We start from the raw sequence: 72,089 nt of genomic DNA on the forward strand, positions 1-72,089 counted from the left end.
ATCGCCCAAATATTCACCTTAACCGAGCTCAAAACGACCATAATGTGAAAATAATATCGGACTCTTCGATATATACACTGCCCAGGCATTTCCGCACCTGCGGTGCCTGGGCTCGTACATGCGAGATCGCATCTGCATTAAAATCTCGCATCTGCAAAATAGGGCTGCCAGGCGAGGCCTCGCACCTGCAGAGGAAAAATGCGCACCTGCGCTGCCTTCGCTTCTGCGATTATTGTGTCCGCTTCTGCGGATGCGCGGGTGCGTGTAGGTTTCTGCACCTGCGGACTTTTTCCCAGCCACGCCCGAGCACATCTGCGATCGAAGTCCCGCTTCTGCGAGCTCGCACCTGCGGTCAAAACTCCGCAGGTACGATTACAACAGAAGGAAAAATTCAGATTTTGCTTAAGTCCAATTCTTGATCCGATTTCAATCCGTATCACTCTCGGGGTACTCGGGACCCCATACGAATATACCAACAAGTCCAATAAAATAATACGGACTTACTCGGGATCTCGTATCACGTCAAACAATGCTGAAATTACAATTCACAACCCGATTCAAACTTTGAGTTTTAAACTTTTTAATTTGTAAATCTCGTGCCAAAACATATTAAATCAATCCGGAATGACTTCAAATTTGGCACACAAGTCATAAATGACATAACGGAGCTGTTCAAATTTCCAGAATCGGATTCCGGCTCTGATATCAAAAAGTCAACCCCGTGGTCAAACTTAGAAATCTTTAGCCTTTAAATTGCTAGTTCCGTTAAATGGTCATAACTTGAGCTAGGAACCTCCAAATTAAATTTTGGGCATACGCCCAATTCCCAAATCACGATACGGAGCTATCAGAACTGTCAAAATACTGATCCGGGTCCGTTTGCTAAAAATATTGACCAAAGTCAGCTCAGTTGAGTTTTAAAGCTCTATTTCATATTTTAATCCATTTTTCACATGAAAACTTTCCGAAAAATTTTACGAACTCCGCACATAGGTCGAGGAATGATAAATAGTGCTTTTCAAGGTCTTAAAATATTACTTATTAAATTTAAAGATAACATTTTAGGTCATCACAAACTCGAACTAGAAGTTTGTTCAGAATTACCCAATACCTTTTGTGAAAGAAAAAGACATGTAGTCGAACTACCTTATATAAATAAATTCACAGAACAGGCCATACCTACAAAGGCCAGACCTATTCAAATGAATCATGAACTAATGGAAATTTGTAAAAACGAAATTAACGATCTCCTAAAAAAGAAAATAATAAGGCCATTAAAATCACCCTGGAGCTGTGCAACTTTCTATGTTAATAAAAGTGTAGAAAATGAAAGAGGAGGTCCCAGACTTGTTATCAATTATAAACCATTAAACAAGGTTCTACAATGAATTAAGTACCTGATACCTAATAAAAGAGACTTATTAAAAAGAACTTATAAAGATAATATCTATAGCAAATTTGACATGAAGTCAGGATTCTGGCAAATTCAAATTAGCGAAAAAGATAAATATAAAACTGCCTTCAATATCCCCTTTGGACAATATGAATAGAATGTTATGCCTTTCGGATTAAAAAATACCCCATCAGAATTTCAAAACATTATGAATAATATATTTAACCCATACAATAATATGTCAATTATTTACATTGATGACGTTTTAATATTTTCTGAGGATGTAGATTCTCACTTTAAATATTTAAATACGTTCTTTAAAATTGTAAAACTTAATGGGTTAGTAGTAAGTGCTAAGAAGATTAAGTTGTTCTAAACAGCCATCAGATTCTTAGGACACGATCTATACCAAGGAACCTATAAACCAATCTGCAGAGCCATTGAGTTTTCATCCAAATTTCCTGATGAAATAGCCGATAAAACTCAATTACAAAGATTCTTAGAAAGCCTAAATTATGTGGCAGACTTCATTCCTGATATTAGGAAAATCTGTGAACCACTCTATAGACGTCTCAGAAAGAATCCAACCCCATGGAGTCAAGAACAAACTGACACCGTCAAAAGAGTCAAATCTATTATTCAAAAACTTCCTTGTCTAGGTATTCCTAACCCTGAAGCATTTATGATAGTCGAAACCGACGCTTCTGATGAAGGGTACAGTGGTATTCTTAAACAACAAATCTCTTCAAAGTCTCCAGAACAATTAGTTCGTTTCACTTCCGGAATCTGGAATTCGGCTTAGAAAAATTATAGTACAGTCAAAAAAGAGATTTTGTCTATAGTACTATGTATTAGAAAGTTTTAAGACGATTTAATTAAATAAAGAATTTTTGTTAAGAGTTGATTGTAAATCAGCTAAAGAAATTTTACAAAAAGATGTTAAAAACCTCATTTCAAAATAGATTTTTGCCAGATGGCAAGCATTATTATATTGTTTTGATTTTCAAATTGAGTTTATTAAACGTGAAGAAAACTCCTTACCAGATTTTCTAACTAAAGAATTCCTACAGGGAAAAAATGAGACCAAATCAGAAGGGTCCCTTCAGGGCCTCACCAAAAAGAGAGAATAGGTACTCTGCACTTGCAGATTACTACCCACTTTTACCCGTGAGACCACCTATAAATATAATGGTAACCCCTCCTAGAGTTCCCATCACAAACAAACAATCAACAATGATAGTTCTTGGATCTATTCCGAAGATAGAAGGACCATTCCAGCAAGCTTCCTCGAAAGCTTCAACAAGACAAACTGGTAAGATATTGACCAGTTCAGATTATGCAATGAAGACCCCAGAGTCATTCGCACAAGCAGTCAAGCCAGAAACACCATCCAAAACGGAAGGTAAAAAAACCAAGTGGAGGACGAGGTGGATGCGAAGCATCCACCGTAGCATCCGAAGCTGAGAAGTGGAGGACGAGGTGGATGCGACGCATCCACCCTAGCATCAATCCCTGAAGCTGATTTGGATTAGAAATAGGAGAACTTTGGCCCACGACTTTGGTACGCAATATATAAGCCAAAAACGCCTCTTTTAGGTCATCTAACATATTGGGAAGGGGGAAAAAAGCCACGACAAAGCTGTGGAGGCCGGAATTCATCAAGTTCCATCTTTCTCCCACCAAACTTAGTAATTTTTATGTTTCTTTATATGATTTGTTGTTTGGCTACCATGTCTATATGGAGCTAAACTTCACGTTCTAGGGTTGTGGTTCTTTCATGACTATTGTTATTCGGATATTGATTTTGACTTCTTGATTTATCATATTAGTTTATTTATTCAATCTTGCACTTAATTATTTAATTGCTTGATCACCAATTGAATATTATCTACGAATCTAGAATTGAACTCAAAAGTGGGAATTCTATATTGCATATAGGATTGAGTAGGGCAAGTTCTTGAACTCGGGCATCGGGGGACGGATTCGTAGTTAGGATAGACATATACCTAATTGCCTTGCTTGGTTGATTTACAGGAATTATAAATGCGTTCTTGTTGATTCTAACTCCATAGACATATAGGCGTTAGGTTAGCTTGAATAGGCGAGTAAGAACTCGACAGATTCTTATGAGCATTAACCCTGTCAACCAATAAGCTAGATAAATTAGTCGGTCAATTCAATTGAAGAATACAATAGGATTGTTAGATAGCCCATAACCCTAGATCGTTTTCATTACATTGATATCATTAAAATCTGCTCTTTCTCTGTTCAAAGTTTATTATTTATATTTTTCTTATTTAATTAGTTTAGAATAAAATATTTTTAAATTTAATTCTTGTTTAGATAATTGGGATAGTCTAATTTAGTTAATAGTTAATCATAAGTCTTCGTGGGTTCGACATCCGACTTTTAGTCACTTTATCACTTGACGACCGCGTATACTTGCGTGAGTGTGTTTGGTCGCAACAAGTTTTTGGCGCTTTTGAGCATACCCTCCGAGATGACAAAGATTCTGACAGTATTAGATATTCAAGATTTACCATTAACAAAATTATAAGCCAATTTGAATGGGGAATGGATCACTTGCACACCCCGATTGTGCTCTCTGTACAATATCGACCCCAAACATATAATTTCAAATATTACATGGACGTTTGGTACAATTTTATTTACCTACGCCCAGGTTCACACACATGGTTCGTAAAATACAGCGAAAAAGCAGCAAAATCTGTCATACCAAGATGGTTCTATGAATGGTGAAAAATATTTGGTGGAACAGAGCAATCAATTCCTCGAAGATTCCATACTTATTATGAGAGATTCCAGAAAGAACAGGAAATCTCTACTTTACCTGATCATATTAAAATTTGCAAATATTATTTTGCAAAAAGAATTTCATTTATAATTAGTTGGGCGTTCCAAATTGAAGAGATCGAATGGATTCTATATTTAGTTAAAATACCAAAAATCAAAGGATGGGTTCCTGAATAAAGAGAGGTTAAGAAACATAAACCATTCAGCATAAGTGGATCTACCAGCTCTCAAGCAGAATTAGAAAAGAGACTCTTGGAAGTCTTAGCAAACATTGATACAGCAAGCCCTGTAGAAGTACAGGCTATGCTAGAAGCAGTATCAGCATCCTCCTCAACAGAGAACCAAGACAATGGGGACATAGAAGTCCCACACGGTATAGCCCAAGCCTATCATGCCTATGCAGAAGAAGAATAGCATCTAACCCCTCACAAAAGTCAGAAAACTCGGCCGACAAAACAAAAAAGCTTTTCAAAAAGACAACCGAGTCTTCACAAAAGAAAGAGTCATTCGATAATGATAGCCACAAAAGACAAAAATAGTATCTGCCCCTTCAGCAAAGCAGAGGAAAACCTTTCAGCAAAGCAACAAACAACAAGCTAGGATCGTCCATTTAGACGGTTGAGATTAACTCAAGTCTATATATGACTTTCAAAATTGTAATAGAAATCCATCCGAAAATTTCCCAAGATTTTCTTCCTATCTTTTCTCTCCCTCTCTGTAAATGTTCTTTTATGTTTGAATAAAGCTTTTAGCAAGTAAATGCTTCTGTCTTACTATTTTAATTCCGCATTTATTTTATCAGTTTAAATGATAAAACCTATTGTCACGACCCAAAATCTCACCTGTCGTGATGGTGCCTATCTCAATACTAGGCAAGCCAAAAATCCCAATACACCACCATTTCTCTCAAGTTTGAAAACAAAATAATTAATTTCAGCGGAAGAAATCTCATATATATCACTCCTAAAACCCGGTGTCACTGAGTACATGAGCATCTAATGTGAATACAATATTTGACTGATAAAAATCACTGCCTGAAAGTATAGAACAGTACAATAACTGAAGGAAAGAGAGACAAGGTCAGCGGATGCCAAGCAACTACCTTGATAGTCTCCAACTGATAGTACTCTGAAATCTAACAATCTCCGTGTCCGAAAGCACCTGGATCTGCACACGAGGTGCAGAGTGTAGTATGAGTACAACTAACTCAATAAGTAACAAGACTAACCTCTGGGCTAAAAGAAATGATGAACTCCGTAGGTACAGTCCAGTAAAAATAATGGTACAGAAATATAGGCATGCTTTCAAGTTCAACAGTAAACTCAGTACAAGTGAAATAGATCAATACTGCATGATATGAGGCATATGACATCTCAGTAGAAAGACCTCAAGTAAATACTGGTCATAAATTATCCGGTCACTTGGTACCGTTTATGGACAATCCAGCCCAGGGGTGTTCCAACCCGTATATATATGCACATCGACTGACAATCAGTCACCCAGTACCGTATAAGGCCAATCCAGCCCTGGGATAATTTATCCCTAAATATAAATGATACTGACAAGATCCATGTCCGCATAACTCATTACAATACAAATAAGAAAGGCAAGTCCATACCCTGGGGAGTCCATCCCGAATATCGGTGATCATCTATAAGTAGTAAGGCAAGTCCATGCCCTGGGAAGTCAATCCCGAATACATAAATAAGTAAGGCAAGTCTATGCCCTGGGAAAATCCATCCCATATATATATATATATAAGCAGTAAGTAAGGCAAGTCCATGCCCTGGGAAGTCCATCCCGAATATCGATGATCATCTACGCTCACTGGGGGTGTGTACAGACTCCGGAGGGGCTCCTTCAGCCCAAGCGTAATACAAAGCCAATATGGCCTACTGCAGGCGGGCAGTCCCGATCCGTATAATAACAAAGCCTATAAGGCCTGCTGCAGGCGGGCAACCCCGATCTATAAAATAGTAAAGCCTATAAGGCCTACTGCAGGCGGACAACCCCGATCCAGAACAATAATAATGTATAAAGCCATTCTGGCCTGCTGCAGGCGGGCAGCCCCGATCCATTTAATAATAACATATATAAAGCCAAATAGCCTGCTGCATTCCGCAGCTCAATCCCATAAATATCCTCACAATGGACAATTATTACTGAGTGTGAAATGTATATTTTAGAACAATTAATTCAACAGCATCATGACCCCATGGGTCCTAAAATATCGAGCTATAGCCTAAACATGATCTTTATTACTAGCCTCAGCTTAATTCGACTAACACGTGCCACATGTTCAGATAATAACATGATTCTTTAATTTTTTTCTTCTTCACAGGATTTATTCAAGACACACTTTCTGTGGTGCACATCGACATGTTCGTCACCTATCGTGTCTGTCACCTCCAAACAATTCATATCATACCAAATTCAGGGATTCATACCCTTAGAACTAAGTTTAGAAGTGTTACTTACCTCAGAGTGTGAAATTCTTTACTCTGCTATGCCCTTGCCTCACAAATCGGCCTCCGAATGTCTCGAATCTAGTCACAAATAATTCATTTCAGTCAATAAAATTTATTGGAATTAACTTCATAAGAAAATGCTAATTTTCCATAAAAATCCGAATTTTAGCTCAAAAGTCGCCTGTGGGGCTTACATCTCGGAACTCGACAAAAGTTACAAAATCTGAAAGCCCATTCAACCACGAGTCTAACCATACCAATTTTATCAAAATCCGACCCCAACTCGACCCTCAATCTTCAATTTAAACTAAGAGGGTTTTCAAACTTTTCCAACTTAATTAACCAATTAAATGATAAAAACAACTATGGATTCGGGTAATTTAACCAATATTGAGTTAAGAACACTTATCCCGTTGTTTCCTCTGAAAATCACCCAAAACTCGCCTCAATCCGAGCTCCAAATCGTCAAAAACTTAAAATAGGACAAAGTCCCATTTTCAGAACTTAAACTCACTGCCCAGGCTTTTCTTCTTCGCGAACGCGGTCAGTGCCTCGCGTTCGCGAAGCACAAAATAGTTCCCATCCAAATTCGTCCTTCACGAACGCGACATCACCCTCACGTTCACGAAGCACAAAATGCATCTGCCTCAATGACTTCTATGCGAACGCGATGCTTCATTCCCCCTCACTACGCGAACACGACACCCCCTATGCGAATGCGTAGACCAATTGCCTGGGGTCCTCAGCTGCTTCCTCTCTTCTTCGCGAACGCGTAACACCTCTCGCGTTCGCGATGCACACCTAGTTCACCCTTCGGAAACGCGTTCTTCTCTTTGCGAACACGAAGAGAAAATATTGCCAGCCTCTCAGTTCCTCTTAGCGAATGCGAGGCTCCACTCGCGAACGTGATGAAGGAAACCAGATGGTGCATCAGAAAAATTCCAGCAGAGTTCCAAGTCCAAAATCCAACCCGTTAACCATTCGAAACTCACCCGAGCCCCTCGGGACCTCAATCAAATATACCAACAAGTCCTAAAATATCATACGAACTTAGTCGAACCCTCAAATCACCTAAAACAATGCTAAAACCATGAATTACACCCCAATTCAAGCCTAATGAACTTTGAAACTTATAATTTCTACAAACGACTCCGGAACCTATCAAATCACGTCCGATTGACCTCAAATTTTGTATACAAGTCATAAATTAAATAATAGAGGTATTCAAATTTTCAAAATCGTATTCCGACCTCGATATCAAAAAGTCAACCCCCCGGTCAAACTTTTCAAAATTTAACTTTCGGCATTTCTAGCCTAATTCCACTACGGACCTCCAAATAATTTTTCGGACACACTCCTAAGTCCAAAATCATCATACGGAGCTATTAAAATCATAAAAATTCAAATTCGAGGTCGTTTATACATAAGTCAATATCCGGTCAACTATTTCAACTTAAGCTTCTAACATGAAAGTTCATTCTTCCAAGCTAACTCCTAAATACCTTTAAAACCAAAACCGATAATTTACACAAGTCATAATACATCATAGGAAGTTATTCAATACTTCAATTAGTTGAAAGGAGCGTAAATGCTCAAAACAACCGGTCGGGTCATTACACCTATGATCCTCTTAATGGTATCCGAGCCATGTTGCTAATTATTAGATGCTAAACCTTTAATACTGTCTTTAGGGTTCGTCGAAATCTTGTTATCATGTTTATGTTATAGATCTTAATTGTTCTATACTATTCATTTCTGCATAGGTTTACTGTTCATCCTCTTTAAAACTTCAGATCTTATTCTCTAGTGTGAGGTTGCTGTTCTATGTTCATAGTGTGAGGGATCCTTATAGGATGTCGATTAAACCTTATTAAACTGCCGTCAGTTACCGTCGTCCATAGTCTAGGGAGTGTCGTCAGAGACAGGACACAACAAGACACAGTTAACACGTTTAATCCCCAACCCCCAAGATAACTTAGAACTAAGAACATAACCAAGATAACTTAAGAAAAAAAAATCAGTAAGTGAAGAAGAAGATAAACAGTAGACACTATACAGTTAGGAATATTATAGAACTGCTAAGACTAATAATACATGATAGGATAACAAAGAAAGTAGACTTACGCCTTAAAAATAGTATACTTCTCAAACTACTAAAGCAATACTTTAAAGGTTTTCTTTAATGAAAAGACATCCTTCGTTTATACAAATAGAATTTCATAATAAACACAGATGGTCTCTTTTAAAATCCAAAAGAAAACTAAACAAATACATTTCAGAAGTAACTGAAGAACTTTGCTTTCATAGAAATCTGTTTAATTTCTATAAAAAGGTTAATAACCGAAGAATATCTCTAGAAGAGGTATTAGAGACAATTAAGTATAAATATCGAACCCTCGATAGATATACCAAACTTAAGATAGATTTCATTAGATATATAAAAATTAATAAAAATAATATTAACAGGTGTACATCCCAGTTTTAAATGAATAATTCTGATAGGAATAATATTCTTAATAACATAAACAATCTCTGGCAATAACCAATATCGCCAAAATTGAAAACGATTTACAAAATTGGAGTATTCCAAGAGAATCCTACAGTACAATTTATCATACTGCTAAGTTTGATTTTGTAAAAAACTATAACATCATAATTTGCGAATTCACTGTTGCCATTAATAACTCGATAGAAACAATTAAGTTATTAGCAACACAAGATATTCAACAATATAGAAAGAAATTTAATTTCCTTCACATTGGATTAGTACAAGTGGCAGTCAAACCTTTATATAGATTAGGTTTAGATACCCCTCTCTGTCTCTTATTAAGAGACGCCATACTATTGAACTTTGATGATTCATTATTAGAAGTTCTGCAAAGTAACCTAGCCCAAGACCCGGTATACTTTAATTGTTATCCAAACTTTTCAGTTGACATAAATGACCAGAATATTTTGGATACCTTAACTCTTAATATTAAAACTAAGAATATGAATAGCAAAGTTAATACAAGAGAAATAGCTATAATATACAGAGTATATTACAGACTAATGAAAACAACATTTGAAGGGATTCCTTTTGGTTTGGAATTTGTCCTGTTATTTCAAACCATTTAAAGAATTCAATATCACATTTGATTCTTTTTAAATATTTAATCCATTTATCTTTGAAAGATAATATTTGTTTTAAGGAATATGTATCTACGTACTATTTTCTATTAATAATACTGTTAGGGTGTAACCACTGAGCATCTAGACTTTTCCAATCTATTTCAAAGCCTAAACCTTTAATACTGTCTTTAGGGTTCGTTGAAATCTTGTTATCATGTTCATGTTATAGATCTTAATTGTTCTATACTATTCATTTCTGCATAGGTTTACTGTTCATCCTCTTTAAAACTTCAGATCTTATTCTCTAGTGTGAGGTTGATGTTCTATGTTCATAGTGTGAGGGATCCTTGTAGGATGTCGATTAAACCTTATTAAACTGCCGTCAGTTGCCGTCGTATATTCCTCATGCTAGCTGTATTTGGCATATTTTATCAATGTTGGCCTTAAATTGTTGAACTTGAAAATGTGCCTAAATTTTTGTACTGTGAATGAGCTGAATATCGAAGTTTCTCTGAGTTATTACTGTCATTAGCATGTTATATCTGTGTTGTCATTATTTTGATTCGGAATGTATCTTTCTGAGCTCGTCACTGCTTTCAGCCCAAGGTTAATCCTGCTACTTATTGAGTATATTGGGTTGGTTGTACCCATACTACACTCTGCACTTCGTGTGCAGATCCAGGTACATCTGGATGCGGAGATTGCTAGAGTGGTGCTAGTACTTGTTCGGAGACTTCGAGATAGCTGCTATGATGCCTGCAGAACCCAACTCTCCTTCCTTTCATTTTATTCCAGTACGCTTGTATTTTTCTCAGACAGTTGTACGGGAGTTTTAGACAATTTTGACACTTAATAGCTCATGTACTCGGTGACACTAGGATTTTGAGATTGTTGTTGTTGAGTTGCAGTTGCTTTTATCAGTTATTTATGAGACTTTCCGCTGTTGAACTTATCAAATCATGTTTTTAATTCAAATGCGTAGTTGTTATGTGATTGTTGCTTTGCCTAGTAATATGTTAGGTGCCATCACGATAGGTTAGGATTTTGGGTTCTGACAAGTTAGTATCAGAGCACTGTACTTAGGTCTCACGAGTTATGACCAAGTTTAGTAGAGTCTCGCAGATCAGTATGAATTCGTCTGTACTTATCTTTGAGAGGCTACCAAATAATTAGAAAGCTTCACTTTCTTGTACTCTTATCGTGTGGAATTGTTGATTCTGGAAACTGAACTTGTATTCTTCTATTGTCCCACAGATGGTGAGGACACATGCGGGCGGATCAGGTGGATGGCCACCAGTACCACCAGCTAGGGCCGCGATAGAGGCCGAGGTGTAGCTCGTATTGCAGCTAGAGCAACACCTATGGAGCCACCAGTTGTTCCAGCCCAGGAGCAGGTACCAGATATGGTTGAGTCAATGGTACCAGCTCAGGCACCAGTTGTGCCCATTTTGATTCCAGGCCTTTAGGAGGCTTTGGCCCAGATATTGATTGTATGCACTAGCCTTGCTCAGGCGGTTTCGGTTCCAGCTGCATCGGCCACTTCTCAAGCCGAGGGAGGTTGTAACGACCCAGCCGGTCGTTTCGAGAATTATAGCCCTGTTTTCCCCATTTCTACTTCTTTTTGTATTATTCAGCTATATTATGATATATCGGGTTAGTTGGTTTGGGTCCGGAACGAACTCGGAGTGAAATGAGACACTTAGTCTCATAATTGAAAAATTAAGTTAGAAAAGTGGACCGAATATAGACCTATGTGTAAACGACCTCGGATTCAAATTATGATAATTCCAATAACTCCGTATAGTGATTTTGAGCTTAGGAGCGTGTCCGAAATATTATTTGGAGGTCCGTAGAGGAATTAGACTTGAAATGTCGAAAGTTTAATTTTTGAGAAGTTTGACCGGGGGATTGACTTTTTGATATCGGGGTCAGAATCCGATTCTGAAAATTGGAATACCTCTGTTATGTCATTTATGACTTGTGTGAAAAATTTGAGGTCAATCAAACGTGATTTGATAGGTTCCGGAGTCGTTTGTAGAAATTAGAAATTTCAAAGTTCATTAGGCTTGAATTGGGGGTGTAATTCATGGTTTTAGCGTTGTTTGAGGTCATTTGAGGGTTCGACTAAGTCCGTATCATCTTTTAGGACTTATTGGTATATTTGGTTGAGGTACCGAGGGGCTCGGGTGAGTTTCGGATGGTTAACGGGTTGGATTATGGACTTGGAACTCTGCTGGAATTTTTCTGATGCACCATCTGGTTTCCTTTATCGCGTTCGCGAGTGGAGCCTCGCATTCGCGAAGAGGAACTAAGAGGCTAGCAATATTTGCTCTTCGCGTTCGCAAAGAGAAGAACACATTCGCAAAGAGTGGACTGGGTGTGCATCGCGAACGCGAGAGGTGCTACGCGTTCGTGAAGAAGAGAGGAAGCAGCCGAGGACCCCGGGCAATTGGTCTACGCGTTCGCGTAGGGGGTGTCGCGTTCGCGTAGTGAGGGGGAACGAAGCATCGCGTTTGCGAGGGGTTTAACACGTTCGCGTAGAAGGCATTGAGGCAGAGGCATTTTGTGCTTCGCGAACGCGAGGGTGAAGGCGCGTTCGCGAAGGAGGAATTTGGACGGGAGCTATTTTGTTCTTTGCGAACGCGAGGCGCTGATACCATTAAAAGGATCATAAGTTTTATCATTTAAACCCGTTTTTACAAATTTCCATTAGTTCATGATTCATTTGAATAGATCTGGCCTTTGTAGGTATGACCTGTTCTGTGAATTCATTTATATAAGGTTGTTTGACTACATGTCTTTTTCTTTCCCAAAAGGCATTGGGTAATTCTGAACAAACTTCTAGTTCGAGTTTTTCTTGAAAGTTTTTAATCTTTTCCTCCATTTCCGGGGTTTTTAGTGTTTGTTCAATTTTGTGAACTTTTATATCATTTTTTAAATTGTTTGCCTGATTTGAAAGTACGTTTATTTCAAAAATAGTTTTTGATTTGAGGAAGTCACTTTCTTCCTTGGAGATAAAATTAAGATAAGCGAATTTTATTTCTTTTCCTAATATTGTAGTGCATATTGCATCTAAGTTATCATGATATGGTTTAATCTGAGTTATAAATGGTATTCCTAGGTTAATTTCTTCATTTATATCCCTAGTTACCACAAAATCATTTATAAAGCAGATTCCATCATTACAAATGTGGGCTTTTGATAATTTATAATCTATTTTTAATTTTTCTCCTGTGGCAAAATATAATTTTGTAGTACTTTTTTCTAGGCTTGCTGTATCAATGTTTGCTAAGTCTTCCAGGAGTCTCTTTTTTAATTCTCCTTGAGAGCTGGTAGATCCACTTCTGCTGACTGGTTCAAGTTTGGTATATCTATCGATGGTATTTGAAAATCAAAACTAGATAATAATTCTTGCCATCTGGCAAAAATCTATTTTAAATGAGGTTTTTAACATCTTTTTGTAAAGTTTCTTTAGCTGATTTACAATCAACACTTAACAAAAATTCTTTATTTATTAAATCGTCTTAAAACTTTGTAATACATAGTACTATAGACAAAATCTCTTTTTTGACTGTACTATAATTTTTCTGAGCCGAATTCCTAGTGAACACGGTGATAAATGCTGGTCATGTGGAAAGACAGGGCATAGAGCTAATGAATGCCCAACCACCAATAAAAAGAAGAAAAAGGTTAACACCTTAGAAATTGATGAAAATACTAAAGAAAAGTTGTTCGCCATTCTTGAACAAAATAATAATATCACATCATCGTCATCATCAGATAAAAGTTATTCTGACAGTGACGATGAATTAATCAATATGGCATATAGCTCAGACAGCAGCAGTAGCTCTAAAAAAAACAACTGTAGCTGCACTGGTGCAATATGTGTGTGCGGACAATTCTTTTTTAAAGTCATTACTAACGACTCCAAAGAAGTCTTATTTGATATTATTAATCACATAGATGATGAAGAAATCAAAATAAAATATTTAACAGAATTAAAAAATATCATCATTAATCAAAAAGGAAACCATCATAAAATAGAGCCTGTACTTCTACTGGGCTTGCTGTATCAATATTTGCTAAGACTTCCAGGAGTCTCTTTTTTAATTCTGCTTGAGAGCTGGTAAATCCACTTCTGCTGGTTGGTTTAGGTTTCTTAACCTCTCTTGATTCAGGAACCCATCCTTTGATTTTTGGTATTTTAACTAAATATTGAATTCGTTCGATCTGTTTAATTTTGAACGTCCAACTACTTATAAATGAAATTCCTTTTGCAAAATAATATTTGTAAATTTTAATATGATCAGGTAAAGTAGAGATTTCCTCTTCTTTCTGGAATCTCTCATAATAAATATAGAAGCTTCGAGGCATTGATTGCTCTGTTCCACCAAATGGTTTCCACCAGTCATAGAACCATCTTGGTATGACTGATTTTGCTGCTTGTTCGCTGTATTTTACGAACCATGTGTGTGAACCTGGGCGTAGGTAAATAAAATTGTACCAAGCATCCATGTAATCTTTGAAATTATATGTTTGGGGTCGATATTGTACAGAGAGCACAATCGGGATGTGCAAGTGATCCATTCCCCATTCAAAAGGGCTTATAATTTTGTTAATGGTAAATCTTGAATATCTAATACTATCAGGATCTTTGTCATCTCAGAGGGTATGCTCAAAAGTGACTGATCCTGTATCTGTGAGAATTAATTCGTAATACCTAGTTTCAATATAGTTTCTGTTGGTATAGCAAGGTCTGATTAAATCTTGTTTATCAAAGTTTTCATAGCCTTTGTCTAGTGCCAACACTTTAATTGGTGCTTTAGAGATTATTTCGAATGTTTCTCTTTCCTGAGAAACTGGTTTTTTACCTTCCGTTTTGGATGGTGTTTCTGGCTTGACTGCTTGTGCGTATGACTCCGGTGTCTTCATTGCATAATCTGAACTGGTCAATATCTTACCAGTTTGTCTTGTTGAAGCATTCAAGGAAGCTTGTTGGAATGGTCCTTCTATCTTTGGAATAGATCCAAGAACTATCATTGTTGATTGTTTGTTTGTGATGGGAACTCTAGGAGGGGTTACCATTATATTTATAGGTGGTCTCACGGGTAAAGGTCGGTAGTAATCTGCAAGTGCAGAGTACCTATTCTCTCTTTTTGGTGAGGCCCTGAAGGGACCCTTCTGATTTGGTTTTATTTTTTCCCTGTAGAAATTCTCTAGTTAGGAAATCTGGTAAGGAGTTTTCTTCACCTTTAATAAACTCAATTTGAAAATCAAACCTAGATAGTAATGCTTGCCATCTGGAAAAAATCTGTTTTGAAATGAGGTTTTTAACATCTTTTAGTAAAATTTCTTTAGCTGATTTACAATCAACTCTTAACAAAAATTCTTTATTTATTAAATCGTCTTGAAATTCTTTATTTATCAATTCTTTACTTAATTCTTTGACTGTACTATAATTTTTCTGAGCCGAATTCCAGATTCCAGAAGTGAAACGAACTAATTGTTCTGGAGACTTTGAAGAGATTTATTGTTTAAGAATACCACTGTACCCTTCATCAGAAGTGTCAGTTTCGACTATCATAAATGCTTCAGGGTTAGGAATACCTAGACAAGGAAGTTTTTGAACAATAAATTTGACTCTTTTGATGGTGTCAGTTTGTTCTTGACTTCATGGGGTTGGATTCTTTCTGAGACGTCTGTAGAGTGGTTCACAGATTTTCCTAATATCAGGAATGAAGTCTGCCACATAATTTAGGCTTCCTAAGAATCTTTGTAATTGAGTTTTATCGGTTATTTCATCAGGAAATTTGGATGAAAACTCAATGGCTTTGCAGATTGGTTTATAGGTTCCTTGGTATAGATCATGTCCTAAGAATCTGATGGTTGTTTGGAATAACTTAATCTTCTTATCATGTACCACTAACCCATTATGTTTTACAATTTTAAAGAACGTATTTAAATGTTTAAAGTGAGAATCTACATCCTCAGAAAATATTAAAACATCATCAATGTAAACAATTGACATATTACTGTATGGGTTAGATATATTATTCATAATATTTTGGAATTCTGATGGGGCATTTTTTAACCCGAAAGGCATAACATTCCATTCATATTGTCCAGAGGGGACATTGAAGGCAGTTTTATATTTATCTTTTTCGCTAATTTTGAATTATCCATAATCCTGACTTCATGTCAAATTTGCTGTAGATATTAGCTTTATAAGTCCTTTTAATAAGTCTCTTTTATTAGGTATCGAGTACCTAATCCATTGTAGAACCTTGTTTAATGATTTATAATTGATAACAAGTCTGGGAGCTCCTCTTTCTTTTTATGCACTTTTATTAACATAGAAAGCTGCACAGCTCCAGGGTGATTTTGATGGCCTTATAATTTTCTTTTTTAGGAGATCGTTAATTTCGTTTTTACAAATTTCCTTTAGTTCATGATTCATTTGAATAGGTCTGATCTTTGTAGGTATGGCCTGTTCTGTGAATTCATTTATATAAGATAGTTCGAGTATATGTCTTTTTCTTTCCCAAAAGGCATTCGGTAATTCTGAATAAACTTCTAGTTCATGAATTATTCTGATAAGAATAATATTCTTAATAACATAAACCAATCTCCGGCGATAACCAATATCGCCACAATTGAAAACGATTTACAAAATTGGAGTATTACAAGAGAATCCTACAGTACAATTTATCATACTGGTAAGTTTGATTTTATAAAAAACTATAACATCAAAACTTGTGAATCCACTGTTGCCATTAATAACTCGATAGAAACAATTAAGTTATTAGCAGCACAAGATATTCAACAATACAGAAAGAAATTTAATTTCCTTCACATTGGATTAGTACAAGTGGCAACCATTTAAAGAATTCAATATCACATTTGATTCTTTTTAAATCTTTAATCCATTTATCTTTGAAAGATAATCTTTGTTTTAAGGAATATGTATCTACGTACCATTTTCTATTAATAATATTGTTGGGGTGTAACCACTGAGCATCTAGACTTTTTCAATCTATTTCAATGTCATCAGCTCGGATTACTGTTAACTGCTTAATTGCTGTTACCACTTACAAAATGAAAAATGCATCAGATAAATATGCCGCAACTTTAATAATTTTAGGATTCACTGGAATGTTAAAAAATTAGTGGCAAGACCCACACGGTATAGCCCAAGCCTACCATGCCTATGTAGAAGAAGAATATCATCTGACCCCTCACAAAAGCATAGTAACTCCTTTATTACTTTCGATTTTAGCTTTTGGAGCTAATGTTGTTTTCATTAGTCTGTAATATACTCTGTATATTATAGCTATTTCTCTTGTATTAATTTTGCTATTCATATTCTTAGTTTTCATCAATTTCTAAGGTGTTAACCTTTTTCTTCTTTTTGTTGGTGACTGGGCATTCATTAGCTCTATGCCGTGTCTTTCCACATGACCAACATTTATCACCGTATTCCTTTTTAGAACGTCTTTTGAACCTTATCTTTTTAGGGGTTCCTTCTTTCTTTTCTTTACGCTTATGACGTGTCACGACCCAAGATCCATTAAGGTCGTGATGGCGCCGGAAACCGCTATCAGGCAAGTCAACAATACAAACTTCACTTAGTTACCCATTTAGTATTTTTGAAATCAAAATTTCTTCAATGAAATAATAAAGATAAAACTCATAGAGTAAATGATAAATATTTTTAGAAACTAAATTTCTAAACAATTCACAACCATTACCAAAACCCGGCGTCACAAGTGCATGAACATTTACTAGGGAATTAAAAATAAAATACAACATCTGTCTAGAATACAAATTAGACAAGAAAAATATAATAATCCTGAAGGAGACTCTGTTGGCTGCGGATCATAATACAGAATGCAGCTCACATATGTCCCCACAATTATTAACCACACCTCTGCACCCACAAGCCTACTATACATATATGTACCTGCACAATAAAATGTGCAGCAAGTGCAGTATGAGTACGAAAACAACGTGTACCTAGTAAGTATCAAGCCTAATCTCGAAGTGGTAGTGTAACGATCGGGCCGGTCGTTTCGAGAGTTATAACCCCGTTTTCCCTATTCCTACTTCTTTTTGTGTTATTCAGCTATATTATGTTATATCGGGTTAGTTGGTTCGAGTCCGGAAGGAACTCGGAGTAAAATGAGACACTTAGTCTCATAATTAAATATTTTAAGTTAGAAAAGTGGACTGGATATGGACCTATGTGTAAACGACCTCGGATTTGAATTTTGATGATTTCAATAGCTCCGTATGATGATTTTGGGCTTAGGATCATGTCCGGAATATTATTTGGAGGTCCATAGAGGAATTAGGCTTGAAATGCCGAAAGTTTTATTTTTGAGAAGTTTGACCGGGGGTTGACTTTTTGATATCGGGGTCGGCATCTGATTTTGAAAATTGGAATATCTCTGTTATGTCATTTAGGACTTGTGTGCAAAATTTGAGGTCAATCGGACGTGATTTGATAGGTTCCAGAGTTGTTTGTAGAAATTAGAAATTTCAAAGTTCATTAGTCTTGAATTGGGGCGTAATTCATGGTTTTAGCATTGTTTGAGGTGATTTGAGGATTCGACTAAGTTCGTATGATGTTTTAGGACTTGTTGGTATATTTGGTGGAGGCCCCGAGGGCCTCGGGTGAGTTTCAGATGGTTAACAGATCAAAAATTAAATTACAACAGCTGCTGCAATTTCCTTCTGTTGGAAATTCTTCTGCCAGATTCGAGCCCCGAAATCGAGCCCAGATCGAGCCCAGGGTTGAGGGCCACGATCGAAGTCATGATCGAGCCTAGGATCGAGGGCCACGATCGAAGTCATGATTGAGCCCAGGGTCGAGGGCCACGATCGAAGTCATGATCGAGCCCAGGGCCGAGGGCCACGATCGAAGCCATGATCGAGCCCAGAGTCGAGGGCCACGGTCGAAGGCCGGGTCGAAGACATGATCGAAGGCCTAGGATCGAGAACCAGGATCGAGGGCCAGGATCGAGGACCTCGGTCGAAGGCCAAGATCGAAGTCCAAGATCGAGGCAGAACCGAGGTTGTCTGGGTAGAATTATAAAAATAGGGACTTCATCCCATTTGCCATTTTTGACAAATTGGTGCTTGAGGAGAGGCGATTTTAGATATATTTTCAAGAAAAACTTGAGGTAAGTCCCTTGTGATCATTTCTACTCCATAATATTGAATTATTATCGAATAATCCGACTTGATTACATGATTTTGAGGTGTAAATCGGAGATTGGAACTTAGAAATTTGGAAATAAGATTTATAGATTTGAGGGTCGAGTTGAGGTCGGATTTTGATAAAATTAGTATGGGTAGACTCGTGTTTTAATGGGCTTTCGGATTTTATAACTTTTGTCGGGTTCCGAGATATGGGCCCCACAGGGGATTTTTGAGCTAAATTTTGGATTTCTATGAAAAATTAGTATTTTCTTATGGAATTAATTCCAATAAATTTTATTGACTAAAACGAATTATTTATGGCTAGATTCGAGATATTCGGAGGCTGATTTGCAAGGCAAAGGCATAGCAGAGTAAAATGTTTCACGTTTTGAGGTAAGTAACGATTGTAAATCTAGTCCTGAGGGTATGAAACCACGGATTTCGTATCATTCTACTATTTTAAAGTGATGCACATGCTAGGTGACGGGCATGTGGGCGTGCACTGTTGGGGATTTGTGACTTGGTCTGTCCCGTAGCAACTGTAAAGTTGCATACTTTGTTGAAACTATATGATACTTATATGTTTTAGAAAGAATTTCTGTAAATTGGGCTGAATGCCATGTTTGGGCCTTGCGCCAAAGCTGTTTGGACCCTTAGGGGCTGTTTCGTACCATCCTCTCATTGTTTTCGATTGAAAATCTATACTCAGTCATATTTATACTTATTTACCACATAACTCAGTTTTATGACTCTATTTTGATTCATATAAATGTTTTGGGCCGAATGCCCTGTTATATTGAAATGCCCGAGAGGCTTGAGAGGTTTATGATTCAGTGAGGCCAAGGTCCTGATTTGTGAGGATGAGTGTGGATCGGGGCTGCCCGCCTGCAGTATACTTTATTATTTTGGCACGTGAGTTGTCCGTGCAGATTATAGCGCTTGGGCTGAAGGAGACCCTCCGGAGTCTGTACACACCCCCAGTGAGCGCAGATACCTACTGAATGTGAGTGCTGAGTGACTGGGAGGCATGAGTGATTGTGAGGTATTCCCGAGTGGCAAGAGTGATTGTGAGGTATGCCCGAGTGGCACGAGTGACTGTGAGGTTTTCCCGAGGGGCTGTATATGAGTGATGTTTTGCCCGAGGGGCTGTTTATGATTTCATCATTTTGGTCGCCTTTGCATTGAGCCTTTGTTTGAAAAATTGTTGGAAAAATGTCTTTAAATGATTTTTTACTAGAACTGGGTTTAAACGAGATGTTTGATTCAAATCTTGATTTTAAAATCGAGGTTTTTATTTTTTAGTGCTCGTCACTACTGCTCAGTCTTTATTTATTATTGTTACTTACTGAGTTGGCGTACTCACGTTACTCCCTGCACATTGTGTGCAGATTCAGGTGTAGCTGGACACGGTAGTGGTTTTCAAGTGTTCTGGTTGCAGATTTTCTTGGAGATAGCAAGGTAGCTGTTTGGCGATCGCAGCCCCTGCTCTTCTCCCTCTTATCTTCCTCTAGTTGTATTTAGCTATTTTTCGGGCTGAGTTAGCCTTTATATTGTTAGACAGATTGTAGTATATGCTCATGACTAGTGACACCCCGATGTCGGGCTTTTTTTTTTCTTTTTCGCACTTCTGTTTTTCTTTGATTTGAACTCTTTTAATCGAGGTTTTATGTCAAATAACCTTGAAATTATCTTTAAGATGAAAATATCGGTTTGTTTTGGAAATGAGTCGGCTTGCCTAGTTCCACGATTGCCGCCATCATGACAGGGGTTAGTTTTGGGTCGTGACAGATTGGTATCAGAGCCTAGGTTACATAGGTCTCACGAGTCATGAGCGAGTTTAGTAGAGTCTTCCGGATTGGTACTGAGACGTCTGTACTTATCTTTAGGAGGCTGCAGAACCTTTAAGAAAGTCCACATTCTTGAATTCTTGTCGTGCGAATCTATTGATTCTAGTAACTAAACATCTGTTGTTTCATTCTCTCACAGATGGTGAGGACTCGTGCTACCGGTCAGGACCAGCTACGAGTACCACCAGCTAGGGCCACGAGAGGCCGAGGCCGCGGTAGAGGCCGTGGTAGGGGCAGAGCTGCAGCCCGCACAACAGTTGGGGCAGTACCTACAGATCCACCGGTTGTCCCAGATCAGGACCAAGTTCCAGTGGTTGATGTACCAGCTCAGGCACCACCTGTGCCTATCATGATTCCAAGCCTTCATGAGGCCCTAGCTTAGATTCTAACAGCGTGTACTGGCCTTGCTTAGGCGGTGTCTATTTCGACGGCCGAAGCCACTTCTCAGGCCAGGGGAGGCACTCAGACTCCCGTCGCTCGCACACCCGAGCAGGTTATTTAGGGACATCAGACATCGGAGGGACCACCAGCCCAGCCGGTTGCTGTTGCTCAGGATTATGTGGTTCCTGCTATGCCTGAGGATGATCTGCGTAGGTTGGAGAGGTTTGGGAGACTTCAGCCACCACCTTTCAGTGGTACAGAGAGAGAGGATGCTCAGGACTTTTTGGACAGGTGTCAGAGGATACTCCGTACTGCTGGTATTTTGGAGACTTGTGGGGTCTCATTCACTACCTTTCAATTTTCTGGGGCTGCACTCAGATGGTGGGAGACTTACGAGAGGCGTAGGCCTGTTGCCGCAGCACCCTTTACTTGGCAGCAGTTCTCCGTGGTCTTTTTGGAGAAGTTTGTGCCTCGATCCCGCAGAGAGGAGCTGCGTAGACAGTTTGAGCGGCTCCGCCAGGGTGATATGTCTGTGATGCAGTATGAGATGCGGTTCTCCGAGTTAGCCCATCATGCTATCTGGTTGGTTTCCACGGACAGAGAGAGGATCATGAGGTTTATTGATGGCCTCACTTATCAGCTACAGTTGCTCATGACCAGGGAGCGGGTTTCGGGTGCTACCTTTGATGAGGTTGTCGACATTGCTTGGCATATTGAGATGGTTCGTGTTCAGGAGAGAGTTGAGCGGGAGGCCAAGAGGCCTTGTGGTCAGGGTGGATTGAGCGGTGCTCCTTTTGGGGGTCAGTTCCAGCACAATAGAGGTCGTCATTTCAGACAGGCTCAGTCAGCTCGGCCATTTCATCGGGGTGCATCATCTGGGCATGGTTCTCACAGTTCTCATCAGGGCCACTCATCACTTAGTGCCCTTCAAGTCTAGAGTTCATCCCGTGCTCCACCTGTTCAGGGCTTTTCCATGCCAGGTTCTTCTACCAGTCATCCCGATGCTAGGGGTTCCCTTCAATTTTCGCCGCCAGCACCAGGGAGTTATTTTGAGTGTGGGGAGCTGGGGAATATGTGGAGGCAGTTTCCCCGTCATCATGGAGGTCTATCTCAATAGAAGAGTCAGCCTCCGACTACAGCACCAGCTACCTCACCACCCGCCCAGTCAGCTCGGGGTGGAGGTCAGTCAGCTAGTCCTAGAGTGGGAGCCAGATCAGGGGGTGGTCAGCCCCATTTCTATGCTCTCCCTGCCAGACCAGATGCTATTGCTTCAGATGCTATGATTATAGGTATTGTCTCAGTTTTCCACAGAGATGCCTCCGTATTATTTGACCTTGGTTCCACGTATTCATATGTTTCCTCGTATTTCGCCCATTTTCTAGATATGCCCCGTGAGTACTTAGTTTCATCTGTACATGTATCTACTCCTGTGGGCGATACTATTATTGTGGACCGCGTATATCGGTCATGTGTGGTGACTATTGGGTCTGGAGACCCGAGTAGATCTATTGTTGCTCAGTATGGTTGACTTTGATGTGATATTGGGTATGGATTGGTTATCTCCATGTCATGCTGTTCTAGATTGTCACATTAAGACTGTGACGTTGGCTATGCCGGGAATTCCGAGGGTTGAGTGGAGCGGTTCTGTAGATTATGTGCCAAATATGGTGATTTCATATTTGAAGGCTCAGCGCATGGTTGAGAAGGGTTGCCTATCTTATTTGGCTTTTGTGAGGGATGTTAGTGCAGAGACTCCTGTCATTTATTCTGTTCCGGTGGTACGTGATTTTTCGGATGTGTTTCCTACAGACCTACCGGGCATGCCGCCTGACAGGGATATTGACTTTGGTATTGATTTGGTGCCGGGCACTGAGCCCATTTCTATTCTACCGTATCGTATGGCACCGGCGGAGTTGCAGGCATTGAAAGAACAGCTTCAGGAACTCTTTGATAAGGGGTTTATTCGGCCTAGTGTGTCACCTTGGGGTGTACCGGTTCTATTTGTGAAGAAGAAGGATGGTTCCATGAGAATGTGTATTGATTACAGGCAGTTGAACAAGGTCACAGTCAAGAATAAGTATCCTTTGCCTTGCATTAATGATTTATTCGACCAGCTTAAAGGAGCGAGGGTGTTCTCCAAGATTGATTTGAGGTCCGGTTATCACCAGCTGAAGATTCGGGATTTAGATATTCTTAAAATAGCTTTCAGGACCCGATATGGCAATTATGAGTTCTTGGTGATGTCTTTTGGGCTGACCAATGCCTCAGCAGCGATCATGCATTTGATGAACAGTGTATTCCATCCTTATTTGGACTCATTCGTTGTTGTATTCATTGATGACATCCTGGTGTACTTTCGTAGCCAGGAGGAGCACGCTCAGTATTTAAAGATTGTATTATAGAGATTGAGGGAGGAGAAGCTTTATGCAAAGTTCTCCAAATGCGAGTTTTGGCTCAGTTCAGTATCATTCTTGGGGCACGTGGTGTCCAGTGAGGGTATTCAGGTGGATCCGAAGAAGATAGAGGCGGTGCAGAGTTGGCCTAGACCATCCTCAGCCACGGAGATTAGGAGCTTTCTTGGTTTGGCGGGTTACTACCGTCGCTTTGTGGAGGGATTTTCATCAATTGCATCGCCCTTGACCAAATTGACCCAAAAGGGGGCTCCATTCAGGTGGTTGGATGAATGTGAGGAGAGCTTTCAGAAGCTCAAGACTGCTTTGACAATAACTCTAGTGTTAGTTCTGCCATCAGCTTCAGGTTCTTACACTGTGTATTGTGATGCCTCGAGGATAGGCATTGGTTGTGTTTTGATGCAGGAGGGTAGGGTGATTGCCTATGCCTCGCGCCAGTTGAAGACCCATGAGAAGAACTATCCTGTCCATGATCTTGAGTTAGCAGCCATTGTTCACGTCTTGAAGATTTGGCGTCATTATTTGTATGGGGTTCATTGTGAGATCTATAATGATCACCGGAGTTTGCAGTATCTGTTAAAGCAGAAGGATCTTAATTTGTGTCAGCTTAGATGGTTGGAGCTTCTTAAGGACTATGATATCATTATTTTGTACCATTCGGGGAAGGCCAATGTGGTGGCCGATGCTTTGAGTCGTCTGGCAGAGAGTTTAGGGAGTTTATCATATCTTCCAGCAGTAGAGAGACCTTTGGCATTATATGTTCAGAACTTAGCAGGCCAGCTTGTCAGATTGGATATTTCGGAGGCTAATCGGGTATTGGCTTGTGTTGTCTCCGGGTCTTCTCTTTATGACCGTATCAGGGAGCATCAATATGATGACCCTCACTTGCTCGTTCTTCAGGACAGGGTTCGGAGAGGTGATGCTAGGGATGTGACTATTGGTGATGATGGGGTGCTCAGAATGCAGGGCCGAATATGTGTGCCTAATGTAGATGGGCTTCGAGAGTTGATTCTTGAGGAGGCCCACAGCTCGTGGTATTTCATCCATCCGGGTGCCGCAAAGATGTACTAGGATTTGATGCAGCACTATTGGTGGAGGCGGATGAAGAAGGATATAGTTGGGTTTGTGGATCGGTATCTAAACTGTCAACAGGTTAAGTACGAGCATCAGAGACCGGGTGGCTTGCTTCAGAGATTAGAGATCCCAGAGTGGAAGTGAGAGCGGATCACTATGGACTTTGTAGTTGGGCTCTCACGGACTTCGAGGAAGTTTGACGCTATTTGGGTTATTGTGGATCGGCTGACCAAGTCCGCGCACTTCATTCCAGTTGGTACTACTTACTCTTCAGAGCGGTTGGCTGAAATTTACATCCGAGAGATTGTTCGCCTGCATGGTGTCCCAGTTTCCATTATTTCAGATAGGGGTATTTAGTTCACATCGTAGTTTTGGAGGGCCGTGTAGCGAGAGTTGGGTACTCAGGTTGAGTTGAGCACAGATTTTCACCCTCAGATGGACGGGCAGTTCGAGCGCACTATTCAGATATTGGAGGACATGTTGCGTGCTTGTGTCATTGACTTTGTGGGTTCATGGGACCAGTTTCTGCCACTCGCGGAGTTTGCATATAACAATAGTTATCAGTCGAGCATTCAGATGGCTCCGTACGAGGCTTTGTTTGGGAGGAGATGTAGATCTCCGGTTGGATGGTGTGAGCCGGGTGAGACTAGGCTCTTAGGTACAGACTTGGTCCAAGACGCATTAGATAAGGTGAAATTGATTCAGGAGCGGCTTCGCACGGCGCAGTCCAAGCAGAAGAGCTACGCGGATAGGAAGGTATGTGATGTGTCTTTTATGGTTGGGGAGAAGGTTTTGCTGAAGGTATCACCCATGAAGGGTGTTATGAGGTTTGGGAAGAGGGGCAAGTTGAGCCCCCGGTTCATTGGGCCTTTTGAGGTGCTTCAGAGAATAGGGGATGTGGCTTATAAGCTTGCCTTGCCACCCAGCTTCTCGAGTGTGCATCCAGTGTTTCATGTTTCCATACTCCGGAAGTATATTGGAGATCCGTCCCATGTTTTGGATTTCAGCACGGTTCAGTTGGAGGGTGATATGACTTATGATGTGAAGCCGGTGGCTATTTTAGATCGGCAGGTTCGAAGGTTGAGGTCAAATGATATAGCTTCAGTGAAGGTGCAATGGAGAGGTCAGCTTATGGAGGAGGCCACCTGGGAGACCAAGCGGGAGATGCGGAGCAGATATCCACGCCTATTCGAGACTCCAGGTATGTTTCTAGACCCGTTCGAGGACGAACGAATGTTTAAGAGGGGGAGGATGTAACGACCTGGCCGGTCGTTTTGAGAGTTATAACCCTGTTTTCCCCATTCCTACTTCTTTTTGTGTTATTCAGCTATATTATGTTATATCGGGTTAGTTGGTTCGAGTCCGGAAGGAACTCAGAGTGAAATGAGACCATTAGTCTTATAATTAAAAATTTTAAGTTAGAAAAATGGATCGGATAAGGACCTATGTGTAAACGACAGCGGATTTGAATTTTGATGACTCCAATAGTTCCGTATGGTGATTTTGGGCTTAGGAGCATGTCTGGAATATTAGTTGGAAGTCCTTAGAGAAATTAGGCTTGAAATGCCGAAAGTTTTATTTTTGAGAAGTTTGACCGGGGGGTTGACTTTTTTATATCGGGGTCGAAATCCGATTCTGAAAATTGGAATACCTCTTTTATGTCATTTAGGACTTATGTACAAAATTTGAGGTCAATCGGACGTGATTTGATAGGTTCCGGAGTTGTTTGTAGAAATTAGAAATTTCAAAGTTCATTAGGCTTGAATTGGGGCGTAATTCATGGTTTTAGCATTGTTTGAGGCGATTTGAGGATTCGCCTAAGTTCGTATGATGTTTTAGGACTTGTTGGTATATTTGGTGGAGGTCCCGAGGGCCTCGGGTGAGTTTCAGATGGTTAACGGATCAAAAATTGAACTACAACAGCTGCTGCAATTTCCTTTTGTTGGAAATTCTTCTGCCAGATTCGAGCCCAGAAATCGAGTCCAGATCGAGCCCAGGGTCGAGGGCCACTATCGAAGCCATAATCGAGCCCAGGGTCGAGGGCCACGATCGAAGCCATGATTGAGCCCAGAGTCGAGGGCCACGGTCGAAGGCCGGGTCGAAGACATGATCGAAGGCCTAGGATCGAGAACCAGGATCGAGTGCCAGGATCGAGGACCATGATCGAGGACCTCGATCGAAGGCCAAGATAGAAGGCCAAGATCGAGGCAGAGCCGAGGTTGTCTGGGCAGAATTATAAAAACAGGAACTTCGTCCCATTTTCCATTTTTGACAAATTGGACCTTGAGGAGAGGCGATTTTTGATATATTTTGAAGGAAAACTTGAGGTAAGTCCCTTGTGATCATTTCTACTCCATAATATTAAATTATCATCGAATAATCCGACTAGATTACATGATTTTGACGTGTAAATCGGAGATTGGAACTTAGAAATTTGGAAATAAGATTTGTAGATTTGAGGGTCGAGTTGAGGTCGGATTTTGGTAAAATTGGTATGGGTAGACTCGTGGTTGAATGGGCTTTTGAAATTTGTAACTTTTGTCGGGTTCTGAGATGTGGCCCCCACAAGCAATTTTTAGCTAAATTTTGGATTTTTATGAAACATTAGTATTTTCTTATGGAATTAATTCCAATAAATTTTATTGACTGAAATGAATTATTTGTGACTAGATTCGAGGCATTCGGAGGCCGATTTGTGAGGCAAAGGCATAGCAGAGTAAAAAGTTTCACGTTTTGAGGTAAGTAACGATTGTAAATCTAGTCTTGAGGGTATGAAACCCTAGATTTCGTATCATTCTACTATTTTGAAGTGACACACATGCTAGGTGACGGGCGTGTGGGCGTGCACTGTTGGGGATTTGTGACTTGGTCCGTCCCGTAGCAATTGTAAAGTTGCATACTTTGTTGAAACCATACGATACTTATATGTTTTAAACAGAATTTTTGTAAATTGGGCTGAATGCCATGTTTGGGCCTTGCGCCAATGCTGTTTGGACCCTTAGGGGCTGTTTCTTACCATCCTCTCATTGTTTTTGATAGAAGATCTATACTCAGTCATGTTTATACTTGTTTACCGCATAACTCAATTTTATGACTCTATTTTGATGCATATAAATATTTTGGGCCGAATGCCCTGTTTTATTGAAATGCCCGAGAGGGTTGAGAGGTTTATGATTGAGTGAGGCCGAGGGCCTGATTTGTGAGGATGAGTGTGGATCGGGGCTGCCCGCCTGCAGCATACTTTATTATTTTGGCACGTGAGTTGTCCGTGCAGATTATAGCGCTTGGGCTGAAGGAGCCCCTCCGGAGTCTGTACACACCCCAGTGAGCGCAGGTACCTACTGAGTGCGAGTGCCGAGTGCCGAGTGCTGAGTGACTGGGAAGCATGAGCAATTGTGAGGTATGCCCGAGTGGAAAGAGTGATTGTGAGGTATGCCCGAGTGGCATGAGTGACTGTGAGGTTTTCCCGAGGGGCTGTATATGAGTGATGTTTTGCCCGAGGGGCTGTTTATTATTTCATCATTTTTTCTCACCTTTGCATTGAGCCTTTGTTTGAAAAATTGTTGGAAAAATGTCTTTAAATGAGTTTTTACTGGAACTGGGTTTAAACGAGATATTTGATTCGAATCCTGATTTTAAAAGCATGTGGTATTTTACTGAGACTTTCTGATATTAGCGTTATATGCTTTAGTGCTCGTCACTACTGCTCAGTCTTTATTTATTGTTGTTACATACTGAGTTGGCGTACTCACGTTACTCCCTGCACCTTGTGTGCAGATTCAGGTGTAGCTGGATACGGTAGCGGTTATTGAGTGTTCTGGTTGCAGATTTTCTTGGAGATAGCAAGGTAGCTGTTTGGCGATCGCAGCCCCTGCTCTCTTCTCCCTCTTATCTTCTTCTAGTTATATTTAGCTATTTTTCGGGCTGAGTTAGCCTTGATATTGTTAGACAGATTGTAGTATATGCTCATGACTAGTGACACCCCGATGTCGAACTTTTTTTTTTCCTTTTCCGCACTTCTGGTTTTCTTATATTTGAACTCTTTTAATGGAGGTTTTATGTCAAATAACCTTGAAATTATCTTTAAAATGAAAATATCGGTTTGTTTTGGAAATGAGTCGGCTTGCCTAGTTCCATGATAGGCGCCATCATGACAAGGGTTAGTTTTGGGTCGTGACAGGTAGAGACGAGATGGCCGACTTTGACACTCGCTATGGGTCAATAATATTAAATAGAATTATTTATATCAACGTGATTCACAGAGTTAACAGTAATTTTATTGACCAGTAGAAATAATTAAATTCCTTCAATTGTAGCAATTCTCAATATATTAATATAATCCTTCAATTTAAATAAATTTCCAAATTTATCAATTAGTCTCATTTACAGGAATAACAATAATTCTTAACAAGCAGGAATAATAATTCAATAAATTTCAAATATTTCCAATTTATCAATTAGTTTCACAAGCCGAAATAAACTATTAAGGTATCGTGTAATTATTATTATTAAGCACGATTTCTGCCGAGGACGTACGACCCAATCCAGAGTGTCGTGTACACTGCCAAGGGACGTGCGACACGATCCATAGATGCATCTATCCTGCCGAGGCGTTCGGCCCGCTCTACAAGAAAGGAGCACATTTTTCTTATGTACCTCCGGGAATGAGAGTACGTTTATTATAAGATAAATTCGAGAGGAAGAACAATTTCTTTTAACAATTATTTAATTTAAACAGAAAATCAAGCATATGAGATTTCCATCCTTTAATATCTTCATCTAACAATTCACAATATATTCATATATATCAATTAATATTAATTAAACAAAGAATATAATTTACACAAATAATTCATGCTTTGAGTCCTAAACTACCCGGAGTTTAGTATTAATAGTAGCTACGCACGGACTCTCATCACCTCGTGCGTACGTAGCCCCCACAATTAGCAAGCATTATTCTATTTAATCCATATGGGGTAATTTTCCCCTCACAAGATTAGACAAGAGGCATACCTCATCTCAAAGTCCACTTTCCGATTACCATGTCGCGTTGAATTCTCGATTCGACGCCGAAAAATCCGAAACTATCCAAATATTGTACAAAATAATTAATATATGCTAAATGATTCAAAATCTATCTATTAAATAAATTACCTTATCCAAAATGATAAAATTCCTAAAATTCACCCCTGGCCCACATGCTCGGATTCTGGAAATTTTTGGATGAAAACGTTACCCATAATCTCAAGAACTTAAATATATAATTTCTACCCAATTTCATAACTATTTTCGTGGTCAAAATCTCATTTTTATAAAAATCTAGGTTTTTTACCTAAACCCTTGATTTCTAAGATTTACTAGTTATAACTCAAAGGGTGTAGAATTAACTTACCTCCAAGTTGATAGTTGAAAACTCCTCACAAAGAGCTCTAAAATCGCCCAACAATGGATGAAAAATAGAAAGAAATGGACTGAGTTTTCGTCCGTATTAAGGTTCTGCCCAGACAGGATTTTCGCACCTTCGGAAGGAGTATCGCACATGCGGCTTTCGCATCTACAGAAATTCCTCGCAGGTGCGCATTTTCTTTCTTTTCCTGGTTCCGCACCTGCGGAAGAAATGCTCGCTTCTGCGCAAGAGCAGCTGCGCCCATCCCTTCGTACCTGCGCATTTTTCCGCCTTTGCGCACAAGGCCATCACACCTGCACGTTCGCAGGTGTGCCAAATGGTTGGTCATGCTTCTCTTGTTCGCACCTGCGATTGGTGGCTCGCACCTACGAGGTCGCACCTGCGAGCTCGCACCTCCAGTTGTCTAAGCGCAGGTGCGATTATGACAATAGCTGGGAGCTTCAGTCCTTGCTAAATTTCCCAAAATTGGTCCGAGCCTCATCCGTTTAACACTCGGGACCCCCGGGGCCCCTGTCACGACCTAAAATCCCACCTCAGGCGTCGTGATGGTACTTAGTCTCTAAGACTAAGTAAGCCGATTTTAATTACAATTCAAGCCATTTTTAAAAAAAAATAGAAGCTAACAGCAGAACAAATATGAATATAACAACCTCCCAAGACTGGTAGTACTGAGTCACGAACTCTAACTGAGTACATGAAATTATCTCGAGGATCGAATATACAGTACTGATCGAATAAGAAATCAACAGTACAATAAAATGGAAAGACTCCAAAGGACTGCGACGACCAAGTAACTCTACCTTGAATCCTTACGATCCCGCTTTACTCTGTCCAAGTCCGATATCTCCAATACCTGGCTCTGCACAAAAATGTGCAGAAGTGTAGTATGAGTACACCACAGCCGGTACCCAGTAAGTATCAAGACTAACCTCAGTGGAGTAGTGACGAGGTATAGTCAAGACACTCACTAGTCTAATAACCTGTGCAATATGAGATACAAAATAATAGAAAACAAATAGCAGTAATAGCAACACCAATCAACTAGTGATTTAAACAGCAAAGCAACAGGAACACCATAAATATTACTCAAACGAATAATAAACACAGTTACAACCAATTAATCAAGTTCCTTCAATATACATCTTTTACCTATAAGTTTTTCAATAAAAGTCTCTAGAATATAATCCTTTTCAATAAATATATTTCGAATATACTTTCTTCAAATAAATATCCTTCCATTTAAATTCTTTCACATAAATATCTTTCTAATATATATAATTCTTTCAATTAAATATTCTTCTAATATAATTCTTTCAAATAAATATCTTTCTAATATATATAATTCTTTTAAGTAAATATTCTTCTAATATAATTCTTTCAAATAAATATCTTTCTAATATATATATAATTCTTTCACATCAAATGGCACGGCAATACTTTCGTGCACTTGTCTTATTCTTACCCAATATATATATGTAGATCAAATCAATTGCACAGCATCGCCCTTCGTGCATTTATATCTTTCTCATCGTGCATACATATAACAGTACCAACTAGGTGGGAGAAATGTCAATAACAATAAAAGAAATAAAGTAGAGGCACACAGGAAGCAACAACGAGTACAAGTCACATAGAAAATATAGGTACACGATAACATCTCAAGATAAGGGCATGAATGTATACACAACAAAACGATATCACAATGTAATGTATGTCTCTTGTCCTCGCCTGCACGGAAACACCCTTCGTGCTATGAATATATGATAATATAAAAATAATTGCACGGCATCACCCTTCGTACTTTTACTCTCGTCCTCACCTGATAATATAAATGAAATAGCACGAAATCACCCTTCGTGCTTTACACTCTCAATGGCGCGGCATCACCCTTTGTGCTTTACACTCTCAAATGGCACGGCATCACCCTTCGTGCTTTACACTCTCAAAACGGCACGGAATCACCCTTCGTGCTTTACACTCTCAAATGGTACGGCATCACCTTTCGTGCTTTACACTCTTCCTTACCAAGCACATGCATATCATTAACAAGCAAGGTAGGAAGCATAAATAACATCAAGGAGAGTGTTTAAACCACAACACGATACAACAATTCATATCACAATTTTTCACTGACCACAACCAAGTTTCAAATATGTAGCAGAATCAATAAATTTATCAACAAATAGCCCAAGGCTCCACACAACATATAATAAACCTCAAAACAATCAATAGAGGTGAAAAATACTCAGTATAAGGCAACGCCTTCATTAATCCAATTTTTTGATAATTATATTAACTCTTCAATTTAAACTTATTTAATAAATGTTTGCAGATAAGGATTCCATCATGAATTTAATTCGAAGAAAAATATCAAGTCAACAAACACTGAATTCACATAAAATCCAAGTTACAATAACACCAAATTATTATATAAAATTCAAACTTGACAATTAAGGAACAAGGCGTGATAATTCAAGGATTTACTAATGCTAACAATTATCTAATTTAATACTTAAGAATGCCTAAAATTTTAAACCAATAAAGTTTGCACATATAAGCCCGAGTACGTACTCGTCAACTCGCGTACACGACTTTTTATATTTTACAAATGGCACATAAAACTCGATTCATAAGGGTAATTCCCCCACTCGAGGTTAAGCAAGACACTTACCTTATTGAAGTTATGCCGATATTCCAAAATCGCCTTCTTGCTTGAATTGACCTCCGGACAGCTCAAATATATCCAAATTAATTGCACCACTGTATTAAAATTCATCAGAAATAATTCCGGATAATAAAATACCAAATTAAAATTTTATTCTAAAAAGTCAGCGTGGGGCCCGCCCCTCGGAACCCGACAAATTTTTTACAAAATCCGAACACCCATTCCGATACAAGTTCAACCATACCAAAATTATCAAATTCCAATAACGGATCGCCCTTCAAATCTTAAATTAAAGTCTAGAGGATTTCTACCATTTTCAACCCAATTCCCTAATTTAGTAATAAAAACAACAATAGATTCATGTAATTTAACCAAAATCAAGTTAGGAATTCTTACCCCAATGTTTTCCTTGAAAAACTCTCGAAAAATCGCCTCACCCGAGCTTCCTTGGTCCAAAAATGGAAGAATGAGACGAATTTGGACTTTATTCTGCTACCCAGGGATTTGTTCTTCGCGTCCGCGACCCTTCTCTCGCGTTCGCGATGAACAAATTCTCCAACAACCATTTTCAAACTCTTCTCAGATAGCCTATAGTATAATAGTCATAACGCTTTGTACACAACTCCGAATGACAAATGGTTTAACTTTCTGGAAACTAGATTCAAAGGGCTATAACGTTCATTTGTTGCTCATTTCCTTATTTCTTATAAATTGCGAGATATAAGCTTCCAAAGTCAGCCCTGTGCAACAGAGATTTCCAAACTCTTCCCAGACAGCCTGTAGTGTATCCACCATAACCTTTGGTACACAACTCCAAATGACCAATGATTTACCTTTCCGAAAACTAGACACAAAGGACTACAACTTTTATTTATGGATCCTCTCGAAATTCCTTAAAGATTGCGAGATATGATCCTCCAAAATCAGACCATTGCAACTGAGATTTCCTTCATCGCGAACGCGAAGAACAAAATCCCAGAAGCCAAATCCTTCTTCGCGAGCGCGAGAGGCTCCTCGCGAACGCGAAGAACAACACCAGATATCAGAAAATCAGCATCCAAAAGTAGCCCAAAATGATCCGAAACACACCCGAGGCCCTCAGGACCTCAACCAAACATACCAACGCGTCCCATAACATCATACAAACTTAGTCGAAGCTTCAAATCACCTTCAACACCACCAAAAACACAAATTACACACGGATTCAAGCCTAATGAACTTAGAAATTTCCGAATTTCACAAACGACACTGAAACCTCCCAAACCACGTCCGAATGACCTCAAATTTTTCACACAAGTCATAAATGGCACAACGAAGCTATTCCAATTTCCAGAATCGGATTCCGACCCCGATATCAAAAAGTCAACCCCCCGGTCAAACTTCCCAAAAAATCATCTTTCACCATTTTTAGCCTAATTCCACTACAGACCTCCAAATAATTTTTCGGGCATGCTCCTAAGTCCATAATCACCATACAGAGCTATTGACATCATCAAAATTCCATTCCGGAGCTATTTGCTCAAAAGTCAACTCTCCGACCAACTCTTTACATTTAAGCTTCTAAATAAGGATTGTTCTTTTAATTTAATTCTGAATATTCAGTAATTCAAACTCGACCACACCCACAGGTCATAATACATATTGCGAAGATGCTTGGGACCTTAATTCATTGAACGAGGCGTTAATTCTTAAAACGATAAATCGGGTCATTATATTCTCCACCTCTTAAATAAACGTTCGTCCTCGAACGTGCTAAGAATTATTCTGAGGTTACCAAATTGATGATTTTACTTTTACACATATACTCTCGGTTCATCCCACATTACCGCATTTTAGATAAGCCCGACAATACCATCTCAATTGAGATTATTTCTTTTATCCATATTTGTAAACTTTAAGACCAATTTCTTACACTCCAAACATTTCGAAAAAGCCTGATTTTTACAACAACGCACGGTATTAGTCTCAACTGGCTATAGCAACTCGTGCCTACGCACACATCAATTTTCTTGATAGTGTTGAAGTACTTCAAAATATTTCCGGGGTGTTACATTCTCTGTAATGACCCAATCGGTCATTTTAACTTTTAGAACCCCGTTTCCTAAAATAAAACTTTTCGTATGTGCTTTTAATAATTTATGACTTGCGGGGATGGTTGGTTCGGGATTTGGAAGTGTTTGGGTTGAAACCGGAACACTTGGTTCCTTAAGTTGGCCTTAAAGTGCTAAGTTTGACTTCAGTCAACATTTTGAGAAAACGACCTTGGAATAGAATTTTGACAATTCCAACAGCTCTGTATGGTGATTTTGGACTTAGGAGAATATTCGAAATTTTATTTGGAAGTCCGTAGTTAAATTAGGCTTGAAATGGCTAAAATAGGAATTTAAGTTTGGAAGTTTGATCGGGGAGATAAATTTTTGATATCGGAGTCGGAATCCAGTTCTAAAAATTTTCATAGCTCCGTTATGTCATTTATTACTTGTGTGCAAAATTTGAGGTCAATCGGACTTGATTTGATAGGTTTCGGTACCTAATATAGAAGTTGGAAATCTTAAGTTTCGTTAAGTTTGAATTGGGGGATGATTCATGATTTTAGGGTTTTTTTGGTGTGATTTGAGGGTTCGACTAAGTTCGTATGATTTTTTGGGACTTGTTGGTATAATTGGTCGAGGTCTCAAGGGGCTCGGGTGAGTTTCGGATGACTAACGGATCACTTTTGGCCTTTGGAACACTGCTGATAACTGCTGGTATTTTCTTCTGATTTCCTTATACGCGATCGCGTAAGTTGGTCTGCGATCGCATAGGGTAATTTGAACAGAGGTGGATTTGTTCTACGCGATCGCGTGAATGGGTATACGATCACGTAGGCTTATTTTGGGCAGCTGGAAATTCATTCTATGCGATCGCGTGGGCACGTTTGCGATCGCGTAGGTTAGGCCAGCTTGTGCCTTGCGATCGCGTGTGGTTGTTTGCGATCGCATTGGGGAAACTGGGGAGGAGCTAGGCCATGTGCTTAATGCTTCGTGATCGCGTGAGGAGGCTCGCGATCGCGTAGGCTTGCGAAGACTGTGCTTAGCGATCATGTGGGACTTTCCGCGATCGCGTAGGGTTAATGTTTGGGCAGTAAAATTTGTGCTACGCGATCGCATGAGGAAGTTCGCGATCGCGTAGAAGAAATCACTGGGCAGAGAGTTTAAGTTCTGAGAATGGGACTTCGTCACATTTTCCATTTTTAACGATTAGGAGCTCGGATTTAGGCGATTTTTGGGAGATTTTTAGAGAAAACAACGGGGTAAGTGTTCTTTACTCAATATTGGTTAAATTACCCGAATCCATCACTATTTTTATCATTTAATTGGTGAATTGAGTTGGAAAAGTTTGAAAACCCTCTTGGATAGATTTGAGTATTTGAGGGCCGAATTGTTGGAATTTAGCGATTTTGGTATGGGTAGACTCGTGGTTGAGTGGGTGTTCATATTTCGTTACTTTTGCCGGATTCCGAGACGTGGATCCCACGGACGAATTTTTAATTAATTTCGGAATTTTTTTTGAAAATGTAGTATTTTCTTATAGAATTGATTCCTATAATTTTTAGTGATTTTATCGAATTATTTTTGGCTAGATTCGAGCCAGACAGAGTTGGATAATCGTGGAAAAGGCTTTCTAGTGGATTAAATTGGAGCAAGACGAGGTAAGTCTCTTGTCTAATCTTGTGAGGGGAAAATTACCTCATAGGTGATTAAAAATTAAATAATTGTTGCTAATTGTGGGGGCTACGTACGCACGAGGTGACGAGAGTTCGTGCGTAGCTACTATTAATGCTAAAGTCCGGGTAGTTTAGGACTCAAAGCATGAATTACTTGTGTAAATTATATTATTTATTAATACATATATTGTGAATTATTAGATAAAAATATTAAAGGATGAAAATCTCATATACTTGATTTTTCTGTTTAAATCAATTAATTGTTAAGTGAAATTATTCTTCCTCTTGAATTTATCTTATAACAAATATACTCTTCTTCCGGAGGTACATTTAAAATTGTCCTCCTTTCTTGTGGAGCGGGCCGAACGCCTCGGCAGGATAGATGCATCTATGAATCGCGTCGCACGTCCCTTGGTAGTGTACACGACACTCTGGATCGGACCGTACGTCCTCGGCAGAAATCGTGCTTAATAATACTAATTACACGATACTTTAATAATTTATTTCAGCTTGCGAAACTAATTGATAAATTGAAAAATTCTTGGAATTTAATGAATTATTATTCTTGCTTGTTAAAGATTTAATTGTTATTCCTGTAAATGATATTTAATTGATAAATTAAAAAATTTTTGAATTGAAGGAATTTAATTAATATATTGAGAATTGTTGCATTTGAAGGAATTTGATTATTTCCGCTGATTAAATAAATTATTTTAAGTTCTGTAAATAACACTGATTTAAATATCCTAGTTGTATTTCAATTATTATTATTAACCCATAGTGAGTGTCAAAGTCGGCCATCTCGTCTCTACCACTTCGAGATTAGGCTTGATACTTACTGGGTACACGTTGTTTACGTACTCATACTACACTTGCTGCACTTTTTGTGCAGGACCTGAGTCAAGTACTAGTGGGGGACCTATCGTCTTACACCCACGTTATCCAGGGGCATAGTGGTGAGCTACCTTTCTGATCCGTTCTGCAGCTACTAGTGTCTCTCCTTGTATTTTGTTTTATTCTGTCTATTTTTATTTCAGACAGTGTTTGAGATTTTGTATAATATACTAGATGCTCGTATACTTGTGACACCAGGTCTTGGCATACACATTGGTTAAGTTTGGGTTTTATTATTTCTCTTGGTTTTAAAATTTGTCAATGAATGCTTAATTTATTAAGTTGGCTTGCCTAGCCATAGTATTGGGCACCATCACGACCTATAGGTGAAATTGGGTCGTGACAACATGGTATCAGAGCACTAGGTTCACGTAGGTCTCACAAGTTATGAGCAGGCCTAATAGAGTCTTGCGGATCGGTACGGAGACATCTGTACTTATCTTCGAGAGGCTATAGGGTGTTAGGAAATTACCTTTCTTCATATTCCATCGTGCAATTAATGTAGTACGAAATATCCTTCTCTTATTCTCTCACAGATGGTGAGAACGCGCTTGAATGAGGTTCCCGACCAGGGAAGAACTACTCCCCCAGTTTCTAGAGGCTGAGGTAGAGGCCGAGGCCGAGGGAGGGCTCCAGCCCGTGGTAGAGGGCAAGGACGTCCCAGGACTATTCCAGTTATGCTGCCAGTGGGTCCAGCAGAGAATCCCATTATTGAGGAGCAGGATGAGGTGCCTGTGGCAGAGCCAGCTCCGGTGGATTTCACATCTGCACCGGGATTTTAGGATGTCATGGGTCGTATGCTACGGTTCATGGACAATATGACTCAGGCCGGTTTATTTCTGGCAGACCCAACCACATCTCAGGCGGGCGGGGGAGCACAGACCCCTACCGCGCAGGCTCATGGACAGACAACTGCTGTATATCAGACCCAGGGTGCACTACCCGTGGAAGGAACCCAGCCAGTGGCAGCAGCTACACCTGAGCCCAGGCCAGCTGTAGTCGCCGATCCTCAGAAGCTATTGGACCGATGGACTAGACTACATCCTCCTGTCTTTGGGGGTGAGCGACATGAGGATCCACATGACTTCATTGATCGTTGCAGGGACAGACTGCACAACATGAGGATATTAGAGTCTCATGGGGTAGACTTTGCTACTTTTCAGCTAGAGGGCAGAGCCCGTAGATGGTGGCAGTCTTATGCTCTTGGCAGACCAGCAGATTCTCCTCCCATGACTTGGGACAGGTTTACTCATATCTTCCTGGACAGGTATATTCCACCCTCCCAGAGGGAAGAGTTACGGTTTCAGTTTGAGTAGCTCCAGCAGGGTCAGATGTCAGTGACTAATTATAAGGCGTGGTTTTCTGAATTATCTCGCCATGCACTTATGATACTCCCTACTGAGGCGGAGAGAGTGCGGAGGTTTGTAGCCGGTTCACATACTGGTATTCAGGCCACTATGGCTCGAGAGGTTGAGATGGGTACTTCTTATGAGCGAGTTGTGGAGATAGCCCGGAGGATTGAGGGTGTGCTTCAGCGGAGCCGAGTACAGATTATGAGAGATAAGCGGTTCAGGTACTCTGGAGAGTTCAGAGGTGCTCTGTCTGGGGGTAGAGGTCAGTTCGTGAGGGGGCAGTCCAGCAGACCCCCATTTCCATCACCACTACCTCCTCGAGGTGCTCCACTGCGACCTTATCTCAGTGCTATACCAGAGAGTTCTTACTGCCCACCAGCTATTCAGGGTCCTCCCAGTGGGTATTCAGGTCCCCAGGGCCAGACTCTTAGTCAGCAGCCCATCGCATCGAAGAGTTGTTATGAGTGCGGGGATCCCAGTCACATGCGGAGGTTTTGCCCCAGGCTTCGAGGTAGACCAGTACAATAGGGTCAGTATAACAGGAAAGTAAACAAGCGTGAGCATCTGTGCTCAACAATATCAAGAACACTTCTTATCCGATAAGAGTGCTTAACTACGTGTATGCTTGTGCAAGTGTCCTACCATAGTCCATATCAGCAAATAAGCATAAGGAAAAAGAACGGACAACACATAGAATATTTTCTCACAGCTTTCACAAGATAAAGCTCACACAGGTATGTATACCACTTCACAAATATCAACAACAAGAATGCCCCCAGGACACAAATCATCACAAATCAATCCCAAGCATAGCCCACCTTGTCTCGCCACATGTGCAATAGTAACATAAATGCCCGCCTTGTCTCGCCACACGTGCATATTAATGTTCCCACCTTGTCTCTCCACATGCGCAACCCACACACATATATATCCCACCTTGTAACGCTGCATGTTCAAATATCAATAGTAACAATAGCACGGAAGAAACCTCGTGCACCCCCATAACAAAAACCGCACGATAGAAACCTCGTGCATCACAATAATAACAACTGCACGGCAGAAACCTCGTGCATCACCACAACAAATACAACAACAACAATGGAAATAATACAAGGTACGACAAGTAAATCAACTCAAGAACTTTTAAATCACAAGAAAATGTGGAACCAATTCACAAGGAATAACCACAGTCTGAAATGCTAGGCATAAAAAGAACAACTCGACAAGGGAAAACTAATGTGTAGCAACGACCCCACAATATACACCTCAACAACAGGGAAGCTAACACGAGTCAAATAATTTCAAATAAAATAAGTCGACTGAGATATAGGATATCTAAACTTCTTTTAAGGTTGAGGAAATTACGAAGGATATTCAATAATTTAATTAAGGATTAGCAGCGTAAAGATAATCATAACCTCAATTAAGATTGAACAATTATAGGATGAAATAATATTTTTATTCCAAATAAAGATAAGCAATTATGAAAAGATAGCATGACAACATAGGAGATAAAATCTTCAGTTAAGTCAAATAAGAGTCAAATAGGCAATAAGAGTGAATCCTGAAGCAAATAAGGACTTAATCATATAGAGGTGAAACTAGTAAATAAGGACTTAATCATATCAAGAACAACTTCATACTCGGTGAAAGTAAGGACCTAATAATCCTAAAAGGCCAACTTTCCACAAATAAGTCTGAGCGCGTACTCGTCACCTCACGTACATGGACTACAATCAACATAGAAGACTCAAATCCTAAGGGGAAATCCCCCACACAAGGTTAAGTAAGATACTTACCACAAAGAAGACAGACCGATACTCAAAAATGAACTTCTCGGGTGAAATGACCTCCGGGCGGCTCAAATCTAATCAAAATAACTTCAAAGCACAAATAAATCTCATAAGAGACTATTCCGGATTATAAAGTCTCAATCTTTATCAAAATCTAAAAATCGGTTGAAAAGTTAACCCCCAGGGCCCGCACCTCGGAACCCGACAAATTTTACAAAACCCGAACACTCATTCCGATATGAGTACAATCATACAAAAATTATCAAATTCCGATACCATTTCGTCTCTCAAATCATGATTTTTCATTTTGGAAATTTTCTTCAAAAACCAACATTTTCCTCAACTCAAAACACAAATTAAATGATAAAAACAAAGATAAAATCACAGAATATAATAAATTCTAGGTGAAGAACACTTATCCAATCGATTTGCTTGAAAACCCCACAAAGAATTGCTCAAAACCAAGCTCTAGAACTCCGAAAATGGTGAAAATGGCAAACCCTCAGAATAGAGGACTTTATATTCTGCCCAGGTGTTTTGTGCATCGCGAACGCAGAGGAAGGGACACGTTCGCGAAGAAGAAAAACAAAAGCTGCCCAGTTGTTCTTCGCGAACGCGACAACATGTTCGCGAATGCGGAGAGGATAAATATGATGGCCCAACGACTGCTCTTCGTGAACGCGTGAAGTAGTACGCGAATAGTGTAATGGAATAGCTACACGAATGCGTAAGCGACACGCGAACACGAAGAGGAAAATGATCACCAGTGCCCAGGGCCTGGTTTGCACTTCGCGAACGCGAAGAAGGGGGTGGCAGAACTTCGCGAACGTGAGAGGGTGACTGCGAATGCGAATGCGAAGAGGAAATATTTTACCCTCCAAAATAACACTACGCGAACGCAAAGGCAAGGATGCGAACGCGATGAAGGAAACCAGATGACAGATAACAGCAGTTCAAAATAGGGGGAAATGACCCGTAGCCCATCCGAAACTCACCCGAGGCCCCCGGGACCCCGTCTAAACATACCAACAAGTCCCATAACCTAACACGGACTTGCTCGAGGTCTCAAATCACATCAGCCAACTCCAAAAATACAAATCGCACCACAAATCGAACTTATGAACTTCCAAAACTTCTAACTTTAAAAACTCATGTCGAAACCAATCTAACCAACCCGGAATGACGTCAAATTTTGCAGGCAAGTCCCAAATAACACAACGGAACTGTTCCAACTCTCGAAATCACATTCCGACCACGATATCAAAAATTCCACTTCCGGTCAAAATCTCAAAAAATTTAACTTTTGCCATTTCAAGCCTAAATCAGCTACGGACCTCAAATTCACGGTCCGAACATGCTCCTAAGTCCAAAATCACCCAACGGAGCTAACGAAACCGACGAAACTCCATTCTGGAGTCGTCTTCACACAGTTCCGACTACAGTCAAAATCCTAAGACTTAAACTTTCGTTTTAGGGATTGTGTCCCAAATCACACCGGATCATCCGGTAACTAAATTCGACCATGTACGCAAGTCAATACACATAATGTGAAGCTGTTCAAGACCTTATGCCGCCGAACGAAGCTTAAATTCTCAAAACGACCGGCCGAGTCATTACAGATGGTAACTTTTATTTGAAAGAATTATATTTGAAAGTTATTTACTTGAAAGAATTATATTTAAAAGATATTTACTTGAAAAAATTATATTTGAAAGATATTTACTCGAAGAATTATATCTGAAAGATATTTACTTGAAAGAATTATATTTGAAAGTTATCTACTTGAAAGAATTATATTTGAAAGTTATCTACTTGAAAGAATTATATTTGAAAGTTATTTATTTGAAAGAATTATATTTGAAAGTTATTTACTTGAAAGAATTATATTTGAAAGATATTTACTTGAAAGAATTATATTTGAAAGATATTTATTCGAAAGAATTATATTTGAAAGGTATTTACTCGAAAGAATTATATTTGAAAGTTATTAACTTGAAAGAATTATATTTGAAATTTATCTACTTGAAAGAATTATATTTGAAAGTTATTTACTTGAAAGAATTATATTTGAAAGATAGTTGCTTGAAGGAATTATATTCGAAAGATATTTATTGGAAAGAATTATATTCAGAAGAGATTTATTTGAAAGAATTCTATTTGAAAGATATATTTATTTGAAGAAAGTATATTTGAGATATATTTATTGAAAAGGATTATATTCTAGAGACTTTCATTGAAAGACTTATAGATAAAAGATGTATATTTGAAAGACTTGATTAATTGGTCGTACCTGTGTTTATTATTCGTTGAGTAATATTTATGATGTTCCTGTTGCCTTGCTATTTAAATCACTAGTTGATTGGTATTGCCCTTATTGTTATTTATTTTCTATTATTTTCGTATGCTATATTGCACAGATTATTTGACTAGTGAGTGTCTTGACTGTACCTCGTCTCTACTCTATTGAGGTTAGTCTTGATACTTACTAGGTACCGACCGTGGTGTACTCATACTACACTTCTACATTATCCATTTAGTATTTTTGAAATCAAAACTTCTTCAATGAAATAATAAAGATAAAACTCATAGAATAAACGATAAATATTGTTAGCAACTAAATTTCTAAACAATTCATAACTATTCCCAAAACCCGGCGTCACAAGTGCATGAGCATTTACTAGGGAATTAAAAATAAAATACAGTATCTGTCTAGAATACAAATTAGACAGGAAAAATATAATAATCCTGAAGGAGACTCTGTTGGCTACGGATCGTAATACAGAATGCAGCTCACATATGTCCCCACAATTATTAACCACACCTCTGCATCCACAAGGCTGCTATACATATATATACCTGCACAATAAAATGTGCAGCAAGTGCAGTATGAGTACGAAAATAACATGTACCCAGTAAGTATCAAGCCTAATCTCGAAATGGTAGAGACGAGATAGCCGACTTTGACACTCACTATGGGTCAATAATATTAAATAATCATGAAATAGAAATATTTATATCAACATGATTCACAGAGTTAACAGTAATTTTATTGACCAGTAGAAATAATTAAATTCCTTCAAATGCAGCAATTCTCAATATATTAATTAAATTCCTTCAATTCAAATAAATTTTCAAATTTATCAATTAGTCTCATTTAAAGGAATAACAATAATTCTTAACAAGCAGGAATAATAATTCAATAAATTCCAAAGATTTCTAATTTATCAATTAGCTTCACAAGCTGAAATAAACTATTAAGGTATCGTGTAATTATTATTATTAAGCACGATTTCTGCCGAGGACGTACGGCCCGATCCAGAGTGTCGTGTACACTGCCGAGGGACGTGCGACACGATCCATGGATGCATCTATCCTGCCGAGGCGTTCGGTCCGCTCCACGAGAAAGGAGGACATTTTTCTTATGTACCTCCGAAAATGAGAGTATGTTTATTATAAGATAAATTAGAGAGGAAGAATAATTTATTTTAACAATTAATTAATTTAAACAGAAAATCAAGCATATGAGATTTTCATCCTTTAATATCTTCATCTAACAATTCACAATATATTCATATATATCAATTAATATTAATTAAACAAAGAATACAATTTACACAAGTAATTCATGCTCTGAGTCCTAAACTACCCGGACTTTAGCATTAATAGTAGCTACGCACGGACTCTCATCACCTCGTGTGTACGTAGCCCCCGCAATTAGCAACAATTATTCAATTTAATCTCTATGGGGTAATTTTCCCCTCACAAGATTAGACAAGAGACTAAACTCGTCTCAAAGTCCACTTTCCGATTACCACGTCGCGTTGAATTCTCGATTCGACGCCGAAAAATCCGAAACTATCCAAATATTGTACAAAATAATTAATATATGCTAAATGATTCGAAATCTATCTATTAAATAAATTACCTTATCCAAAATGATAAAATTTCTAAAATTCACCCCGGGCCCACGTGCTCGGATTCTGGAAATTTTTGGATGAAAACGTTACCCATAATCTCAAGAACTTAAATATATAATTTCTACCCACTTCCATAACTATTTTCGTGGTCAAAATCTCATTTTTATAAAAATCTAGATTTTTCACCTAAACCCTTGATTTCTAAGATTTATTAGTTATAATCTACCCATAATCTATGTATTTAACTCAAAGGGTGTAGAATTAACTTACCTCCAAGTTAATAGTTTAAAACTCCTCACAAAGAGCTCTGAAATCGCCCAACAATGAATGAAAAATAGAAAGAAATAGACTGAGTTTTCGACCGTTTTAAGGTTCTGCCCAGATAGGTTTTTCGCACCTACGAAAATTCCTCGCAGGTGCGCATTTTCCTTCTTTTCCTGGTTCCGCACCTGCGGAAGAAATGCTCGCTTCTGTGCAAGCGCAAGTGCGCCTATCCCTTTGCACCTATGCATTTTTCCGCTTCTGCGCACAAGGCCATCGCACCTGCGCGTTCGCAGGTGCGCCGAATGCTTTGCATCTGCGATGGCTGGGCAGGCTTCTCTCGTTTGCACCTGCGATTGATGGCTCGCACATGCGGCTGTCCAAGTGCAGGTGTGATTATGACAGTAGCTGGGAGCTTCAGTCCTTGCTCAATTTCCCAAAATTGGTCCGAGCCTCGTTCGGTTAACACTCGAGACCCCCGGGGTCCCACCCGAACATACCAACAGGTTTGAAATCATAAAACGGACTCGCTCGAACTCTCGGAACGCATAAAACAACATCAAATCTAAGAATCATACCCTAAACCAAATTGATTCAAACTTAAGAATTTCAAGTTCTTCAATTTACTACCAATACGCTGAAATATACTTAATCTACTCGGAATGACACGAAAATTTGCGTGCAAGTCTTAAATCACTATACGGAACTATTCCCAAACTCGAAATTCCAAACGGACTTCAATTACTCAAAATCATACTCCAAACCAAATTTAAAGAATTTTAAACCTTCAAATAGTCGGTTTTTACTATGAAGCGACAAAACGCTCCCGGGTTATCCAAAACCCAATTCGGACATACGCCCAAGTCCAAAATTATCACGAACCTATTGGAACCGTCAAATCTCGATTCCGGGGTCGTTTTTTCAAAATGTTGACCGAAGTCAAACTTGTCCACTTAAAGCTAACTTAAGGAACCAAGTGTTCCGATTTTAACTCACACACTTCCAAATCCCGAACCAACCATCCCCGCAAGTCATAAATCATTAAAAATACATACGGAAAGTTTTATTTAGGGGAACAGAGTTCTAACAGTCAAAACGACCGGTTGGGTCGTTACGTTCTCTCCCACTTAAATATACGTTCGTCCTCGAATGTGCTAAGGATTGTTCCGGAGTTGTCCAAAATCACAGTTTAACACTTCGAGCACCTACCCGTGCTACCACACCCAATTGAGCACATTAGTTCTAGCCAATCTGAAGATTCTCCCCTTTATTTAGGCGATTAAGCCTTAGAGCCCAATTCTAACATCCAGAATTCTCCACCATGCCTGTTTCCAATCTACGAACACTGTATCAATCACTACCGATGCACCAATACAGGGTTGCATACCTTTGTTGAATTTAGACCATGCACCGCACCATTCGCATGATCATAATATCATTCTCTGATAACAATAGCCGACATTCCACGAATCTGATGTTCACAACACACCTCATGATACATATAATTCCTGTTCTAACTCTTGAACTGCTTCCACGATGGAAGAAATGTGTATAAATTCATAACCAACTGCTGAGCCAACAAATTGTTGAGTTTTCTCCTTCTAACAAGAACCATTGCCTCATTATGGACCAAATAATGGTATTTGCTTTTTATTATACTTCATATAATCCGATCGTACTGATCTCGGATCCAATAACCTCGTCTCACTTAGTATAAGCTGCTCAGGCAATAAGCCACCTCAGACATGACAAAAAGTCTCATATGACGCCACAATGATCTAATAAGCTACAAACTCGATTGCGATACATAAGAAAAACGAACTCTAGAAAGGATTACTCAACCCACGTGACTAATTAGACAACTGAAAAGGTGTCATGAACCTTCCTCAGAAAACGGGAAACAAAACACACAAAATAGAATATAGGTGACTGTACTCGACATCACACTGTTGCGGCGTGCAACCCGATCCACACATGATACCCGTGGCGGTGTGCCACCCGATCCGCACAAAATGAATCTATAAGAAAATACTTACCGAGCTAGAATGCTCATTACTTACAAAATATCCGAATATCGGACACAAGCATGCTCAGTGCATAATATCATCCCTGGAAGGACCGACAACGCCATACGCTACAAAACTTAACCAGAACTAAGGTGCGATATATGATCTGAATCTCGAGAGCCATCCTACTCACACAACACTATCGCTACGCGGAACCTCAACATATAAGAATTTTATCAAGCCATTTCGCAACTCACACGGCACAATATAGTATTACATGAAATAACCGATGACGAAACGACATCCAACGTCTGAATACTCCTCCATAGGGAGCGGTTATGCTGAAATGAACACATCCGGCCTGATATAGAGCCCATATTCATATTCAAATCCATCCACAGACCTCAAGACAATTCTGATCGCATCGTAATAGGCTAATAACCTTTCAAGTATCCATAATAACCCTTTTCCCATAACATACAAGAATAGCCATCATAACCGGAACAATACTTCTACAGTCGACAATCAAATGAACCAAGCGCTCTCCAGGCATAAATTCTCGAATCAACGATATTACCACAATCTTTATACTTGGTTTAAATCTTCACTCAATCAAGTGACTACATGTCACTCTTACACAATCTTTCCGTGAGACACGCTCTCATGACCTTCCGCACCAGGTAACAAGTCTACACATCCATGCTACCGGTTACATTAATGTTGTAAAGCATATCAAGAATCCACAAATCAATACACAAGGTTTCTTACACCTCACATCTACCTTAGATGAGGCCAAAAACAATACCATATTACTTTAAACATCTAAATCCCTATCCTGCTCATCCAAGCTCATAACATCCTTGTCAAACCAAAATCTTAAAGGGTAAACACTTCATCATATAGAAACCTTCTTCTTAACTCATTTCAAGAGAACCATTGTAACACGTGATTGAATTCCCATGTCCGTAGAAAATACCGGCCTCAGGTAGTGGTCTAAACCACCATAACTCTTCTGGGATCCCTCTACACATAACATGTCATAATACTTGAATTCCTCCAAATAAAATCAATTACGGCGGCCGTCAAGCCTCGCACGTAATGCCACAAATCACATGCATAATTCAATGCACTAAAGGAACTGATCATTGCCACCATCGTGCCGATTCAACCATTGTTAGCCGATCTGTCTTTTCTTAATTTACTCTCAACTTGCCTTAGAAATAATAATAGCTCCATTCATTACATCACGAACTCAAATCCGCACTCATACCAAGTGACTTTATTTCACGAGACCACGCTATTTTAAAACCCACTAATTATCTCATATCCCTTCTTGTGCACACTTTTTACATCTTCAACTGGTACACCTATTCTGATACTTCTTTTATGAATCCGAAGTTATTTTTTTCCGTTTCTCTAATGCCACACCACAACCTGAAGATAACACAGAGTACTCCAAGCCTCGTTTCATAATCTGCTGCAAAAGCTCGATACTCAACCATACTACAGACTCGAGATCCTTAGACACCACATTTTAAATTTTTGAATCCTCTAGGACCATTATTGAGAGTCACTTGCTCTGACTTGTTCCCAAACATGATCAATTCCAAGGCCCTGCTCGCACATGGACACTTTATCAAGGAAACATCCAACTATTTCACTTTCCTGTGCATTACATCTACACGAAGCATAAACTCTGAGTCTTCCAAAAACCTGAATATGAATTAATAAGGCCAAATATGGCTTACATTCCCCAAATACTTTGCTCAAATTACCACTGATGTTTTCTTTCCTTAGTTGCAATGACCCACCAATACACCGATAACCAGAAACCACACAAGTTGACACTATGCAATCCAATCATAGAAAGTGGGGCTCTCCCACTTAGCTTGAAGCTACAAATTACAAAATTCTGGAATCCACCGGGATTCTTTCTTCATCATCGACATGATCCTGCACATGCAACTTGCCAAATTTCTCAAAATTCTTTTTTTAACCTTTAATAAACACTCCGAACCCCTAGCCACATTTACATATTAAATACTTACCAGGTAGCCAGTAAAATTCTTCCCAGAAGCTTCGTTAATACCACGACCGCTAACCTGCTCACAGGAGATAACCCAGTCGTGGAAATTACATGCCGACATATTCCAACGCCGCTGCACTGGGTGTAAATACCACGAAATCAGTAGATCATCCTGAGTCCAAGCTCATTTACTAGCTGCATCAGTCTGTTCACTCCTCATGGACATCAGCTAAAGGTGCGACAATACATTCCGATCCAAAGTCATGTTGTATCCTTCTTCATATCAAGCAACTATCTCCTGTCACACCAAATCTTCCTTAATATAGCAGCCAATATTCCAAATTAAGCCTGTAGACCTAGTCACTATCCACCATGAATCCCAAATCACTTCAAACTTTCCTCAAGCCGTGTAGTTATCCTACCACGTAACCCATATGCTACTTTGCCACTCTCTCACTTTGGTCAAACCCTCTCCTTTAAGCAACTACTCGACTTCTGTTTTCTTACGCTAGGCCTTCTAGGAACTTAACCACCACAAGACACCTTCCACACGTCCTTCCTCATCCTTCGCTGCCCAGTTGTTGCCTTAACTCAAAATCCATCTCTGTAGCACTTGAACCAATAGCTCGTTACCAGCTTTAAACCTTTCTGCGATCATCCTTCTCGAGACATCAATACTAGAAATGCTGCTTCGGTCCTGAATCACTGCACACCGCGATCTCTAACGACTGCTTCCCCTATACCAATTCCTAACACCCCATCGTGAAGGCGAGTTGAAGAAAACCATAACACTGGCAACCCTTAACACATTTTACAATGCGATGACACCACATCAAAATTGAGAATTCTACCACACTAAAAAATATCAAGCTTCGTTACTCCATCAACCCCAAACCTGAGCATTTATATTCTGATTGCCTTTTCTCCGCTAGAATTAAAACATAGAACCTCTAAATCATGTACTGAGAAAAACCTTCTTTCAAGGCGTTTACTGCCCTGACACATAGATAGGCATTCTACCATTACATAAACACTATGCGATAACATGTCACGAACCAAAAACCTAATCTGTCGTGATGGCGCCTACCGTGGAACTAGCCAAGATGACTCATTTCCAAACAAACTGATATTTTCCTTTCAAAGATAATTTCAATACTATTTAACATAAAACCTTCATTTAAGGAGTTCAAAACAAAGAAAAAAAAAGAAGTGCAGAAAAAAAAAGCCCGACATCGGGGTGTCACTAGTCATGAGCATCTACTATAAACTGTCTAACAATATCAAGGCTAACTCAGCCTGGAAAGTAACTAAATACAACTAGAGGAAGATGAGAGGGAGAAGAGTAGGGGCTGCGATCGCCAAACATCTACCTTGCTATCTCCAAGGAAATCTGCAACCAGAACACTCAATAACCGCTACTGTGTCCAGCTACACCTGAATCTGCACACAAGGTGCAAGGAGTAATGTGAATACGCCAACTCAGTAAGTAACAACAATAAATAAATACTGAGCAGTAGTGACGAGCAATAAAGCATATAACGTCCATATCGTGAAATCTCAGTAAAGTACAACATGCTTTAAAAATCAGTGTTTGAATCAAATCATCTCGTTTAAACCCGATTCCAGTAAAAATCATTTAAAGATATGTTTCCAACAATTTTTCAAACAAAGGCTCAATGCAAAGGTGAGCAAAAAGGATGAAATACAGCCCCTCAGGCAAACCTCACAGTCACTCGTGCCACTCGGGCATACATCACAATCACTCTTTCCACTAGGGCATACCTCACAATCACTAATGCCTCCCAGTCACTCAGCACTCGGAACTCGGCACTCGCACTCAATAGGTACCTGCACTCACTGGGGGTGTGTACAGACTCCGGAGGGGCTCCTTCAGCCCAAGCGCTATAATCTGCACGGACAACTCACGTGCTGTACAGACAACTCACGTGCCATAATAATAAAGTATGCTGTAGGCGGGCAGCCCCGATCCACACTCATCCTCACAAATTAGGCCCTCGGCCTCACTCATTCATAAACCTCTCAAGCCACTCGGGCATTTCAGTAAAACAGGGCATTCGGCCCAAAACATTTATATGCATCAAAATAGAGTCATAAAACTGAGTTATGCGGTAAACAAGTATAAACATGATTGAGTATAGATTTTCAATCAAAAACAATGAGAGGATGGTAAGAAACAGCCCCTAAGGGTCCAAACAGCATTGGCGCAAGGCCCAAACATGGCATTCAATCCAATTTACTAAAATTCTTTCTAAAACATATAAGTATCATATGATTTCAACAAAGTATGCAACTTTACAGTTGCTACGGGACGGACCAAGTCACAAATCCCTAACAGTGCACGCCCACACGCCCTTCACCTAGCATGTGCGTCACTAAAAATAGTAGAATGATGCAAAATCTGGGGTTTCATACCCTCGGGACTAGATTTACAATCGTTACTTACCTCAAGCCGTGTAATTCTTATTCTGCAATGTCCTTTCCCCGTGAATTGGTCTCCAAGTGGCTCGAATCTGGTCATAAATAATTCGTTTCAGTCAATAAAATTCATTGGAATTAATCCTATAAGAAAATAATGATTTTCCATAAAAATCCAAAAATTAGCTCAAAAATGGCCTGTGGGGCCCATGCCTCGGAACTCGACAAAAGTTAAAAAATCCGAAAGCCCATTCGACCACGAGTCAAACCATACCAATTTTACCAAAATCAGACCCCAACTCGGCCCTCAAATCTTCAATTTAAACCAAGAGGGTTTTCAAATTTTCCCAACTCAATTCATCAATTAAATGATAAAAACAACCATGGATTCGGGTAATTTAACCAATATTGAGTTAAGAACACTTACCCCGTTGTTTCCTCTGAAAATCACCCAAAATCGCCTCAAATCCGAGCTCCAAATCGTCAAAAACAATTCACTACCAAGACTTTTCTTCTTTGCGAATGCGGTCAGTGCCTCGCGTTCGCGAAGCACAAAATAACTCCCGTCCAAAATCCTCTTTTGCGAATGCGACATCACCCTCGCGTTTGCGAAGCACAAAATGCCTTAGCCTCAATGCCTTCTACGCGAACGCGATGTTTCGTTCCCTCTCACTTCGCAAACGTGACACCCCCCTATACGAACGCGTAGACCAATTGCCTGGTGTTTTCGGCTGCTTCCTCTCTTCTTCGCGAATGCGTAACACCTCTCGCCTTCGCAATTCACACCTAGTCCACCCTTCGTGAACACGTGCTTCTCTTCGCGAACGCGAAGAGAAAATATTTCCAGCCTCTCAGTTCCTCTTCGCGAACGCGAGGCTCCATTCGCGAACGCGATGAAGGAAACCAGATGGTGTATCAGAAAATTCCAGCAGAGTTCCAAGTCCAAAATCCAAACCGTTAACCATCTGAAACTCACCCGAGCCCCTCGGGACCTCAACCAAATATACCAACAAGTCCTAAAACATCATACGGACTTAGTCGAACCCTCAAATCACCTCAATCAATGCTAAAACCATGAATTAAACCCCAATTCAAGCCTAATGAACTTTGAAATTTCTAATTTCTAACAACTCCGGAACCTATCAAATCACGTCCGATTGATCTCGAATTTTTCACACAAGTCATAAATGACATAACAGAGGTATTCCAATTTTCAAAATCGAATTCCGACCCCGATATCAAAAAGTCAGCCCCCCGGTCAAACTTCTCAAAAATTAAACTTTCGGCATTTCAAGCCTAGTTCCTCTACGGACCTCTAAATAATATTCCGGACATGCTCCTAAGCCCAAAATCACCATACGGAGTTATTGGAATTATCAGAATTTGAATCTGAGATCGTTTACACATAGGTCCATATCCGGTCCACTTTTGTAACTCAATTTTTCAATTATGAGACTAAGTGTCTCATTTCACTCCGCGTTCCTCCCGGACCCGAACTAACTAACCCGATACAACATAATATAGCTGAATAACACACCAAGAAGTAGAAATAGGGAAAATGAGGTTATAACTCTTGAAACGACCGGCTGGGTCGTTACATCCTCCCCCTCTTAAACATCTGTTCGTCCTTGAACGGTCTAGAAACATACCTTGAGTCTCGAATAGGCGTGGATATCTGATCCGCATCTCCTGCTCGGTCTCCCAGGTGGCCTCCTCCACAGGCTGACCTCTCTATTGCACCTTCACTGAAGCTATATCCTTTGACCTCAACCTTCGAACCTACCGATCCAAAATAGCCACCGGCTCCACATCATAAGTCATATCACCCTCCAACTGAACCGTGCTGAAATCCAAAACATGGGACGGATCTCCCATATAATTCCAGAGCATGGAAACATGAAATACTGGATGCACACTCGACAAGCTGGGTGGCAAGGCAAGCTTATAAGACACCTCCCCAATCCTCTGAAGTACCTCAAAAGGCCCAATGAACCGGGGGCTCAACTTGCCCCTCTTCCCAAACCTCATAACACCCTTCATGGGTGATACCTTCAGCAAAATCTTCTCCCCAACCATAAAAGACACATCACGGACCTTCCTATCCGCGTAGCTCTTCTGCCTAGACTGTGCCGTGCGAAGCCGCTCCTGAATCAATTTCACCTTATCAAATGCATCCTAGACCAAGTATGTACCTAAGAGCCTAGCCTCACCCGACTCAAACCATCCAACCGGAGATCTACACCTCCTCCCACATAAAGCCTCGTACGGAGCCATCTGAATACTCGACTAATAACTGTTGTTATATGCAAACTCTGCGAGTTGCAGAAACTATTCCCATGAACCCCCAAAGTCAATGACACAAGCACGCAACATGTTCTCCAATATCTAAATAGTGCGCTCGGACTGCCCGTCCGTCTGAGGGTGAAAAGCTGTGCTCAACTCAACCTGAGTACCCAACTCTCGCTGCACGGCCCTCCAAAACTGGGATGTGAACTGAGTACCCCTATCTGAAATGATGGAAACTGGGACACCATGTAGGCGAATGATCTCTCGGATGTAAATCTCAGCCAACAGCTCTAAAGAGTAAGTAGTACCAACTAGAATGAAGTGCGCGGACTTGGTCAGCCGATCCACAATAACCCAAATAGCATCGAACTTCCTTAAAGTTCGTGGGAGCCCAACTACAAAGTCCATGGTGATCCGCTCCCACTTACTCTCTGGGATCTCTAATCTCTGAAGCAAGCCACCCGGTCTCTGATGCTCATACTTAACCTGCTGATAGTTGAGGCACCGAGCCATAAACCTAACTATATCCTTCTTCATCCATCTCCACCAATAGTGTTGCCTCAAATCCTGGTACATCTTCGCGACACCCGGATGGATGGAATACCGCGAGTTGTCGGCCTCCCCAAGAATCAACTCTCGAAGCCCATCTACATTAGGCACACATATCCGGCCCTGCATTCTCAGCACGCCGTCATCACCAATAGTCATATCCCTAGCATCACCTCTCTGAACCCTGTCCTGAAGAACGAGTAAGTGGGGGTCATCATACTGACGCTCCCTAAAATGGTCATAAAGAGAAGACCTGGAGACCATACAAGCCAATACCCGACTAGGCTCCGAAATATCCAATCTAACAAGTTGGCCCGCTAAGGCCTGAACATCCAATGCCAAAGGTCTCTCTGCTGCTGGAAGATATGCTAAACTCCCCAAACTCTCTACCCGGCAACTCAAAGCATTGGCCACCACATTGGCCTTCCCTGGATGGTACAAAATAGTGATATCATAGTCCTTATGAAGCTCCAACCATCTCCGCTGATGCAAATTAAGATCCTTCTGCTTTAACAGATACTGCAGACTCTGGTGATCAATATAGATCTCACAATGAACTCCATATAAATAATGACGCCAAATCTTCAAGGTGTGAACAATGGCTGCTAACTCAAGATCATGGACAGGATAGTTCTTCTCATGGGTCTTCAACTGGCGCGAGGCATAGGCAATCACCCTACCCTCCTGCATCAAAACACAACCAATGCCTATCCTCGAGGCATCACAATACACGGTGTAAGAACCTGAAGCTGATGGCAGAACTAACACTGGAGCTGTGGTCAAAGCAGTCTTGAGCTTCTGAAAGCTCTCCTCACACTCATCCGACCACCTGAATGGAGCACCATTCTGGGTCAATTTGGTCAAGGGTGATGCAATAGATGAAAATCCCTCCATAAAGCGATGGTAGTAACCCGCCAAACCAAGAAAGCTCCTAATCTCCGTGGCTGATGACGGTCTGGGCCAACTCTGCACTGCCTCTATCTTCTTCGGATCCACCTAAATGCCCTCACTGGACACCACGTGCCCCAAGAATGCTACTGAACTGAGCCAAACCTCACATTTGGAGAACTTTGCATGAAGCTTCTCCTCCCTCAATCTCTGCAATACAACCCTCAAATGCTGAGCATACTCCTCCTGGCTACGAGAGTACACCAGGATGTCGTCAATGAATACCATGACGAATGAGTCCAAATAGGGCTGGAATACACTGTTCATCAAATACATAAACGCTGCTGGGGCATTGGTCAGCCCAAAAGACATCACCAAGAACTCATAATGGCAATAGCATGTCCTAAAAGCTATCTTGAGAATATCCGAATCCCGAATCTTCAGCTGGTGAAAATCAGACCTCAAATCAATCTTGGAGAACACCCTCGCTCCCTGAAGCTGGTCGAATAAATCATCAATACAAGGCAAAGGATACTTGTTCTTGACTGTGACCTTGTTCAACTGCTTGTAATCAATACACATTCTCATAGAACCATCCTTCTTTTTCACAAATAGAACCGGTGCACCCCAATGTGACACACTAGGCCGAATAAACCCCTTATCAAGGAGTTCCTGAAGTTGTTCTTTCAATTCCTTCAACTCCGCCGGTGCCATATGATATGGTGGAATAGAAATGTGCTGAGTGCCCGGCACCAAATCAATACCAAAGTCAATATCCCTGTCAGGTGGCATGCCCGGCAGGTCTGTAGGAAACACATCTGGAAAATCACGTACTACCGGAACAGAATCGATGACAGGAGTCTCTGCACTAACATCCCTCACAAAAGCCAAATAAGATAGGCAACCCTTCTCAACCATGCACTGAGCCTTCAAATATGAAATCACCCTACTTGGTACATAATCTACAGAACCGCTCCACTCAACCCTCAGAATTCCCGGCATAGTCAATGTCACCGTCTTAGCGTGACAATCTAGAATATCATGACATGGAGATAACCAATCCATACCCAATGTCACATCAAAGTTGACCATACTGAGCAGCAAAAGGTCCACTTGGGTCTCCAGACCCCCAATAGTCACCACACATGACCGAGATACGCAGTCCACGGTAATAGTATCGCCCATAGGAGTAGATACATGAACAAAAAAAACTAGAGACTCACGGGGCATATCCAGAAAATGGGCAAAATACGAGGAAAAATATGAATACGTGGAACCAGGGTCAAATAATACTGAGGCATATTGGTGACAACATGAGACAATACCTGTAATCACAACATATGAATCAATAGCGACTGGTATGGCAGGGAGCGCATAGAAACGGGCTTGACCAACCCCTGATCTGCCTCCCCTTCTAGGGCGACCCCTAGCTGACTGACCTCCACCCCGAGCTAACTGGGCGGGTGGTGAGGTAACTGGTGCTGTAGTCGGAGGCTTACTCCTCTACTAAGATATACCTCCATGACGACGAGGACACTGCCTCCACATATGCCCAAGCTCCCCACACTCAAAACAACTCACTGGTGCTGGCGGCGGACCCCTAGCACCGGGATAACTGGTAGAAGAACCTGGCATGGAAAATACCTAAACAGGTGAAGCATGGGACGGACTCTGAGCTGGAAGGGCACTAAGTGATGAGTGGCCCTGATGAGAACTGTGAGAAACATGGCCAGATGATGCACCACGGTGAAATGGCCGAGGTGACTGAGCCTATCTGAAATGACGACCTCTACCGTGCTGGAACTGACCCCCCAAAAGGAACACCGCTAAATCCACCCTGACCACGAGGCCTCTTGGCCTCCCTCTCAACCCTCTCCTGACCGCGAACCATCTCAATCTGCCAAGCAATTTTGACAACCTCATCAAAGGTAGCACCCGAAACCTGCTCCCTGGTCATGAGCAACTGTGGCTTATAAGTGAGGCCATCAATAAATCTCATGATCCTCTCTCTATCTGTGGGAACCAACCAGATAGCATGACGGGCCAACTCGGATAACTACATCTCATACTGTATCACAGAAATATCACCCTGGCGGAGCCGCTCAAATTGTTTACGCAGCTCCTCTCTGCGGGATCAAAGCACGAACTTCTCCAAAAAGACCACGGAGAACTGCTGCCAAGTAAGGGGTGCTACGCCAATAGGCCTATGCGTCTCATAAGTCTCCCACCATCTGAGTGCAACCCCAGAAAACTGAAAGGTAGTGAATCTGACACCTGTCCAAAAAGTCTGAGCATCCTCTCTCTCTGTGCCACTGAAAGGTGGTGGCTGGATTCTCCCAAACCTCTCCAACCTACGCTGATCATCCTCAGGCATAGCAGGAACCACATAATTCTGAGCAACAGCAACCGGCTGGGCTGGTGGTTCCTCCGATATCTGAAGTCCCTGAATAACCTGCTCGGGTGTGCGAGCGACGGGAGTCTGAGTGCCTCCCCTGGCCTGAAAAGTGGTTGTGGCCGTCGAAATAGAGACTGCCTGAGCAAGGCCGGTACACGCTATCAGAATCTGAGCTAGGGCCTCCTGAAGGACTGGAATCACAATAGGCACAGGTGGTGCCTGAGCTGGTGCATCAACAACTGGAACCTGGTCCTAATCTGAGACAACCGGTGGATCTACAGGTATTGCCCCAGCTGCTGTACGGGCTGCACCTCTGCCCCTACCACAGCCCCTACCACGGCCTCTGCCTCTCGCGGCCCTGGCTGGTGGTACTGGTAGCTGGCCTTCCTGACCGGTAGCACGAGTCCTAACCATATGTGAGAGAATGAAACAACAGATGTTTAGTTACTAGAATCAACAGATTCGCATGACAAGAATTCAAGAATGTGGAGTTTTCTAAAGGTTCTGCAGTCTCTCGAAGATAAGTACAAACGTCTCCGTACCGATCCGCAAGACTCTACTAAACCCGCTCATGACTCGTGAGACCTATGTAACCTAGGCTCTGATACCAAACTTTCACGACCCAAAAACCTAATCTGTCATGATGGCGCCTATCGTGGAACTAGGCAAGCACTCATTTCCAAACAAACCGATATTTTCCTTTCAAAGATAATTTCAATACTATTTAACATAAAACTTCATTTAAGGAGTTCAAATCAAAGAAAAAAAATAAGTGAGGAAAAGAAAAGTCCGACATTGGGGTGTCACTAGTCATGAGCATCTACTACAAACTGTCTAATAATATTAAGGCTAACACAGCCTGGAAAGTAATTAAATACAACTAGAGGAAGATAAGATGGAGAAGAGCAGGGGCTGCGATCGCCAAACAACTACCTTGCTATCTCTAAGAAAATCTGCAACCAAAACACTCAATAACCGCTACCGTGTCTAGCTACACCTGAATCTGCACACAAGGAGCAAGGAGTAACGTGAGTACGCCAACTCAATTAGTAACAACAATAAATAAAGACTGAGCAGTAGTGACGAGCAATAAAGCACATAACGTCCATATCGTGAAATCTCAATAAAGTACAACATGCTTTAAAAATCAGTGTTTGAATCAAATCATCTCGTTTAAACCCGATTCCAGTAAAAATCAGTTAAAGATATTTTACCAAAAGTTTTTCAAAAAAAGGCTCAATGTAAAGGTGAGCAAAAATGATAAAATCATAAACAACCCCTCAGGCAAAATATCACTCATATACAGCCCTTCGGGCAAACCTCAAAGTCACTCGTGCCACTCGGGCATACCTCACAATCACTCTTGTCACTCGGGCATACCTCACAATCACTCATGTCTCCCAGTCACTCAGCACTCGGTACTCGCACTCAGTAGGTACCTGTGCTCACTGGGGTGTGTACAAACTCCGAAGGGGCTCCTTCAGCCCAAGCGCTATAATCTGCACGGACAACTCACGTGCTGCACGGACAACTCATGTTCCATAATAATAAAGTATGCTGCAGGCGGGAAACCTCGATCCACACTCATCCTCACAAATCAGGCCCTCGGCCTCACTCAGTCATAAACCTCTCAAGCCACTCGGGCATTTCAGTAAAACAGGGCATTCAGACCAAAACATTTATATGCATCAAAATAGAGTCATAAAACTGAGTTATGCGGTAAACAAGTATAAACATGACTGTGTATAGATTTTCAATCGAAAACAATGAGAGGATGGTAAGAAACAACCCCTAAGGGTCCAAACAGCATTGGCGCAAGGCCCAAACAGTGCATTCAGCCCAATTTATAGAAATTCTTTCAAAAACATATAAGTATCATATGGTTTCAACAAAGTATGAAACTTTACAGTTGCTACGGGACGGACCAAGTCACAAATCCCTAACAGTGCATGCCCACACGCCCGTCACCTAGAATGTGCGTCACTAAAAATAGTAGAATGATACAAAATCTGGGGTTTCATACCCTCAGGACTAGATTTACAATCGTTACTTACCTCAAGCCATGAAATTCTTATTCTGCAATGTCCTTTCCTCGTGAATTGGTCTCCAAACGCCTCGAATCTAGTCATAAATAATTCGTTTCAGTCAATAAAATTCATTGGAATTAATCCCATAAGAAAATAATAATTTTCCATAAAAATCCAAAAATTAGCTCAAAAATCGCCCGTGGGGCCCATGCCTCAGAACTCGACAAAAGTTACAAAATCCGAAAGCCCATTCAACCACGAGTGTAACCATACCAATTTTACCAAAAATCGGACCCCAACTCGACCCTCAAATATTCAATTTAAAACAAGAGGGTTTTCAAATTTTCCCAACTCAATTCACCAATTAAATGATAAAACCAACCATGGATTCGAGTAATTTAACCAATATTGAGTTAAGAACACTTACCCCATTGTTTCCTCTGAAAATCACTCAAAATCACCTCAAATCTGAGCTCCAAATCGTCAAAAACTTAAAATGGGACGAAGTCCCATTTTTAGAACTTAAACTCAGTGCCCAGACTTTTCTTCTTCGCGAAAGCAGTCAGTGCCTCGTGTTCGCGAAGGACGAAATAACTCCTATCCAAATTCCTCTTTCGCGAACGCGGCATCACCCTCGCGTTCGTGAAGCACAAAATTCCTCTACCTCAATGCCTTCTACGCGAACGCGTTCAACCCATCGCGAACGCAATGCTTCGTTCCCTCTCACTACGCGAACGCGTACACCAATTGCCTGGGGTCTTTGGCTGCTTCCTCTCTTCTTCGCAGACGCGTAACACCTCTCGCGTTCGCGATGCACACCCAGTCCACCCTTCATGAATGCGTGATTCTCTTCGCGAATGCGAAGAGCAAATATTGCCAGCCTCTCAGTTCCTCTTCGCGAACGCGAGTCTCCACTCGCGAACGCGATGAAGGAAACCATATGGTGTATCAGAAAAATTCCAGCAGTGTTCCAAGTCCAAAATCCAACCCGTTAACCATCCGAAACTCACCCGAGCCCCTCAGGACCTCAACAAAATATACCAACAAGTCTTAAAATATTATACGGACTTAATCGAACCCTCAAATCACCTCAAACAATGCTAAAACCATGAATTACACCCCAATTCAAGCCTAATGAACTTTGAAATTTCTAATTTCTACAAACGACTCCGGAACCTATCAAATCATGTCCGATTGACCTCAAATTTTGCACACAAGTCATAAATGATATAATAGAGGTATTCCAATTTTCAGAATCGGATTCCGACCCCGATATCAAAAAGTCAACCCCCCGGTCAAACTTCTCAAAAATTAAACTTTTGGCATTTCAAGCCTAATTCCTCTACGGACCTCCAAATAATATTCCAGATACGCTCCTAAGCCCAAAATCACAATACACAACTATTTGAATTATCATAATTCGAATTCGAGATCGTTTACACATAGGTCCATATCCGGTCCACTTTTCTAACTCAAATTTTCAATTATGAGACTAAGTATCTCATTTCACTCCGAGTTCCTCCCGGACCCAAACTAACTAACCCGATATAACATAATATAGCCGAATAACACAAAAAGAAGTAGAAATGGAGAAAACGGGGTTATAACTCTCGAAACGACCGGCCGGGTCGTTACATAACAACTCATGAATCGTCATAACAATCAATGCCAAATCTCAAAACCTTAGGTAGTATTGATACTGAACTGAAACGATAGAGCGTCCTTCCGCAAGGCGAAGACAATAGCCCAATTAATTACACAGGGAGAAGCATCCTGCACTACATCTGTAGTACCATTAAAATTTTTCTCGATCCTCAATTTATAACAAGCGCTTCACGTCGCATAAGATTGAATATGGAGGAAATGTAGGCATAAGCCTCAAAGGAATCGAATCGCACGATGAGGAATCAAAAAGGAAAGTATTCCTAATAGCCCTATAGCCTCTCGAAGATAAGCACAGACATCTCCGTACCGATCCGCAAGACTCTACTAGACTTACTCATGACTCGTGAGACCTAAGTGAACCTAGTGCTTTGATACCATATTGTCACAACCCAAAATCCATTAAGGTCGTGATGGCGCCGGACACCGCTGTCAGGCAAGCCTACAATACAAACTTCACTTAATTACCCATTTAGTATTTTTGAAATCAAAATTTCTTCAATGAAATAATAAAGATAAAACTCATAGAGTAAATGATAAAAAATTTTAGCAACTAAATTTCTAAACAATTCACAACCATTCCCAAAACCCGATGTCGCAAGTTCATGAGCATTTACTATGGAATTAAAAATAAAATACAACATCTGTCTAGAATACAAATTAGACAGGAAAATATAATAATCCTGAAGGGGATTCTGTTGGCTGTGGATCGTAGTACAGAATGCAACTCACATATATCCCCATAATTATTAATCACACCTCTGCATCCACAAGGCTGCTATACATATATGTACCTGCACAATAAAATGTGCAGCAAGTGCAGTATGAGTACGAAAACAACATGTACCCAGTAAGTATCAAGCCTAATCTCAAAGTGGTAGAGAAGAGATGGCCGACTTTGATACTCACTATGGGTCAATAATATTAAATAATCATGAAATAGAATTATTTATATCAACGTGATTCACAGAGTTAACAGTAATTTTATTGACCAGTAAAAATAATTAAATTCCTTCAAATGCAGCAATTCTCAATATATTAATTAAATTCCTTCAATTCAAATAAATTTCCAAATTTATCAATTAGTCTCATTTACAGGAATAACAATAATTCTTAACAAGCAGGAATAATAATTCAATAAATTCCAAAGATTTTTAATTTATCAATTAGCTTCACAAGCTGAAATAAACTATTGAGGTATCGTGTAATTACTATTATTAAGCACGATTTCTGCCGAGGACGTACAGCCAATCCAGAGTGTCGTGTACACTGCCGAGGGATGTGCGGCACAATCCATAGTTGCATCTATCCTGCCGAGGCATTTGGCCCGCTCCACAAGAAAAGAGGACATTTTTCTTATGTACCTCCGGGAATGAGAGTATGTTTATTATAAGATAAATTCGAGAGGAAGAACAATTTCTTTTAACAATTAATTAATTTAAACAGAAAATCAAGCATATGAGATTTCCATCCTTTAATATCTTCGCCTAACAATTCACAATATATTCATATATATCAGTTAATATTAATTAAATAAAGAATACAATTTACACAAGTAATTCATGCTTTGAGTCCTAAACTACTAGGACTTTAGCATTAATAGTAGCTACGCACGGACTCTCGTTGCCTCGTGCGTACGTATCCCCCGCAATTAGCAATAATTATTTAATTTAATCCCTATGGAGTAATTCCCCCTCACAAGATTAGACAAGACACTTACCTCGTCACAAAGTCCACTTTCCGATTAACACTTCGTGTTGAATTCTTGATTCGACGCCGAAAAATTCGAAACTATCCAAATATTATACAAAATAATTAATATATGCTAAATGATTCGAAATCTATCTATTAAATAAATTACCTTATCCAAAATGATAAAATTCACACCGAGCCCACGTGCTCGGATTCTAAAAATTTTCAGATGAAAACGTTACACATAATCTCAAGAAATTAAATATATAATTTCTACCCAATTCCATAACTATTTTCGTGGTCAAAATCTCATTTTTATAAAAAATCTAAGTTTTTCACCTAAACCCTTGATTTCTAAGATTTACTAGTTATAATCTACCCATAATCTATGTACTTAACTCAAAGGGTGTAGAATTAGCTTACCTCCAAGTTGATAGTTGAAAACTCCTCACAAAGAGCTCTGAAATCGCCCAACAATGGATGAAAAATAGAAAGAAATGGACTGAGTTTTCGTCCGTTTTAAGGTTCTGCCCAGACATGATTTTCGCACTTGCGGAAGGAGTACCGCACATGCGGCTTTTGCACCTGCGGAAATTCCTCGCAGGTGCGCATTTTCCTTCTTTTCCTGGTTCTGCACCTGCGGAAGAAATGCTCGCTTCTGCGCAGGCGCAGGTGCGCCCATCCCTTCGCACCTGCGCATTTTTCCACTTCTGCGCACAAGGCCATCGCACCTGCGCATTCGCAGGTGCGCCAAATGCTTCGCATCTGCGATGGCTGGGTAGGTTTCTCTCGTTCGCACCTGTGATTGGTGGCTCGCACCTGCGAGCTTGCACCTGCGGCTGTCCAAGCGCAGGTGCGATTATGACAGTAGCTGGGAGCTTCAGTCCTTGCTCAATTTCCCAAAATTGGTTTGAGCCTCATCCGGTTAACACTCGGGACCCCGCCCGAACAATACCAACAGGTTTGAAATCATGAAACGTACTCGCTCGAACTCTCAGAATGCATAAAATAACATCAAATCCAAGAATCATACCCTAAACAAAATTGATTCAAACTTAAGAATTTGACGTTCTTCAATTTACTTCCAATGTTCCGAAATATACTTAAACTATTCGGAATGACACAAAAATTTGCGTGCAAGTCTTAAATCACTATACAGAACTATTCTCAAACTCGAAATTCCCAACAGATTTCAATTACTCAAAATCCTACTCCAAACTTGGGTTATTAACCTTTTTATAAAAATTAAACAGATTTCTATGAAAGCAAAGTTCTTCAGTTACTTCTGAAATGTATTTGTTTAGTTTTCTTTTGGTTTTTAAAAGAGACCATCTGTGCTTATTATGAAATTCTATTTGTATAAACGAAGGATGTCTTTTCATTAAAGAAAACCTTTAAAGTATTGATTTAGTAGTTTGAGAAGTATACTATCTTTAAGGCGTAAGTCTAATTTCTTTGTTATCCTATCATGTATTATTAGTCTTAACAGTTCTATAATGTTCCTAACTGTATAGTGTCTACTATTTATCTTCTTCTTCACTTACTGATTTTTTTTTTCTTAAGTTATCTTGGTTATGTTCTTAGTTCTAAGTTATCTTGGGGGTTGGGGATTAATCGTGCTAACTGTGTCCTGTTGTGTCCTGTCTCTGACGGCAGTCCCTAGCCTATGGACGACGGTAACTGACAGCAGTTTAATAGGTTTAATCTACATCCTACAAGGATCCCTCACCCTATGAACATAGAACAACAACCTCACACTAGAAAATAAGATGAAGTTTTAAAGAGGATGAACAGTAAACCTATGCAAAAATGAACAATATAGAACAATTAAGATCTATAACATGAACATGATAACAGGATTTCGACGAACCCTAAAGATAATATTAAAGCCTGAAGAACATAGTATTACCTTCGTCCCTAGAATGATTCAATGGGATGAAATTTTGTCAAAAGATGAATGGAGTTTTGACGCCATCACCCAACCAAAATATGAACCTGAGAGTTCATTCATTGAACAAGTCATCCAATATCCATCTGGAGCCATTGACTTAAAGTTTTTAAAATCAGGCTCAGCTAGTGAAGCTTCTTCCAGTAGAAGAATGTCCTTTACTAGACCTTCTTCTTCCAAACCCCTGGAGGATAATGGAAGTAACAAAAGTAATAAAGAGTTAATTAAAGAAATTAACACAAAACCTAAGGGAGTAGACTTTAACAAAACTGTTCCTCAAGTTATTTATCAAAATAGACTCTTTTTTACTACTCCAAGAAACCCAAACAGTTGATCAGTTAACAGTAATCCGAGCCGATGACTTTGAAATAGATTTGAAAAGTCTAGATGCTCAGTGGTTACACCCCAACAATATTATTAATAGAAAATATTACGTAGATACATATTCCTTAAAACAAAGATTATCTTTCAAAGATAAATGGATTAAAGATTTAAAAAGAATCAAATATGATATTGAATTCTTTAAATGATTTGAAATAACAGGACAAATTCCAAACCAAAAGGAATCCCTTCAAATGTTAGTTAATAAATAGTATACCAAAAATAAAGGTATAATAGAAGCCATTACTCCACCCTTAGAAGAAATTCTAATACCAGTTCAAAGTGAAGTAATCACAGCTTCCCCTTTTAAAAGATAAAGCGTTCACACTGAAAGTGGACCTACTAACAAAGATATTAATAAAATTATTGTGCAAAATAATTATACAAATAACCTTTTATATGTGGTATCCAACCAACTAAAAGACACCAATAAATTACGAGTTCCTACGAAATTCATAATAAATCCAAGAATTGAAACACATCCAATAATAAAACTTCCAGAATACTCTAAAGAGAAGTTTCCTGAATTAAATAAAAAATTCAACTTTACAGATAAGCTTCTAGAAAAAATCGAAGAGCAGCTTAAAACAAAATTAACTATCTCTAAAGAAGATACATCCTTTAACCAAGCCAAACTAGTAAAAATGATAAGACTATAGAACTTCATAATTTACAAAACAAATTAAGTTCTATTGAAAAAGAATATACTGCTCTAAGGGAAAAAGATGACTTTCCCGAAAAACGAAAAAAACTAGAAAATTTAATAAAAACTTCTAAAGAAATTTCTGAAGCAATTACTAAAATAAAAATAATTTCTACAATTAAAGCTAGTGACTCTGAAATCAATAGACTAACTAATGACTCAAGACATTCTAATAAAAAGAATTACTACAATAGAGCATCATTTCCAGATGTCCAATTCGACGAAGATATCTATTTAACTAGCGCCAGTAATAACGAAACTGGAATCATTGAATGGAATATAGATGGGTTAGCAGAAAGCCAAATCTATAAAAAAAAAACTTCATGAAATTGGAATTGCTGTTACCACTTACAAAATAAAAAATGCATCAGATAAATATGCTGCAACTTTAATAATTTCAGGATTCACTGGAATGTTAAAAAATTGGTGGGATAATTATCTTTCCAAAGAAAATAAAAATCAAATCTTAGGAGCCACTACAAGCACAACTGTAGTAAAAACTGAATCAGAAATGCAAGTTGCATAACAAGAAGCTAGAGAAGATGCTTCTGCAACTTTAATCTATTGTATTGCTAAATACTTTATTGGAGAACCAAAACTTTTCCAAGATAGGAGTTTAGAAATTCTTAATAACCTTAACTTCCCGAAATTAACAGAGTTTAGGTGGTATAAAGATATGTTCATAGAAAAAGTAATGATTAGAGAAGACTGCGGTAGTGCTTTCTGGAAAGAAAGATTTATCAGTGGTCTAGCAAGATTATTTGCCGAAAAGGTAAGAACAAAAATCAAAGATAGATTCAACGGCCAAATTTCTTACGATAATCTTATTTACGGAGATTTAATCAGCTTTATTAACGTAACAGGTCCTGACTTATATACAGACCTAAAACTCAAAAGTCTTATTAAAAAGGACAAACTTCAATCCAAAACCGATTTAGGTAGTTTCTGCCAAGACTTTAGTTTTAAAACAATTGCTGCTCCATCTAAAAGAGCAAACCAACATAAAACATCTTTTGAAAAATCCAAATGAAGCCATAAGCGTAAAGAAAAGAATAAAGGAACCCCTAAAAAGAGAAGGTTCAAAAGACGTTCTAAAAAGAAACACGGTGATAAATGTTGGTCATGTGGAAAGACAGGGCATAGAGCTAATGAATGCCCAGTCACCAACAAAAAGAAGAAAAAGTTAACACCTTAGAAATTGATGAAAATACTAAAGAAAAGTTGTTCGCCATTCTTGAACAAAATGATAATAGCACATCATCGTCATCATCAGATGAAAGTTATTATGATAGTGACGATGAATTAATCAATATGGCATATAGCTCAGACAACAGCAGTAGCTCTAAAGAAGAAAACTGTAGCTACACTGGTGCAATATATGTGTGCGGACAAAATTCTATTAAAGTCATTACTAACGACTCCAAAGAAGTCTTATTTGACATTATTAATCACATAGATGATGAAGAAATCAAAAAAAAATATTTAACAGAATTAAAAAATATCACCATTAATCAAAAAGGAAACCATCATAAAATAGAACCTTTTAATATGAAAGAAGTAATGAATAGATTTTCTGTCAAAGATGATAAACCTACTATTCAACATCTACTGATAGAATTAAAATCTATAAAAGATGAACTAAAAACTGTTAAGCACAGACTTGACAAAATAGAAATGAAAAATCTCACAAAAGAAATATTACAAGCAGCCAATAAATCAACTGGTGAATATTTCACAGAAGATGATAAATCAAGAAATGATAACGATTCAGTCAATGGTACTGCTGTGGCCAAAATTACAAGAGTAAAATCCCAAAGCTACCATATTCCTATTACCTTAAAAATAAAAGATATTACGCTAAGTAAATTAGCTCTACTAGACTCAGGTACAGATAGAAACTGCATAATAGAAGGAATAAGATTATCGTAAGGAATTTGGCCGTTGAATCTATCTTTGATTTTTGTTCTTACCTTTTCGGCAAATAATCTTGGTAGACCATTGATAAATCTTTCCTTCCAGAAAGCTCTACCACAGTTTTCTCTAATCATTACTTTTTCTATGAACATATCTTTATACCACCTAAAATCTGTTAATTTCGGGCAGTTAGGGTTGTTAAGAAGTTCTAAACTCCTATCTTGGAAAAGTTTTGGTTCTCCAATAAAGTGTTTAGCAATACAATAGATTAAAGTTGCAGAAGTATCTTCTCTAGCTTCTTGTTCTGCAACTTGCATTCCTGATTCAGTTTTTACTACAGTTGTGATTGTAGTGGCTCCTACGATTTGATTTTTATTTTCTTCGGAAAGATAATTATCCCATCAATTGTTTAACATTCCAGTGAATCTTAAAATTATTAAACTTGCAGCATATTTATCTGATGCATTTTTCATTTTGTAAGTGGTAACAGCAATTCCAATTTCATGAAGTTTTTTTTTATAGATTTGGCTTTCTGCTAACCCATCCATATTCCATTTAGTGATTCCAGTTCCGTTATGACTGGCGCTAGTTAAATAGATATCTTCTTCGAATTGGACATCTGGGAATGATGCTCTATTGTAGTAATTCTTTTTATTAGAATGCCTTGAGTCATTAGTTATTCTATTGGTTTCAGAGTCACTAGCTTTAATTGTAGAAATTATTTTTATTTTAGTAATTACTTTAGAAATTTCTTTAGAAGTTTTTATTAAATTTTCTAGTTTTTTTCTTTTTTCGGGGAAGTCATCTTTTGCCCTTAGAGCAGTATAATCCTTTTCAATAGAACTTAATTTGTTTTGTAAATTATGAAGTTCTATAGTCTTATTATTTTTACTAGTACTGGCTTGGTTAAAGGATGTATCTTCTTTAGATATAGTTAATTTTGTTTTAAGATGCTCTTCGATTTTTTCTAAAAGCTTATCTATAAAGTCGAATTTTTCATTTAATTCAGGAAACTTCTCTTTAGATTATTCTGGAAGTTTTATTATTGGATGTGCTTCAATTCTAGGATTTATTATGGATTTCGTAGGAACTCTTAATTTATTGGTGTCTTTTAGTTGGTTGGATACCACATATAAAAGGTTATTTGTGTAATTATTTTCCACAATAATTTTGTTAATATCTTTGTTAGTAGGTCTACTTTCAGTGTGAACGCTTTCTCTTTTAAAAGGGGAAGCTGTGATTACTTCACTTTGAATTGATATTAGAATGAATATCTTGTGCTGCTAATAACTTAATTGTTTCTATCGAGTTATTAATGGCAGCAGTGGATTCACAAGTTTTAATGTTATAGTTTTTTATAAAATCAAACTTACCAGTATGATAAATTGTACCGTAGGATTCTCTTGGAATACTCCAATTTTGTAAATCGTTTTTAATTTTGGCGATATTGGTTATCACCAGAGATTGATTTATGTTATTTAGAATATTATTCTTACCAGAATTATTCATTTTAAAGCTGGGATGTACACTTATTATATTATTTTTATTAATTTTTATATATCTAATGAAATCTATCTTAAGTTTGGTATATCTATCAAGGGTTCGATGTTTATACTTAATTGTCTTTAATACCTCTAGTGTGAATGGTTTAGCCTCTAATACTTAGCAACATGGCTCTGATACCATTAAGAGGATCATAAGTTTTATCATTTAAACTGAAAAATAAATGCGAAATTAAAATAGTAAGACAGAAACACCTACTTGCTAAAAGCTTTATTCAAACATAAGAGAACATTTGCAGAGAGGGAGAGAAAAGATAGGAAGAAAATCTTGGGAAATTTTCGGATGGATTTCTATTACAATTTTGAAAGTCTTAAATAGACTTCAGAATTTTGTTGAGTTAATCTCAACCGTCTAAATGGATGATCCTGGCTTGCTATGTCATGACCCAAAATATCACCCGTCGTGATGGCAGCTATTTCAATACTAGGCAAGCCTAAAATATCAATAAAATACCATATCTTTTAATTTGAAAACAAGATAATTAAATTCAGCGGAAGAAATCTCATAATTTAAAATAAAACACTCCCAATACCCGGTGTCACTGAGTACATGAGCATCTAAATGAATACAAAGTCTGACTGATAAACATCACTGTCTGAAGTATAGAACAGTACAATAACTAAACAATAAGGGAATCAAGTTTGCAGTCGTCAAGCAGCTACCTTGATACTCTTCAACAGAAATAACTCCGAATTCTAGCAGTCGTCGTATCCGGAAGCACCTGGATCTGCACACGAGGTGCATAGTGTAGTATGAGTACAACTAACTCAATAAGTAACAAGACTAACCTCTGGGCTGAAAGAAATGATGAGCTCCGCAGGTACAGTCCAGTAAAAATAATGGTACAGAAATGTAGGCATGCTTTCAAGTTCAACAGTTAAACTCAATACAAGTGAAATAGATCAATACTGCATGATATGAGGCATATGACATCTCAGTAGAAAGACCTCATGTAAATACTGGTCACAAATTATCCGGTCACTTGGTACTATTTATGGCCAATCTAGCCCAGAGGTGTTCCAACCCGTATATAAATACACATCGACTGGCAGTCAGTCACTCAGTACCGTATAAGGCCAATCCAGCCCTGGGATAATTCATCTCCCAAATATAAATAATACGATCAAGATCCATGTCCAGGTAAACTCATTGCAATACAAATAGGTAAGGCAAGTCCATGCCCTGGGAAAATCCATCCCAAATATATATATATATTTATAAGCAGTAAGTAAAGGCAAGTCCATGCCCTGGGAAGTCCATCCCGAATATCGATGATCATCTACGCTCACTGGGAGTTTGTACAGACTCCGAAGGGGCACCTTCAGCCCAAGCGTAATACAAAGACAATATGGCGTACTGCAGGCGGGCAGTCCCGATCTGTATAATAACAAAGCCTATAAGGCCTGCTGTAGGCGGGCAACCCCGATCCATAAAATAGTACAACCTATAAGGCATGCTGCAGGCGGGCCGCCCCGATCCATATAATAATAACGTATAAAGCCATTATGGCCTGCTGCGTCGCGCAGCTCAATCCCATAAATATCCTCACAATGGACAATTATTACCGAGTGTGAAATATATATTTTTGAACAATTAATTCAACAACAACACGACCCCATGGGTCCCAAAATATTGGCACATAGCCTAAACATGATCTTTAATAGGAGCCTCAGCTCAATTTCTCTAACATGTAGAGAATGTTCAGATAATAACATGATTCATTAATCTTACAACTGCACAGGATTTATTCAAGACATAATTTATATGGTGCACGTCCACATGCTCGTCACCTATCATGTATGTCACCTCCAAACAATTTATATCATACCAAATTCGGGGATTCATACCCTCAGAACCAAGTTTAGAAGTGTTACTTACCTCAAATCGTGTAATCTTTTACTCCGGTATGCCTTTGTCTCATGAATTGGCCTCCAAATGCCTCGAATCTAGCCAAAAATAATTCGTTTCAGTCAATAAAAATTATAGGAATTAATTCCATAAGAAAATACAAATTTTCCATCAAAATCCGAAATTTCACGCAAAAATCGCCCGTGGGGCCCATGTCTCGGAACCCGATAAAAGTTACAAAATCCAAAAACCCATTTAAGCACGAATCTAACCATACTAATTTTACCAAAATCCGACCTCAACTCGACCTCCAAATCTTCAAATCTTATTTTCAAATTCCTAAGTTCAAACTCCCGATTTACACCTCAAAAACATGTAATCTAGTCGGATTATTCGATGATAATTCAATATTATGGAGTAGAAATGATCACAAGTGACTTACCTCAAGTTTCTCTTCAATTCTCTCTCAAAATTGCCCCAAACACCGTGCTTGAAGGTCCAAAAATGGCAAAACTCGGAACCCCCTCTTTTTTTAACATTTTGTCCAGGATTTTCGCAACCGCGGTGGTTTCTTTGTACCTGCGGTCTTCGCACCCGCGGTGATTTCATCGCGCCTGCGATCTCCATACCCGCGGTGATTTCTTCGCACCCGCTATGATTTTTTTCGCACCCACGGTGCCTGGACAGCCCATGAATTTTCGCTTCTGCGAATCATTCCTCGCATCCGCGAGCTCGCACCTACGGCCCTTTTTTGCGCAGGTGCGATCACACCAGCAGCCCAGCTGCTTCAGCTCCTGCTCCAAATCCAAATTCGATCCGTTAAGCATCCGAAACTCACCCGAGGCCCTCGGGACCCCGTCCGAACATACCAACAAGTACCATAACATAACACAGACCTACTCGAGGCCTCAAATCATACCAAACAACATCAAAACGATGAGTCGCACCTCAAATCAAAATCTATGAACTTTGAACTTTCAAATTCTATATCTTGTGCCGAAACATATCAAATAAATCCGGAATGACTTCAAATTTTGCACACAAGTCATAAATGACATAAAGAAGCTATT

This window comes from Nicotiana tabacum, chromosome 24, assembly GCF_000715075.1.
Source record: "Nicotiana tabacum cultivar K326 chromosome 24, ASM71507v2, whole genome shotgun sequence".
Lineage (NCBI taxonomy): Eukaryota > Viridiplantae > Streptophyta > Magnoliopsida > Solanales > Solanaceae > Nicotiana > Nicotiana tabacum.